The sequence below is a fragment of the Conger conger genome, chromosome 9 (genome assembly GCF_963514075.1).
Source record: "Conger conger chromosome 9, fConCon1.1, whole genome shotgun sequence".
NCBI classification, from domain to species: domain Eukaryota; kingdom Metazoa; phylum Chordata; class Actinopteri; order Anguilliformes; family Congridae; genus Conger; species Conger conger.
Window position 1 is genome coordinate 2,814,953 of NC_083768.1, and position 72,089 is coordinate 2,887,041.

The 72,089-nt window shown below is 41.3% G+C and overlaps 1 protein-coding gene across 1 annotated transcript; it reads left to right on the plus strand.

Annotated features, from left to right (window-relative positions):
* The first annotated feature begins 10,478 nt into the window (after positions 1-10,478).
* LOC133136677 (CMP-N-acetylneuraminate-beta-galactosamide-alpha-2,3-sialyltransferase 1-like) lies at positions 10,479-35,408 on the plus strand. Its single transcript, XM_061254325.1, has 8 exons — positions 10,479-10,616; positions 19,328-19,444; positions 27,833-27,991; positions 29,646-29,836; positions 31,878-32,057; positions 32,422-32,467; positions 32,616-32,735; positions 35,235-35,408. The coding sequence occupies exons 1-8, from the start codon at positions 10,479-10,481 to the stop codon at positions 35,406-35,408; spliced, it is 1,125 nt and encodes a 374-aa protein (XP_061110309.1).
* The last annotated feature ends 36,681 nt before the right edge of the window (positions 35,409-72,089 follow it).

Genomic DNA, 72,089 nt, shown 5'->3' on the forward strand with positions numbered 1-72,089 from the left:
AACAGGAAGAGAATGCCTCCCAGTCACATTCTTTTAGGGGTGTCAACAGTTTTGACAACTGTCAAAATTAGGGGTGTGAACAGTTAAAACTTTTTGTTTCATTTTTTTTTGTAGCCAAGTTCATCTCTGAAAGCACCACATGTTTAACCTTGAAGTGGATGGGCCACAGCAGCATAAAACCAAGTCCAAAAGAACTGCAATAAATACCTAATAAAGTGATCACTGAGTGTGTATACTAACTATAGTCTATTTGCAGACTCCTGCTGTTCACATGGTCTTCAGTGAAGCACATGATGATTTTGAATCGAAAAAGGATAATTTCAGAACCTCCTCTGTTTCCGACCATATGGCAATTATTGTCCTGATGTGTCCACCTAAAACAGAGGTAACCAACCCTGTTCCTGGAGATCTACCCATTGGTTTTTCATACCAATAATAAATCACACCTCATTTAACCAGGGGTGGAAAGAAAACTACTTGGTTTGTACTTCATCACTGTACTATATTGGGGAATTTGCACTTTTTTTGTATGCTTGTACTTTCACTCAATTACATTTCAGTGACAAATGTCATACTTTTTACTCCTTACATTTTAAATGTATACCTTCACAGTACTTGTTCCATATTTCACAGGTCCAACTTCAAACCCTTTTTTTTCTCTGGCCAAAATATCAATCCCTGTTTTAAACAGTCAATAAAACCCATATCAGTGGTTAATGAACCTGCCCATGCCAATTCTGATCGGTCATTGTGCAACATCAAATTAGACACCATGATGTAGTCCAGGCGTGAGTGATAAGACTTTGAACATTTTAGCTAGCAATTAGCTTAAGCCTTAGCGATTTATCTGTGTCATTACATTCCAGTCGGGTTCCAACAATTATCGGGAGTCATTGTGCATGGTAAAGAGTAAAAACTTAACTTTTTGACTTTTAATACTTCAGTACATTCAGAAGTAGAGACTTTTTAACTTTCACTCGAATATATTTTCAGCTAGATACTCTGACTTTTAATTCAGTGAGATTTTTACGTAGTAGCCATACTTTAACTTAAGTATAATTTCAGGGTGCTTTTTCCAGCCCTGCTGTTATCGACATTATATTTGAGGCTGTAACAAAAACAAAAATCACAGGGGTTTTCACTGGAAATCTACACTCACTGACCACTTTATTAGGAAGACCTGTACACAAATATTTAATCAGCCAATCGTGTGGCAGCAACTAAATGTATAAAAGCATGCAGACATGGTCAAGAGGTTCAACTGTTTTTCAGACCAAATGTAAGAATGGGGAAGAAAGGTTGGTTGCAAACAGGGTGGTTTGAGGATCTGAAAAACTGCTGAGTTTGCAGAATATGCTGCGGAATACAAAAAATATATAGTTTTGTTGGTGAAAACTATTTTTATTCAGTGACCTCGTGAAGTGGTGCCTTAACTGATTTTATGTCTGCTAGGGCACGGATAATTTTTTTCAACTACAGACTTCATAATAATGCTAATGGAGATAATCAATTAATCAAGCAATTACCGCTACGTGGTTTGAAATAACAAGATGAATATATAGGATATTACAACAGAACAATGTGCACGTGTCCATATAGGACATGAATAGTCAATGCATCGGTGTCGAGATACTAAATGATAAAAATATCGGATATCCTATGCAGTTATTCCATAGTCACCCATATGTCCATCATGCCACAGTAGCGCTGATAGTGTACGGATAAATGGAGGCTACAGTAGAGTGGCGCTCCATCGCACAGCAGTGAACTTTATAACTTTTTAATAACCTGTGGCAATAACGCCCCCACACTGCATTGAAATGGCCCGACTTAAACCGAAACTACTCTTATGTTTCTGACACGTTGGGACTATTGTACCTATTCTATGTGGTCAAAAAAAATTTGGAACAGGTTTGAACCTGAATAAAGGATACCTCCAATGCCACTGTCATAAATTACCTGATGAGTCAGCGCTAAGGATAACTGTGTTACATTACATTACATTAATGGCATTTGGCAGACGCTCTTATCCAGAGCGACGTACAACACAGTGCATACCCATAACCCATAACCATAGCATTTATAAGGATAAATGCGCTGAAAGACCCTAGAGGGAAGTACAATTTCAACTGCTACCTGTACAACAACGATAAGGACCAGGGCCTATTTGATTTTTTTAAATTATTTTATTTTATTTTTTTAACCACAGAAACAGGTCTTGCCCGTACCACATATCCTCATACCTTACCACATGACAGTATTGTAAGGGAATCTGCGAGTGGGAAAAGCTCTTAAATCAAGAACTTCTTACTGTAAGTGTTGAAAGGAAAGACTGCAGTAATTGAGTGAAAGCTCTGACTCATTCGGCATGTCTAGAAGGAGGCATTGGAGCTTTATTCAGGTCCAAAACCGCACATTAAAGTAACACTTAGTAGCACATTGCTACCTCATTGCATTTATTTATCCACAAATGACCACTTGAGCCATGTACAATATTTAGCTACAATACTCCCAACGTGGGTGCTGTGGGTAGCAGTGGGTCACAGCAAGGAGGTCCTGGGTTCAAATCCCCATCAGCCAGGGTCTCTCTGTGTGGAGTCGACCCTGCTCCCAGTGTGGAACAGTTCCACTCTGTTAGACTATCTCCTGACCCTGGTCCCAGTGTGGGAACAGTTCCACTCTGTTAGACTAACTCCTGACCCTGCTCCCAGTGTGGAACAGTTCCACTCTGTTAGACTAACTCCCAACCCTGCTCCCAGTGTGGAACAGTTCCACTCTGTTAGACTAACTCCTGACCCTGCTCCCAGTTTGGGAACAGTTCCACTCTGTTAGACTAACTCCCGACCCTGCTCCCAGTGAGGGAACAGTTCCACTCTGTTAGACTAACTCCTGACCCTGCTCCCAGTGTGGGAACAGTTCCACTCTGTTAGACTAACTCCTGACCCTGCTCCCAGTGTGGGAACAGTTCCACTCTGTTAGACTAACTCCTGACCCTGCTCCCAGTGTGGGAACAGTTCCACTCTGTTAGACTAACTCCTGACCCTGCTCCCAGTGTGGGAACAGTTCCACTCTGTTAGACTATCTCCTGACCCTGCTCCCAGTGTGGGAACAGTTCCACTCTGTTAGACTAACTCCCGACCCTGCTCCCAGTGTGGGAACAGTTCCACTCTGTTAGACTATCTCCCGACCCTGCTCCCAGTGTGGGAACAGTTCCACTCTGTTAGACTAACTCCCGACCCTTCTCCCAGTGTGGGAACAGTTCCACTCTGTTAGACTAACTCCTGACCCCGCTCCCAGTGTGGGAACAGTTCCACTCTGTTAGACTAACTCCCGACCCCGCTCCCAGTGTGGAACAGTTCCACTCTGTTAGACTAACTCCTGACCCTGCTCCCAGTGTGGAACAGTTCCACTCTGTTAGACTAACTCAGAGTTTGTGAGCTGAGTGTAAGAGGAGCGTGAGCACGAGCGACCGTAATGTGACTGAAGTGAGGAGCGGGTTTCCATAAATGTGGAGCGTCAGCCTGAGCGGTCGCTCCGATACGCTCCTGAACCGCTCACATGGAGCAGTCAGCTCTGGCATGACCGCACGGTCCTCAGTGTCGCGTCCAGACTAAGATGGGAAGCTCCTGAGCGGAGAGGCTTAACTCCTGTTTTCTGAAAAGCTTGAACTGGGTGTGATTGGTGCCACTTGAGCATCTTGTCATCTGCTGAAATCATCTGTGGGAATCAAAGACGGCAGTGTGCAGAAACAATAGCCACCCTTTGATGACTTTCAACTTTTAGTGATTAGTTTTGATCATTGATGAGTTTATACACCATGTGACGCATTGTCAATTGGAATTCATCCAATCCTGAATTATGTACTAGTGATGATGGAATACCGCTAGTTCTGGTGATTCACGGGCATTTCAGATTACAAAATTAAGAAATATCTATTTTTTATATTTATTGATGTTGATAAAATTTAGGTCCCATTAAACAATATATAATGATGACGATGATACTCTACCTAAAGATTTAATGATATAACTGCACCTCGTCATATTCAAAACATATTCAAACAAATAAAATACATTTTTGATTTAATAAAAAAAAAGCAATCATTCCATTTATCAATGTGAGATGAAGTTTAAAAGGCACACAACCCCCATCCCCAAATCCCAGACCTTACACATTAGGAATTTCATTGATAAGGCACTTCACATACAGAGACATAGCCCTCACAGATATTCACACCAGCTTAGAGGGCTCCAATGACGATCCACAAGATCACAGAGTCCACTAGTAACCCAGGGCAGCACTGAGCTAATAAAGGAGCCCTTTTTCTCTTTCTTTGCGCATAACTGTCTGTCTAGCTCATTTTACCACTCAACCTAACATTAAATGCAAAGCATAATGATGAAAACTGTTGCTTCTTTTTCATCCAAAAACAAAGCTTCTGACGAGGGCTCCTGTTTCTCAGAGCTGCATTCAGCTTCTTAGATCAATGTTCAAACACAAATGCATTCCCAATGTAGCCCATGGCCACCTACCGTTTCACAGTGCCTGTGGTCAGAGCACTAGTGATCCACTCCAGATCCAAAGTCTTGAATGGTATCAGCAGCAGGCTCGTGTCCTTTTGCAGGTTTGTGGCACTTTCTGGGTACATGACACGATGGGTGGTTCTGTTCCCTACGTCCTTTTCATAGCCCAAAATGGGAGCTCTGTTCATTCTGCAGAGACAATATATATATATATATATATATATATATATATATATATATATATATATATATATATATATATATATTTCTTTTAGAGACTGGCTGCTATGTAAACTAGTCTTGACATTGATTTTAGACAATGCAATCATGAGAGCTGCATTTATGTGGCCCAAGTTTACGAGACAACCAAGAAACATCATTATGGTTTCTGTAACGTGATGGGAGAAATATGTTTCAACACTATTGGCACAGAAAATACACTGACTGGTATTCAATTAACATTTCTCCTTCACTTACTAATAAATGCAAGCTTTCTACATTTTCTTTGATGGATGGAAGAAACACATGGCATTTTACTTTTCTGCCTCTGCTTTTAATAGTTAGTCAAGGTCAGTGAGTTACAATAACAGCACAGCTTTCTTATGCATTTATTAATGCACCCAAAAACAAACCCAAACACACGGACAGGGTCTAGCCTAACACTGTCAGTCCCGAAGCAGGCCGAGCTATCCAAAAAGAATAGAATACATTACATTATATTACATTATTACATTATTGGCATTTGGCAGACGCTCTTATCCATTCAACTTTTTTTTGAACAAAGAAACAAACAAACAACAGAGCAAAAGTGACCAAAGTTAACTATCCAAACACTGCTTACCTAGCCAACTAAAAATACCGATACACAAAGCAAGTCACAGAGACAACAATTAAGGTTCACAGGGAGGTAGGGAGGGATGGGGAGAGGTGCTGCTTGAAGAGGTGTGTCTTCAGCATGCGCTTGAAGGTGGGGAGAGATTCTACAGTTCTGACCTCAACGGAGAGTTCGTTCCACCACCATGGAGCCAGAACAGACAGTAGTCGTGAGCGTGAGGTGGAGGTTTGGAGAGAGGGAGGTGCCAAGCGGCTTGTGGAGGCTGAACGAAGAGGTCTGGCAGGGGTGTAGGGTCTGATGATTTTTTGTAGATAAGTTGGGGAAGACCCCTTAACTGCTTGGAAGGCTAGCACCAATGTTTTGAATTTGATGCGAGCCATGACAGGCAGCCAGTGGAGGGAAGTAAGCAGGGGGGTGACGTGTGAGTATTTGGGAAGGTTGAAGACCAGACGAGCTGCTGCATTCTGGATAAGTTGGAGGGGTCTGATGGCGGACGCTGGGAGGCCAGCCAAGAGGGAATGAGAGAGAGAGAGAGAGAGAGAGAGAGAGAGAGAGAGAGAGAGAGAGAGAGAGAGAGAGAGAGAGAGAGAGAGAGAGAGAGAGAGAGAGAGAGAGAGAGAGAGAGAGAGAGAGAGAGAGAGAGAGAGAGAGATGCAGGGTGTGTTGGGGTCCTCACTCCTGGTCCTGGAGAGCCGCAGCACTCAACTGATCAATTAAAGCTGAAATTACACAAGATTGCACCTTACCTGAGCCCTCAATGACACTGAGACCAGCACACACACACACCCTCCATGACACTGAGAGACCAGCACACACACACCCTCCATGACACTGAGAGACCAGCACACACGCACACCCTCCATGACACTGAGAGACCAGCACACACACACCCTCCAGGGCTACACGTCCCGAAGCCTTCTTAACGCTACGTTGTTCATAAATTGGACCTTAAGCTGTACCTTAACGTTTCAATGTGTTTCCCGAAGCGTTCTTTGCTAAGTATACCTTCTGTACGTCGTACTTTCGTAAGGTTGGTCTGGACCACTCTTCGCTATACCATAGCGATGTTGTCAGCTCACTCCGCTAGTGGCCACCACTGTTAGTTAGGACTGCAAGCCTCTGAAATCAGCTGTTGCTCTTAGTTACATCTCAATCTGTTAAGCAATATGTACACTAATATTTATACAGTTGTAGTTGGCTAATAATATTACTAAAATACCACATTAATGGGACTGTTTTCATGGAAAGAATAAATATAATAAATTATAATAAATAATGTTGCCTAATTGCCTTTTAAATGACATTCATAAACTCATGATTTTACACTCTCCCTGTGGGCTGGAGTAATGTTTAACCATAGTGCTTTCTTTGTTTTGTTTGACACCATAGTCCTAAAACTGTAAAATAATTTCCACGCCACGTCCTTTAACATTATCTGCATTTTGTTTGCTGTGAAGCTGTGTGACCGCTTCTTTCTTTTCTTTTCTTTTTCGCCATAGCTTTATGTTGTTTTCGTGTTGGTGCGTTTTGCTTGTTGGTGCGCTTTTATTGAAAACGTCAGCTAATCAGAGTGAATTACACCAGTAATGTGATGGTGCTTCTGGCAAATCAACCCTCATTGAAAAGTCATTTAAGGCAGCATGACAAAGATATTAAAATAATGTAAATAAAACATGACATGGCCAAGAAGGCGTATTGATAGAGAGCCTAGTGGGGCCAGGCGTGATATCACAAACCGTATAAATAATTTGGCGAAGATTATTATGTAACGGCCTGGGGTTCTGTACCTGGGCTGGATGGGACCGGGTAGTCTGTGGCTACCCGGTCGTGTTTAAAGTTTTTGTTAGAGGGTGTCTTGGGGCGGTTTTCAAACAGGTCGTCTGATCTGCTATAAAAAACCATTGTCGCCCGACCATTTTGTCAGTGTGCGAATGTTTGCTGTGAGGAGCATTACTGTTAGTCTGTCTGTTGGATCCAGCGCTCGCTACAATATATACGGTTGGATAATTTAGTTTGTAAGTTTGAACTTCTATTAATATGTTACCACTAGTCGTGATAAATGGAATGTTTTAAAGTATTCATGCAGTGTTTTATTCATAAATAACACTACTTTCTCTAATAATGCAATCAAGCAGTCGCGGCATGGAGTGCACAATCGATCACAGACAGGTCGATAGGCCTAGTAATGTCGCACGTAGAAGCTATGCCTTAAGCAACCGCCTAAGGGATAGTTCGGAGAACACGCCTAGAAAAGTAAACAACTTTCGTAAGGTATACCTTTCGCGTCTTCGTAAACTGCTAAGAGAAAATCAGGCTGAATCTGTCGTCTTATGATGAAGTCATTGGAGTCAATGAGGGCTCCGTAATCGGATCCGTTGAGGTTCCGAGAATTCCCGACTACAGCGCAAGCCCTGCAGCGATTGGGCGCTGAGTCATGGCATTTTGCTTTGTCTGTAGCCTCTGGGGACACAGTAAAGACACACAACAGAGACTCTCAGCTGCTCGAGAGTCAATCAGCAAGAGCAACGATAGCTGCAGAACAGAACAAAACATTCATTTGCATAACCCCAGGCGAAAGAAAGGTTATGCTGTTTTAAAAAATTTAAATACAGCATAAATAACCGCGGTCGAGCTGCACTTTCACGCCTGTTTTCCGTTCTGGTTCCTCAGTGGAGGAATGACTTGCCTACCACTGTCAGGACAGCAGAATCCCTCCCCCTATTTCGACGCAGAATAAAAACACACCTTTTCAAACTGTACCTTAGTCCTCCCTCCTGATTTCCCCCCACCCTTCCGATATCCCTGTTGTCTAACCCCCCCCAAATTTTTTAAAAAAAAACTTACGATGACTGTATTTTTTGTTTAGAACAGCACTTCATGTTTATTTTACTAGTTATGGATGTGATGCTTTAACTTGTGGAAGTTTTTAGACATATTTCTTAGACTTATTAAGTCTTCTGCTGCTGTAGCCTAACCGGTTACAGTTATGATGCGTTGTGTGGTCAGAGACGCTCTTCTGCTTAACACTGCTGTAATGTGTGGTTATTCGCGTTACTGTCACCTTCCAATCAGCTTTGACCAGTCTTGCCATTCTCCTCTCACCTCTCTCACGAACAAGGCGTCTCTGCCCCGCAGAAATGCTGCTCACTGGATATTTTTAGGATTCTTTTTTTCGCACCGTTCTCTGCAAACTCTAGAGCAGGGGTCGGCAACCCTGGTCCTGGAGAGCCGCAGGGTGTGCTGGCTTTCGTTGTTACTTGGCATTAATTGATCAATGAAAGCCGTTGATTGCACAGTTAACTCACCTCACCTGGTTTCTTGGGTCTGAATCGGTTGCTTATTTTAAGGTGGAGACGAAAGCCAGCACAGCCTGCGGCTCTCCAGGACCAGGGTTGCCAACCCCTGCTCTAGAGACTGTAGTAAGTGGAAATCCCAGGAGATCAGCAGTTTCTGAGATACTCAAACCACCCTGTCTGGCACCAACAATCATTCCATGGTCAAAGTTAACTAGATCACATTTGTTCCCCATTCTGACATTTGGTCTGAAAAACAGCTGAACATCTTGATCACATCTCCATGCTTTTATGGATTTAGTTGTTGCCACATGATTGGCTGATTCAATATTTGCATTAACAAGCTGGTGCACAGGTCTACCTAATTAAGTGCTCACTGAGTGCATAGTGGTGATTGTAGTTTTGCTAGTGATCATATTTGTACTTCATAATGCTTGGTTTTGAAAGTGAACTCATTTTTTATAAAGGTGCATCTTAATGCATTCATGCTGAACATTTGCTTTAGAAAACGACAAACATGAACAATATTTTTAACAATGGCTAAAATTTTCATTTTTACAAATGTACATGGGGGACACTATTTAATGCAATTCTATTTCATGCATTCGACATTCATCACAACAAAACTCAAAGCCTCATTTCATTATATACTATAACCTCGAAAACTCTGTCATGCATGATTATGTCGTAATGTACATGTGATTTCTTAGTTTTTTATTTTTAATAAATTTGCAAAATTTTCAAAAAAAACTTCTTTCATGTTTTCATTATGGGGTGTTGTGTGTAGAATTTTGAGGAAAAAAATTAATTTATTCCATTTTGGAATATGGCTGTAACATAACAAAATGTGGGAAAAGTGAAGCGCTGTGAATGCTTTCCGGATGCACTGTACATGTCTGCTTGGGTGTAGTACGATTCTTGGATGCTTTGTACTTAATCTTGATCGATGTATAAGGACGTGTGAATGTTTAACATAATGGCCATTTATGATTACCGAAATGATTTAGATTATTATTTGTAAAACAAAAAATTAGGCGCCAGAATATTATGGCCATTCTCATGCAAATAAGATTTGAGTTTGGGTGTGGATTTGCATTATTAATATTATAATTAGGGCTAATGGTTGTGAAGTAGGCCTATATTTGTTTAATGTGCCTAATGATGTGTTTTTGGGCCACGTTTACAATGACACGAGAGGGCAAAGGCTATAGGCCTATATGACATATAGGAAGTTGAATTGCTGGGGTCGAAAGCCGATGGCGTTTGCTATAGTTTGGTTAAAAATACATTTTGACCACACGCTACCTCGATTATAATATGTTTTTCGTTCAGTTAAAATGCAATGTCTAATTTACAACTATGTCTCGTTCATGTTTTGGTGCTGCAAATGGACAAATAAATTATTTTAATTTTGCAAACGGAGCCAGAGGGAAGAAGTGCGTTCATCCAGCCAGGCTATGCGCTGCTTCACGGTTTGGAACAAATGGTTGAATTCGTCGAAACAAAAGTCAAATTTGTTCTTCGATGTGCCTCGGATTACTGGAAAAGCATAACTTTAAATTTGGAAGATATGCCCTGGTGAACCGTAATCCGGTTGGCCAGTTATTATTATTCTTTTATTTTTTATTGACATTACATGTATGACTTTCCTTTCCAATCAAATATTGCTAAATGCTAAATGCTAAATGTATGTCATATGTTTTACCATAAAACTCAGTATTTGTGTAAAAATTTGTCCCCTGAAGTGGGGGCTGGTGGAAGGATTAGAAAAGGAATTCATGTTTGTGTGTGCTTACCTGCCACCAGTAATAGGTGCTCTTCTAAAGTATGGCGTTCTCCTGCGACAAGAGCGGCGATATGGACGTGTTAAAGCGCTTCGTGAACCAGGGGTCTTCATCCCCAACAGAGATGCACTGGCGGCAGGCACACAGTGCCCTGGAGACGGGTTTGTCGGACCACCGGACGGTAAACCGTAATACGCACGATGGGGTGCTGCTGTAGCTGAATATAAGGATGGTAATGGCGCAGATGCAGGACAGCACAATCAAAAGCTTTCTTTTCAGATGCTTGAGGTCCACCATTTTGTAAATGATATGCGTTGTGTTTGTGATACTGGAAAGAGTTTTTTTTTTTTTAAAAAAAAGCTTCCTCACTGGAGGGTTTGACTTCAGACGAGGATTTGGAAGGTTTGCTAAATGCGCGTAGTTTACATTTCCTGCTTGGCAAACTGCATGTAATGTGCTTAGAGGTACAGATTAAAAAACAACCATTGTCTGAACGGGAGGGAAAATGTGATGGTTTGAAGCCGAAGGAGGAAGCAGAAACATGAGACAGGCACCCTCCATCAACAGCACCATTGAAAACTGCTCTTAAAATTCCGCACCTAGAAAGAAAACAAAGGAGGATTGAGCATGTTGCTCCATCTATACATATCAGTAATGTACCTGGAACATTCCCCAACAGAGGGATTGCTCTTTGTAGAATCCATGCACTCCCCTGCGTAGTCTAGCTATTTAACTAATAAGCGTCAGCTAAATAACAGCTAGCTAGCTAATGTAATATTCAAGAGCCAAAAATATATTTATCTTATTTCCAGGTGGAAGTGTGAATTCCTATGATGCACACAGCCTGAGACACTCAAGGAAAAAGTACGGAAATTACATAAAAATTGGTGTTTATGCTTAAAGATCTGTCAAATTAATCTGTTGTTCACTCTACATGTTCACGTGCAATAAGTCACAAAGGAATGCGTCATACCGAATGAAAAAATCATGTCCCAGGCACATATTTTGTATTCATTACATCCTCATATCTTATTTCAGTACAGAGTTACCGAAAGTTAAGTTGAAGGTGTGCTCTTGTGACAACTTGCCCCATCATAGACAGGGCTCCAGACTGTGGTGAGATTGTGCCATTTTGCACGATATTAATTGATCATAGCCCACTTACTTCAGATATCGGGCTCCCCGTACTTGCAAAACTGATATCCGTTGGAGTCATTCCATATTCATTCAGTTTAACACAAAGGAAAGAAACCACAATAAAAATATATCCCGTTCATACTGGTCGATGATTACTGTGGCTCCCTTTCCCAGGGCTCTTTGTACAGTAGTGCCCCAGTAGCAGTGGTCGCGTACGGATGAATTAACTTCTGAACTGGCGGCGCAGGTACAAGAGTATCGGACTTTGAATTAGCCTACCCTGTTGCGGTAATGCCCCCTTCCAGGAACAAAACAAGGTTTCATTGAAATGGCATAACTTACACCTGAGCTATTCATACGTTCCAGACACTTTGGGAGTATTGTAGCTAAATATTGTACGTGGCTCAAGTGGTCATTTGTGGATAAATAAATGCAATGAGTTAGCAATGTGCTACTACGTGTTACTTTAATGTGCGGTTTTGGACCTGAATAAAGCTCCAATGCCTCCTTCTAGACATACCGAATGAGTCAGAGCTTCCACACAGTCTGTCCTTGGAACACTTACAGTGTCCTGCCCTGGCCTGCGATGAGGTATGAGGATGTGTGGTTTTGGTGAGACCTGTTTCTACAGGGTGGCCTGTAGTGTAGTGGTTAAAGTACATGACTGGGACCCAAATAAACAAACAAATAAATAAACTCCATCACAAATCGAATAAGCTCTCCCTTTCCATTATTATTTTTATTTTATGAAATACTATTTATACATGTATTAGGTAGACAAGTACGCCAGCTTGTGACTGCAAATATTTAGCCAATCATGTGGCAGCAACTAAAAGGTCTCTGTTGTAAATGCACAAATGTTAATGTCCACAAATGTTGTGCACACTGTTAAAATGCTCCAGTTACAAATAATGAAGCAACCAATATAAATTATTTCAACATTTAAATGAGAACAAGAAAGCACAAATACCCAATGGGAGAAAATAAATATCATAAATATATTGTGTGGCGAGGACAGGTGAAGTAAGCAGGTAAGCAGCGCGATCCGAGGAACACACCTACAGGTGTATAGGCACACGCCTACAGGTGTATAGGCACACACCCGGACTACATTGTGAAATTCATCACGATGTCGCCCAAAATATGACGTCACTCATCACATACTTTCAAATCTTATCAAAATGTAGCTGATTCCCATCTCTACTAAATAGAACTAAGGAATTTTATTACTTTTGATACAACAAAACTGAAACGTTTACCTCACAAAAAAGTGAGTGATTTTTAAAACTAATAGATGAGTGCAGTTCAGGGAAGCAAACATTTTAATGTTACATTTTTGTATCTATGACGTTCAAAGTACCGGAAAATAGTTGCCAACCAACCTCTCCTACACGAGACTCGTCATTTTTGGGGTTTATTTATTTATGTATGTACTTTTAATCGGGTAATTTTTTAGGGTTTCATTTTTCATTCAAAAAAACGGATGATTTGATTAAAATGTGACAGCCTTAAAAACGGATATAATAACAAAAATAACAATTTAACCAGGATAAATCTTTTAAACATTGTCCTTTCTTTTAAGGAGGTTGGATATGTTGCGCCTGCACATTTTGTCACATTCGCACAGTGACAGCCGCAATTTGTATGATTATTATTGCCTTTATTTAACCAGGGAGATCAATTAAGGACACATTTGTACAAGGACAACCTGGCAAGTAATAGTGTGAGAGTCGCACATCCGGGATCCGGGTTTATTCGCATTCAATAGTTTTTTCCATGGTGACATATTCTACCAATCTGGTCACATGATATGCCCTAGCTAACAGTTTGAGTGTGAATACGACTTTTAATGCGCCTTGTTAGCTCCAGAGAGAAGTTGACCTCAATTAGATCTAGAACCTATCAGATTTCCCGGGCAGTTCTAACTTTAGTGTACAATAAAACGTGAAACTGATCACGAATCCGCACCCAGGGTGCAACTTTGTACATCATTATTTGTGAAAAGACGTTATCGGTAGGCAAACATTTTGGCAGTTTTTGCCATTATTGATCGTACATCGATTGCGGCAGACATATTTCTGTTACTCAGGACCTTTTCGCGGGTCTGGTGGACCCATACCATTACTGGGGTCTTAAAACAATACAGTCATAACAATTTATGTAAAAATAAGACGACTGATGTTGACCTTATCTTCATTACAAGCAATATAGACCATAACATATAGCATATATGGTTAATATGTGCCATTTACCCCTGCTACATCACATTCATTAGTATTCGTTTTTTGTGATGAAATGTGATTTTGGTCAAACAAATCACTAATAATCAAAACTGGGAGGAATAAATCATGTTTTTCTTCAACAAATATAAAGGAGAGAAGGCTGTCTTCAATATTGGTGTTTATTGATTTAAATAAAATTGAAATTAGGATACAGAACACAAATTTAACAATGAACACATGCCCACAATAAGGCGGAAAACAGCAAAGCTTTCTGGGGCCCAGCCACAAGGAGGGGGCAAATGCAGTCCAGTCATAAAAAACTGTAGGGCCCTTTCACTGGACTTTAGTTCAGAGACCCAGTCGTTACTCAAACGGCCCTGATTGAACACAATGTCTACACACCACACGAGGGGCACAGTCTGACAGTGTGGATCTAAATCTAAATCTAATAATCTAAAGGGGAAGTACACATGCACGCAGGCAAGCATGCAAGCATGCACGCACGCACACACACAAACACACACACACACACACACACAATAGCCCAAGCAAACCATATACGTATAAAACATATAAACCTCATACTTATAACCTTCGGGTCCAGTGGACCCAAATAGCCTGTATGTAATGTAAATGTGTAGGGGGGTGCACAGTGTGTACTCAATGAAAATGAGTACATTTACATGTTCTTCACAGAAAATGAGCCAAGGGTTATGAGTCAAAGGTTGAAAAAAAAATATTTGTTGTATCATTTTTATTTTAGTAAACATTGAAAACGGGTCCCACAGACCCGAAGCTCTTTAGAGGGTTAAATTGTAAAGGCACCGTTTGTGATCACCTAAAAAATGTTGCCACTTACAATAGGTAGAATAATAAGTCGGGCCATTTCAATGCAGCGCTATAAGGGGGCGTTACCGCCACAGGTTATTAAATATCAGCATTGTTGTGCGATGGAGCGTCACTCTACTGTAGGCTCCATTTATCCGTACACTATCAGCGCTACTGTGGCATGATGGACATATGGGTGACTATGGAATAACTGCATAGGCTATCAGTTTCTCAAGTGCGGGCAGCCCAAGATCGGAAGTAAGTGGGCAATATATTAAGTGTCAAGATATTCATATCATTTAGTATCTCAACACTGATGCATTGACTATTCGTGTCTTATATGGACACGTGCACATTGTTCTATTATAGTATCCTATAGTTATCTTGTTATGTCGAATAATATCCTATATTTATTTCGAACCATGCTTGTAATTGCTTGATTAATTGATTATCTCCATTAGCATTGTTCTAAAGTCTGTAGTTAAAATAATCTGTGCCCGAGCAGACTTAAAATCAGTTAAGGCGCCACTTCAAGAGGTCACTGAATAAAAATAGTTTTCACGAACAAAACGTTTTTTTTCCCGCAGCATTTTCTACAAACTTTAGAGATACTGCCATACGTTAGGTTACAGAGGAGCTTAGGAAATTATACTTTTTAGATTCAAAATCATCTTGTGCTTCACTGAAGACCATGTGAACAGCAGGAGTCTGCAAATAGACTATAGTAAGGATACACACTTTATTGGAGATATTTCTTCTGCTGTTGTAGTTCATCCGCCATTCAACATGTTGTGTGTTCTGGGATGTTCTATGTCACTATAGTAATGTAACTGTAACTGATACCCACAGCGTGATTTGAGTTGCTGTCACCTTCCTGTCAGCTAGAACCAGTCTGGCCATTCTGTGAGAACCAAACATTATTTTTGTGTAAACATTTTATTTATTTATTTTTATTTTACCTTTATTTTACTCGGTCCCATTGAGATTTACATCTCTTTTACAAGGGAGTCCTGGCCAAAATGGCTTAAAATACAACAAATAACACAGATTGTGCATTACGCACAGCAAGACACAGAAGAACATCAAATGTGATCTAAGTGACTTTGACTGTGGGAATGATTGCTGGTGGCATTCAGGGTGGGTTGAGTATCTCAGAAACTGCTGATCTCCTGGGATTTTCACGCACACTATTCCCTAGGGTTTGCAAAGGATGGTACAACAAAAAAATCAAGAAAATAAAAGCAGACAGGAAGGTGAAAGTAACGCAAATAACCACACATTACAACAATGGTGTGCAGAAGAGCATCTCTGAACTCACATCGCATCATAACTCTAAGTGGATAGGCTACAGCAGTAGAAGTCTAAAAAATAAGTCTAATAAATATCTAATAAAGTGCTAACTGAGTGTAGATATACAACATTCTAGCACTGTTGGTAATTGTACAGAGCACTAGTTGTCCCCCGGCTGTATTTCTTGGCTACAGTTAGGGAACATATTTTGAAGTTTTAACTGTTCACACCTCTAATTTTGGCAGCTGTCAAGACCCTAGAGGGAAGTACAATTTCAACTGCTACCTGTACAACAAAGATAAGGACCAGGGCCTATTTGAATTTATTTATTTATTTATTTTAACAAACAAATAAACAAACAAACAACAAAGCAAAAGTGACCAAACTTAACTAGCCTGAATGAAGGTGACTTGGTGGCTCTTCCTGTTGAATCTGGCCAGATAATGCTTTGCTGTGTAGTTACAGAAGAGGCTGACATCTCACCTGAGAGATTTTGGTTAGTGTCTGGCTCTTTATTCAGCCTGACACTATTTACTAATTACTATTATGTAGGCCTATTTATTTCATTAAAGATTTGGAATGGAACACTATTTTTGGAGTCAATGAGGGCTCCGTAATCGGATCCGTTGAGGTTCCGAGAATTCCCGACTACAGCGCAAGCCCTGCAGCGATTGGGCGCTGAGTCATGGCATTTTGCTTTGTCTGTAGCCTCTGGGGACACAGTAAAGACACACAACAGAGACTCTCAGCTGCTCGAGAGTCAATCAGCAAGAGCAACGATAGCTGCAGAACAGAACAAAACATTCATTTGCATAACCCCAGGCGAAAGAAAGGTTATGCTGTTTTAAAAAATTTAAATACAGCATAAATAACCGCGGTCGAGCTGCACTTTCACGCCTGTTTTCCGTTCTGGTTCCTCAGTGGAGGAATGACTTGCCTACCACTGTCAGGACAGCAGAATCCCTCCCCCTATTTCGACGCAGAATAAAAACACACCTTTTCAAACTGTACCTTAGTCCTCCCTCCTGATTTCCCCCCACCCTTCCGATATCCCTGTTGTCTAACCCCCCCCAAATTTTTTTAAAAAAAACTTACGATGACTGTATTTTTTGTTTAGAACAGCACTTCATGTTTATTTTACTAGTTATGGATGTGATGCTTTAACTTGTGGAAGTTTTTAGACATGTTTAGACGTATTTATTAGACATATTTCTTAGACTTATTAAGTCTTCTGCTGCTGTAGCCTAACCGGTTACAGTTATGATGCGTTGTGTGGTCAGAGACGCTCTTCTGCTTAACACTGCTGTAATGTGTGGTTATTCGCGTTACTGTCACCTTCCAATCAGCTTTGACCAGTCTTGCCATTCTCCTCTCACCTCTCTCACGAACAAGGCGTCTCTGCCCCGCAGAAATGCTGCTCACTGGATATTTTTAGGATTCTTTTTTTCGCACCGTTCTCTGCAAACTCTAGAGCAGGGGTCGGCAACCCTGGTCCTGGAGAGCCGCAGGGTGTGCTGGCTTTCGTTGTTACTTGGCATTAATTGATCAATGAAAGCCGTTGATTGCACAGTTAACTCACCTCACCTGGTTTCTTGGGTCTGAATCGGTTGCTTATTTTAAGGTGGAGACGAAAGCCAGCACAGCCTGCGGCTCTCCAGGACCAGGGTTGCCAACCCCTGCTCTAGAGACTGTAGTAAGTGGAAATCCCAGGAGATCAGCAGTTTCTGAGATACTCAAACCACCCTGTCTGGCACCAACAATCATTCCATGGTCAAAGTTAACTAGATCACATTTGTTCCCCATTCTGACATTTGGTCTGAAAAACAGCTGAACATCTTGATCACATCTCCATGCTTTTATGGATTTAGTTGTTGCCACATGATTGGCTGATTCAATATTTGCATTAACAAGCTGGTGCACAGGTCTACCTAATTAAGTGCTCACTGAGTGCATAGTGGTGATTGTAGTTTTGCTAGTGATCATATTTGTACTTCATAATGCTTGGTTTTGAAAGTGAACTCATTTTTTATAAAGGTGCATCTTAATGCATTCATGCTGAACATTTGCTTTAGAAAACGACAAACATGAACAATATTTTTAACAATGGCTAAAATTTTCATTTTTACAAATGTACATGGGGGACACTATTTAATGCAATTCTATTTCATGCATTCGACATTCATCACAACAAAACTCAAAGCCTCATTTCATTATATACTATAACCTCGAAAACTCTGTCATGCATGATTATGTCGTAATGTACATGTGATTTCTTAGTTTTTTATTTTTAATAAATTTGCAAAATTTTCAAAAAAAACTTCTTTCATGTTTTCATTATGGGGTGTTGTGTGTAGAATTTTGAGGAAAAAAATTAATTTATTCCATTTTGGAATATGGCTGTAACATAACAAAATGTGGGAAAAGTGAAGCGCTGTGAATGCTTTCCGGATGCACTGTACATGTCTGCTTGGGTGTAGTACGATTCTTGGATGCTTTGTACTTAATCTTGATCGATGTATAAGGACGTGTGAATGTTTAACATAATGGCCATTTATGATTACCGAAATGATTTAGATTATTATTTGTAAAACAAAAAATTAGGCGCCAGAATATTATGGCCATTCTCATGCAAATAAGATTTGAGTTTGGGTGTGGATTTGCATTATTAATATTATAATTAGGGCTAATGGTTGTGAAGTAGGCCTATATTTGTTTAATGTGCCTAATGATGTGTTTTTGGGCCACGTTTACAATGACACGAGAGGGCAAAGGCTATAGGCCTATATGACATATAGGAAGTTGAATTGCTGGGGTCGAAAGCCGATGGCGTTTGCTATAGTTTGGTTAAAAATACATTTTGACCACACGCTACCTCGATTATAATATGTTTTTCGTTCAGTTAAAATGCAATGTCTAATTTACAACTATGTCTCGTTCATGTTTTGGTGCTGCAAATGGACAAATAAATTATTTTAATTTTGCAAACGGAGCCAGAGGGAAGAAGTGCGTTCATCCAGCCAGGCTATGCGCTGCTTCACGGTTTGGAACAAATGGTTGAATTCGTCGAAACAAAAGTCAAATTTGTTCTTCGATGTGCCTCGGATTACTGGAAAAGCATAACTTTAAATTTGGAAGATATGCCCTGGTGAACCGTAATCCGGTTGGCCAGTTATTATTATTCTTTTATTTTTTATTGACATTACATGTATGACTTTCCTTTCCAATCAAATATTGCTAAATGCTAAATGCTAAATGTATGTCATATGTTTTACCATAAAACTCAGTATTTGTGTAAAAATTTGTCCCCTGAAGTGGGGGCTGGTGGAAGGATTAGAAAAGGAATTCATGTTTGTGTGTGCTTACCTGCCACCAGTAATAGGTGCTCTTCTAAAGTATGGCGTTCTCCTGCGACAAGAGCGGCGATATGGACGTGTTAAAGCGCTTCGTGAACCAGGGGTCTTCATCCCCAACAGAGATGCACTGGCGGCAGGCACACAGTGCCCTGGAGACGGGTTTGTCGGACCACCGGACGGTAAACCGTAATACGCACGATGGGGTGCTGCTGTAGCTGAATATAAGGATGGTAATGGCACAGATGCAGGACAGCACAATCAAAAGCTTTCTTTTCAGATGCTTGAGGTCCACCATTTTGTAAATGATATGCGTTGTGTTTGTGATACTGGAAAGAGTTTTTTTTTTTTTTAAAAAAAGCTTCCTCACTGGAGGGTTTGACTTCAGACGAGGATTTGGAAGGTTTGCTAAATGCGCGTAGTTTACATTTCCTGCTTGGCAAACTGCATGTAATGTGCTTAGAGGTACAGATTAAAAAACAACCATTGTCTGAACGGGAGGGAAAATGTGATGGTTTGAAGCCGAAGGAGGAAGCAGAAACATGAGACAGGCACCCTCCATCAACAGCACCATTGAAAACTGCTCTTAAAATTCCGCACCTAGAAAGAAAACAAAGGAGGATTGAGCATGTTGCTCCATCTATACATATCAGTAATGTACCTGGAACATTCCCCAACAGAGGGATTGCTCTTTGTAGAATCCATGCACTCCCCTGCGTAGTCTAGCTATTTAACTAATAAGCGTCAGCTAAATAACAGCTAGCTAGCTAATGTAATATTCAAGAGCCAAAAATATATTTATCTTATTTCCAGGTGGAAGTGTGAATTCCTATGATGCACACAGCCTGAGACACTCAAGGAAAAAGTACGGAAATTACATAAAAATTGGTGTTTATGCTTAAAGATCTGTCAAATTAATCTGTTGTTCACTCTACATGTTCACGTGCAATAAGTCACAAAGGAATGCGTCATACCGAATGAAAAAATCATGTCCCAGGCACATATTTTGTATTCATTACATCCTCATATCTTATTTCAGTACAGAGTTACCGAAAGTTAAGTTGAAGGTGTGCTCTTGTGACAACTTGCCCCATCATAGACAGGGCTCCAGACTGTGGTGAGATTGTGCCATTTTGCACGATATTAATTGATCATAGCCCACTTACTTCAGATATCGGGCTCCCCGTACTTGCAAAACTGATATCCGTTGGAGTCATTCCATATTCATTCAGTTTAACACAAAGGAAAGAAACCACAATAAAAATATATCCCGTTCATACTGGTCGATGATTACTGTGGCTCCCTTTCCCAGGGCTCTTTGTACAGTAGTGCCCCAGTAGCAGTGGTCGCGTACGGATGAATTAACTTCTGAACTGGCGGCGCAGGTACAAGAGTATCGGACTTTGAATTAGCCTACCCTGTTGCGGTAATGCCCCCTTCCAGGAACAAAACAAGGTTTCATTGAAATGGCATAACTTACACCTGAGCTATTCATACGTTCCAGACACTTTGGGAGTATTGTAGCTAAATATTGTACGTGGCTCAAGTGGTCATTTGTGGATAAATAAATGCAATGAGTTAGCAATGTGCTACTACGTGTTACTTTAATGTGCGGTTTTGGACCTGAATAAAGCTCCAATGCCTCCTTCTAGACATACCGAATGAGTCAGAGCTTCCACACAGTCTGTCCTTGGAACACTTACAGTGTCCTGCCCTGGCCTGCGATGAGGTATGAGGATGTGTGGTTTTGGTGAGACCTGTTTCTACAGGGTGGCCTGTAGTGTAGTGGTTAAAGTACATGACTGGGACCCAAATAAACAAACAAATAAATAAACTCCATCACAAATCGAATAAGCTCTCCCTTTCCATTATTATTTTTATTTTATGAAATACTATTTATACATGTATTAGGTAGACAAGTACGCCAGCTTGTGACTGCAAATATTTAGCCAATCATGTGGCAGCAACTAAAAGGTCTCTGTTGTAAATGCACAAATGTTAATGTCCACAAATGTTGTGCACACTGTTAAAATGCTCCAGTTACAAATAATGAAGCAACCAATATAAATTATTTCAACATTTAAATGAGAACAAGAAAGCACAAATACCCAATGGGAGAAAATAAATATCATAAATATATTGTGTGGCGAGGACAGGTGAAGTAAGCAGGTAAGCAGCGCGATCCGAGGAACACACCTACAGGTGTATAGGCACACGCCTACAGGTGTATAGGCACACACCCGGACTACATTGTGAAATTCATCACGATGTCGCCCAAAATATGACGTCACTCATCACATACTTTCAAATCTTATCAAAATGTAGCTGATTCCCATCTCTACTAAATAGAACTAAGGAATTTTATTACTTTTGATACAACAAAACTGAAACGTTTACCTCACAAAAAAGTGAGTGATTTTTAAAACTAATAGATGAGTGCAGTTCAGGGAAGCAAACATTTTAATGTTACATTTTTGTATCTATGACGTTCAAAGTACCGGAAAATAGTTGCCAACCAACCTCTCCTACACGAGACTCGTCATTTTTGGGGTTTATTTATTTATGTATGTACTTTTAATCGGGTAATTTTTTAGGGTTTCATTTTTCATTCAAAAAAACGGATGATTTGATTAAAATGTGACAGCCTTAAAAACGGATATAATAACAAAAATAACAATTTAACCAGGATAAATCTTTTAAACATTGTCCTTTCTTTTAAGGAGGTTGGATATGTTGCGCCTGCACATTTTGTCACATTCGCACAGTGACAGCCGCAATTTGTATGATTATTATTGCCTTTATTTAACCAGGGAGATCAATTAAGGACACATTTGTACAAGGACAACCTGGCAAGTAATAGTGTGAGAGTCGCACATCCGGGATCCGGGTTTATTCGCATTCAATAGTTTTTTCCATGGTGACATATTCTACCAATCTGGTCACATGATATGCCCTAGCTAACAGTTTGAGTGTGAATACGACTTTTAATGCGCCTTGTTAGCTCCAGAGAGAAGTTGACCTCAATTAGATCTAGAACCTATCAGATTTCCCGGGCAGTTCTAACTTTAGTGTACAATAAAACGTGAAACTGATCACGAATCCGCACCCAGGGTGCAACTTTGTACATCATTATTTGTGAAAAGACGTTATCGGTAGGCAAACATTTTGGCAGTTTTTGCCATTATTGATCGTACATCGATTGCGGCAGACATATTTCTGTTACTCAGGACCTTTTCGCGGGTCTGGTGGACCCATACCATTACTGGGGTCTTAAAACAATACAGTCATAACAATTTATGTAAAAATAAGACGACTGATGTTGACCTTATCTTCATTACAAGCAATATAGACCATAACATATAGCATATATGGTTAATATGTGCCATTTACCCCTGCTACATCACATTCATTAGTATTCGTTTTTTGTGATGAAATGTGATTTTGGTCAAACAAATCACTAATAATCAAAACTGGGAGGAATAAATCATGTTTTTCTTCAACAAATATAAAGGAGAGAAGGCTGTCTTCAATATTGGTGTTTATTGATTTAAATAAAATTGAAATTAGGATACAGAACACAAATTTAACAATGAACACATGCCCACAATAAGGCGGAAAACAGCAAAGCTTTCTGGGGCCCAGCCACAAGGAGGGGGCAAATGCAGTCCAGTCATAAAAAACTGTAGGGCCCTTTCACTGGACTTCAGTTCAGAGACCCAGTCGTTACTCAAACGGCCCTGATTGAACACAATGTCTACACACCACACGAGGGGCACAGTCTGACAGTGTGGATCTAAATCTAAATCTAATAATCTAAAGGGGAAGTACACATGCACGCAGGCAAGCATGCATGCATGCACGCACGCACACACACAAACACACACACACACACACAATAGTCCAAGATAGGAGGAAGACCAGGTAAAGGTACACAGCAAACCTTATACGTATATTATACGCCTGTATGTAATGTAAATGTGCAGGGGGGTGCACAGTGTGTACTCAATGAAAATGAGTTCATTTACATGTTCTTCACAGAAAATGAGCCAAGGGTTATGAGTCAAAGGTTGAAAAAAAAAAATTTGTTGTATCATTTTTATTTTAGTAAACATTGAAAACGGGTCCCACAGACCCGAACCTCTTTAGAGGGTTAAATTGTAAAGGCACCGTTTGTGATCACCTAAAAAATGTTGCCACTTACAATAGGTAGAATAATAAGTCGGGCCATTTCAATGCAGCGCTATAAGGGGGCGTTACCGCCACAGGTTATTAAATATCAGCATTGTTGTGCAATGGAGCGTCACTCTACTGTAGGCTCCATTTATCCGTACACTATCAGCGCTACTGTGGCATGATGGACATATGCGTTGACTATGGAATAACTGCATAGGCTATCAGTTTCTCAAGTGCGGGCAGCCCAAGATCAGAAGTAAGTGGGCAATATATTAAGTGTCAAGATATTCATATCATTTAGTATCTCAACACTGATGCATTGACTATTCGTGTCTTATATGGACACGTGCACATTGTTCTATTATAGTATCCTATAGTTATCTTGTTATGTCGAATAATATCCTATATTTATTTCGAACCATGTAGCGGTAATTGCTTGATTAATTGATTATCTCCATTAGCATTGTTCTGAAGTCTGTAGTTAAAATAATCTGTGCCCGAGCAGACTTAAAATCAGTTAAGGCGCCACTTCAAGAGGTCACTGAATAAAAATAGTTTTCACGAACAAAACGTTTTTTTTCCCGCAGCATTTTCTACAAACTTTAGAGATACTGCCATACGTTAGGTTACAGAGGAGCTTTGGAAATTATACTTTTTAGATTCAAAATCATCTTGTGCTTCACTGAAGACCATGTGAACAGCAGGAGTCTGCAAATAGACTATAGTAAGGATACACACTTTATTGGAGATATTTCTTCTGCTGTTGTAGTTCATCCGCCATTCAACATGTTGTGTGTTCTGGGATGTTCTATGTCACTATTGTAATGTAACTGTAACTGATACCCACAGCGTGATTTGAGTTGCTGTCACCTTCCTGTCAGCTAGAACCAGTCTGGCCATTCTGTGAGAACCAAACATTATTTTTGTGTAAACATTTTATTTATTTATTTTTATTTTACCTTTATTTTACTCGGTCCCATTGAGATTTACATCTCTTTTACAAGGGAGTCCTGGCCAAAATGGCTTAAAATACAACAAATAACACAGATTGTGCATTACGCACAGCAAGACACAGAAGAACATCAAATGTGATCTAAGTGACTTTGACTGTGGGAATGATTGCTGGTGGCATTCAGGGTGGGTTGAGTATCTCAGAAACTGCTGATCTCCTGGGATTTTCACGCACACTAGTCCCTAGGGTTTGCAAAGGATGGTACAACAAAAAAATCAAGAAAAAAAAAGCAGACAGGAAGGTGAAAGTAACGCAAATAACCACACATTACAACAATGGTGTGCAGAAGAGCATCTCTGAACTCACATCGCATCATAACTCTAAGTGGATAGGCTACAGCAGTAGAAGTCTAAAAAATAAGTCTAATAAATATCTAATAAAGTGCTCACTGAGTGTAGATATACAACATTCTAGCACTGTTGGTAATTGTACAGAGCACTAGTTGTCCCCTGGCTGTATTTCTTGGCTACAGTTAGGGAACATATTTTGAAGTTTTAACTGTTCACACCTGTAATTTTGGCAGCTGTCAAGACCCTAGAGGGAAGTACAATTTCAACTGCTACCTGTACAACAAAGATAAGGACCAGGGCCTATTTGAATTTATTTATTTATTTATTTTAACAAACAAATAAACAAACAAACAACAAAGCAAAAGTGACCAAACTTAACTAGCCTGAATGAAGGTGACTTGGTGGCTCTTCCTGTTGAATCTGGCCAGATAATGCTTTGCTGTGTAGTTACAGAAGAGGCTGACATCTCACCTGAGAGATTTTGGTTAGTGTCTGGCTCTTTATTCAGCCTGACACTATTTACTAATTACTATTATGTAGGCCTATTTATTTCATTAAAGATTTGGAATGGAACACTATTTTTTTACCTGCTTTTTTGCAGATGCTTTTTTTTGGCATGTTTTGCATACGTGAAACTATGTCCGGCAATAGTTGTCTATGCAGTTTGGAATATCTTGATACAGATGTAATAATTGTTAAATTGTAAACAGAAGTCAGAATTGATTAACTCCTGTTGATGCGCTTCAGCAATCGCAGCAATAATAATAATAATAATAATAATAATAATAATAATAAGAAGAAGAAGAAGAAGAAGAAGAAGAAGAAGAAGAAAAAGAAGAAGAATCATAATAATAGTAATTGTTAATATTTGCATTGAATTACAAAGATTTGTGAAATACTTGACAAATCTGAACACACAACGCGTCATAACTCTAAGAGGATAGGCTACAGCAGTAGAAGTCTAAAAAATAAGTCTAATAAATATCTAATAAAGTGCTCACTGAGTGTAGATATACAACATTCTAGCACTGTTGGTAATTGTACAGAGCACTAGTTGTCCCCCGGCTGTATTTCTTGGCTACAGTTACGGAACATATTTTGAAGTTTTAACTGTTCACACCTCTAATTTTGGCAGCTGTCAAAACTGTTCACACCCATTACATTGCATACCCATAAACCATAATTGTAGTCCCGCCTTCCAATTCTTACTACTGATGAGTGGTTTGCATCTTGTGGTATAGCCTCTCTATTGCTGCTCTCTAAGTCTTCTTTGAGCAGTTGATTAGGACACCTTCACCCCAGCCCTGCATAGATTGTTTGATTGTGATGTTTTGGGGGTTTTCTTCACAGCTCTCACAATGTTTCTGTCCTCAACTGCTGTTGTTTTCCTTGGTCGACCTGTTCGATGTCTGTTGCTCAGTACACCAGCAGTTTCTTTCTTTTTCAGGACATTGTAATTTGTTGTACAAGCTATCCCCAATGCTTGTGCAATGGATTTCCCCTCTTTTCTAAGCATCAAAATGGCTTGCTTTTGTCCCAAAGACAGCTCTCTGGTCTTCATGTTCATGTTTATTTCTAACACAAATGCAGTCTTCACAGGCAAAACCCAAGGCTAAAACCAAGAGTAAGCATTCAGACCTATTTATTGTTTAACAAATCAATCTAACAGGACACATCTGGACAACAGGAAACACCTGTCAGTGACATGTTCCAATACTTTTGTTCAACTGAAAATAGGGTGGTCTGATACAAAATAGGTAATATAATAAAAGATGAAATTTGGATCGGATGATGTACATCTTTTGAACTCAATTGTCTTCAGTGTGTAGCTAAAACAAAGAAATTGACCTTGCTGTTCTAATATTTTTGGAGGGGACTGTAGATCTCATATAAAATGAGGAAAGAGACATGGAAAACTGCAAATCACATGTGCACAGGCTGTTTCCACTAGCCTGCCTGGTGTGGCCTCATTATCATGTGCAATATCTAACTAATCATGTGCAATATCTACTTATAGTCATGTGAAATATCTACTTATAATCATGTGCAATATCTACCTATAATCATGTGCAATATCTACTTATAGTCATGTGAAATATCTACTTATAATCATGTGCAATATCTACCTATAATCATGTGCAATATCTACTTATAGTCATGTGAAATATCTACTTATAATAATGTGCAATATCTACTTACACTCATGTGCAATGTCCCACAATAATAATGTGCAATATCTACTTATAATCATGTGCAATATCTCCCTATAACCACTGCAATATCGAATTATAATCATGTGCGATATCTAACTATAATCATGTGCAATATCTACCTATTATTTTATCTCCTTTTAGGTAGCTTATTAGAAGTAGTATGGGCATTTTATGGGCCCAAGGCAGTAATATGTGGTGTACACTAAATAAGGTTTGTCTTTCCTTGAGTGTAGCAGTCTCAGGTTGGAAATAAGATAAATGTATTTTGGGTTTTTAAATAATCTGGTAATATTTAAGTCAGTTGTGTGCTCCAAAGGATTCTACGGAGAGCAATCCCCTCTGTTGGGAAATGCTCCAGGTCCATTACTGATATGTACCATAGATATGTTGAGTGTAATCAGTCCTCCTTTGTTTTCTTTCTAGGTGGGTGATTTCCAGCAGAGAGCAGCTTCACCATCTCTTCACCACCTAATTCAGTCAAAAAGAAGAAAGCAGGACCCCTCCCTCTAACAGGAAGCACAAGCTTGCACTTCAAACCGTCACATTTTCCCTCCTATTCAGACGTGACTTACTGTGCAGGTTTTGTGCATCTGAGAACTGTTCTAAAAGGATGACATTCCCTGCCTGAATGGGTCATGCACTTTGTTTCTGATACAATCCTTTCAAACCCTCGTCTTAAGTCAAACCCTCCAATGAGGAAGCTCTCCCTCTTTTTGAGAACAACTTTCCAGTATCTAAACACATATCATGTACAAAATGGTGGGCCTCAAGCATCTGAAAAGCAAGCTTTTGATTGTGCTGTTCTGCAGCTGTGCTGCTACCTTAGTTTTATTTAGCTACAGCAATCTGTCATCATACTTATTACAACTTGACTACCGGCAGTCCGACAAACCCGTCTCCAGGGCACTGTGTGCCTGCCGCCAGTGCATCTCTGTTGAGGATGAAGACCCCTGGTTCATGAAGCGCTTTAACACGTCCATATCGCCGCTCTTGTCGCAGGAGAACGCCATACTTCCGAAGAGCACCTATTACTGGTGGCAGGTAAGCACACACAAACATGGATTCTTTTTCATCTCATCCCTCCGCCAGCCCCCACTTCAGGGGACAACTTTTTACAGTTTTATAAACATGGTAAAACATACGACATACATTTAGCAATATCTTATTGGAAAGGAAAGTCATACATGCAATGTGAATAAAAATGAACAGAAAAAAAGAATAATAAGAACAAAATAATGAGGCTTTGAGTTTTGTTGTGATGAATGTTGAATAGTTGAACAGTATATAATCAAATGAGGCTTTGAGTTTTGTTGTGATGAATGTTGAATAGTTGAACAGTATATAATCAAATGAGGCTTTGAGTTTTGTTGTGATGAATGTTGAATAGTTGAACAGTATATAATCAAATGAGGCTTTGAGTTTTGTTGTGATGAATGTTGAATAGTTGAACAGTATATAATGAAGCGAGGCTTTGAGTTTTGTTGTGATGAATGTTGAATAGTTGAACAGTATATAATCAAATGAGGCTTTGAGTTTTGTTGTGATGAATGCTGAATAGTTGAACAGTATATAATGAAGCGAGGCTTTGAGTTTTGTTGTGATGAATGTTGAATGCATGAAATAGAATTGCATTGAATAGTGTCCCCCCATGTACATTTGTAAAAATGTAAATTTTAGCCATTGTTAAAAATATTGTTCATGTTTGTCATTTCCTAAAGCAAATGTTCAGCATGAATGCATTAAACTGCAACTTTTAAAAAAATGAGTTCACTTTCAAAACCGAACATTATGAAGTACAAATATGATCACCAGCAAAACTACAATCACCAATATTCACTCAGTGAGCACTTTATTTGGTAGACCTGTGCACCAGCTTGTGAATGCAAATATTGAATCAGCCAATTGTGCGGCAACAACTAAATCCATAAAACTTTGTTGTACGTCGCTCTGGATAAGAGCATCTGCCAAATGCCAATAATGTAATGTAATAAAAGCATGCAGATGTGATCAAGATGTTCAGCTGTTTTTCAGACCAAATGTCAGAATGGGGAACAAATGTGATCTAGTTGACTTTGACCATGGAATGATTGTTGGTGCCAGACAGGGTGGTTTGAGTATCTCAGAAACTGCTGATCTCCTGGGATTTCCACTTCAGTCTCTAGAGTTTGCAGAGAACGGTGCGAAAAACAAAAAAACATCCAGTGAGCAGCATACATTTACATTTACGTCATTTGGCAGACACTTTTAATCCAAAGCGACTTACAAGTGCATAGGTCCTTCCACAAGTTAAAGCATCACATCCATAACTAGTAAAATACACATGAAGTGCTGTTCTAAACAAAAAATACAGTCATCGTAAGTGCAAGTTTTTTTATTTTATTTTTTTGGGGGGGGTTAGACAACAGGGATATCGGAAGGGTGGGGGGAAATCAGGAGGGATCTGCGTCGAAATAGGGGGAGGGATTCTGTTGTCCTGACAGTGGTAGGCAAGTCGTTCCGGGGAACCAGAACGGAAAACAGGCGTGCAGCTCGACCGCGGTTATTTATGCTGTATTTAAAAATTTTAAAACAGCATAACCTTTCATTCGCCTGGGGTTATGCAAATTAATGTTTTGTTCTGTTCTGCAGCTATCGTTGCTCTTGCTGATTGACTCTCGAGCAGCTGAGAGTCTCTGTGTCTTTATTGTGTCCCCAGAGGCTACAGACTAAGCAAAATGCCAACTACGGAGATGTGGTGCGGAAACTATTCAAGGTCGTCCCTGGCAACGGACATTACAACGACTCAGGGCCCAATCGCTGCAGGACTTGCGCTGTAGTCGGGAATTCTGGGAACCTCAACGGATCCGATTACGGAGCCCTCATTGACTCCAATGACTTCATCATAAGGTGACCGATTCAGCCTGATTTTCAATAACGGTGTCTCTTAGCAGTTTACGAAGACTCGAAAGGTATACCTTACGAAAGTTGTTTACTTTCCTAGGCGTGTTCTCCGAACTATCCCTTAGGCGGTTGCTTAAGGCATAGCTTCTACGTGCGACATTACTAGGCCTATCGACCTGTCTGTGATCGATTATGCACTCCATGCCGCGACTGCTTGATTGCGTTATTAGAGAAAGTAGTGTTATTTATGAATAAAACACTGCAGGAATACTTTAAAACATTTCATTTATCACGACTAGTGGTAACATATAAATAGAAGTTCAAACTTACAAACTAAATTATCCAACCGTATATATTGTAGCGAGCGCTGGATCCAAAGACTGAGGAAAGACTGAGGCAGCTTGTTTTATTAGACCAGACTAACAGTAATGCTCCTCACAGCAAACATTCGCAGACTGACGAAATGGTCGGGCGACAATTGTTTTTTATAGCAGATCAGACGACCTGTTTGAAAACCGCCCCAAGACACACCCTCTAACAAAAACTTTAAACACGACCGGGTAGCCGTTCCCATCCAGCCCAGGTACAGAACCCCATGCCATTACAATATAATCTTCGCCAAATTATTTATACGGTTTGTGATATCACGCCTGGCCCCACTAGGCCCTCTAGCAATACGCCTCCTTGGCCATGTCATGTTTTATTTACATTATTTTAATATCTTTGTCATGCTGCCTTAAATGACTTTTCAACGAGGGTTGATTTGCCAGAAGCACCATCACACTACTGGTGTAATTCACTCTGATTAGCTGACGTTTTCAATAAAAGCGCACCAACAAGCAAAACGCACCAACACGAAAACAACATAAAGCTATGGCGAAAAAGAAAAGAAAAGAAAGAAGCGGTCACACAGCTTCACAGCAAACAAAATGCAGATAATGTTAAAGGACGTGGCGTGGAAATTATTTTACAGTTTTAGGACTACGGTGTCAAACAAAACAAAGAAAGCACTATGGTTAAACATTACTCCAGCCCACAGGGAGAGTGTGAAATCATGAGTTTATGAATGTCATTTAAAAGGCAATTAGGCAACATTATTTATTATAATTTATTATATTTATTCTTTCCATGAAAACAGTCCCATTAATGTGGTATTTTAGTAATATTATTAGCCAACTACAACTGTATAAATATTAGTGTACATATTGCTTAACAGATTGAGATGTAACTAAGAGCAACAGGTGATTTCAGAGGCTTGCAGTCCTAACTAACAGTGGTGGCCACTAGCGGAGTGAGCTGACAACATCGCTATGGTATAGCGAAGAGTGGTCCAGACCAACCTTACGAAAGTACGACGTACGGAAGGTATACTTAGCAAAGAACGCTTCGGGAAACACATTGAAACGTTAAGGTACAGCTTAAGGTCCAATTTATGAACAATGTAGCGTTAAGAAGGCTTCGGGACGTGTAGCCCTGGAGGGTGTGTGTGTGCTGGTCTCAGTGTCATTGAGGGCTCAGGTAAGGTGCAATCTTGTGTAATTTCAGCTTTAATTGATCAGTTGAGTGCTGAGTAACAACAAAAGCCAGCACACTCTGCGGCTCTCCAGGACCAGGAGTGAGGACCCCAACACACCCTGCGGCTCTCTCTCTCTCTCTCTCTCTCCCCCTCTCTCTCGCTCTCTCTCTCTCACTCTCTCTCTCTTCTATTCTTTTTGTCTTTTTGGATAGCTCGGCCTGCTTCGGGACTGACAGTGTTAGGCTAAAATTCCTGCCATGTGTTTCTTCCATCCATCAAAGAAAGGGTACAAAGCTTGCATTTATTAGTAAGTGAAGGAGAAATGTTAATTGAATACCAGTCAGTGTATTTTCTGTGCCAATAGTGTTGCTCCCATCACGTTACAGAAACCATAATGATGTTTCCTGGTTGTCTCGTAAACTTGGGCCACATAAATGCAGCTCTCATGATTGCTTTGTCTAAAATCAATGTCAAGACTAGTTTACATAGCAGCCAGTCTCTAAAAGTAATATATATATATTGTCTCTGCAGAATGAACAGAGCTCCCATTTTGGGCTATGAAAAGGACTTAGGGAACAGAACCACCCATCGTGTCATGTGCCCAGAAAGTGCCACAAACCTGCAAAAGGACACAAGTCTGCTGCTGATACCATTCAAGACTTTGGATCTGGAGTGGATCACTAGTGCTCTGACCACAGGCACTGTGAAACGGTAGGTGGCCATGGGCTACATTGGGAATGCATTTGTGTTTGAACATTGATCTAAGAAGCTGAATGCAGCTCTGAGAAACAGGAGCCCTCGTCAGAAGCTGCTGTGGTGCTCACTCACTTTGTTTTCGGATGAAAAAGAAGCAACCGTTTTCATCATTACGCTTTGCATTTAATGTTAGGGTGAGGGCTAAAATGAGCTAGACAGAAAGAAAGGGAAAAAGGGCTCCTTTATTAGCTCTTGGTTCAGTGTTGCCATGGATGCTCCAAGTGTCCTGCCCTGGGGTACTAGTGGACTCTGATCTTGTGGATAGTCATTGGACTAAGTGGCACCCAGCAGGTGATTGAAATCTCTCTGTTTTCCACAGCACCCGTATGCGTGTGATGGCCAAGATTAATGCAGACAAGAATAAGGTGAAAGAGTCTTGTGTCGCACTTTGTTACAAAATGCTTTTGTGTGTGTGTGTGTGTGTGTATGCACAAGTGTGTGACTATACAATATTCTACATATAGTATGTCTATTTCGCTCATTCGGTGACTTTTCTGATTCCTTTTAACACAGGTGTTAATTTACAACCCTGAGTTCTTCAAGTACGTCTATGATGTGTGGCTTGAACGCCATGGGAAATATCCCTCCACCGGCTTCTTAACCTTGATGTTCGCCATCCACGTATGTGATGAGGTAAGCACATATTACAGGGGGTGGCCTGTAGCGTAGTGGTTAAGGTAAATGACTGGGACACGCAAGGTCGGTGGTTCTAATCCCGGTGTAGCCACAATACGATCCACATTGCTGTTGGGCCCTTGAGCAAGGCCCTTAACCCTGGATTGCTCCAGGGGAGGATTGTCTCCTGCTTAGTCTAATCAACTGTATGTCACTCTGGATAAGAGTGTCTGCCAAATGCCATTAATATAATGTAATGTAATGTAATGTAATGCTTGCTTTTCTCCAAAAGACAGCTCTCTGGTCTTCATGTTGGTTTTATCATTTCTAACACAAATACCCTAAAAACCTGGATCTTCTCCCAAAACTATTCCCCTCACTCAGAACCCTAAGCTTCTCCGACTTCCCTGCTTCCTCCTCAAAAAAACCCCACACACACACAAATAAAGTTTCACACCCATGCATATACACTCAGTGAGCACTTCATTAGGTAGACCTGTACATCAGCTTCTTAATGCAAATATTTAATCAGCCAATCATGTGGCAGCATCTCAATGCATAAAATCATGCCGACATTGTCAAGTGGTTCAGCTGTTTTTCAGACCAAATGTCAGAATGATGCAGAAATGTGATCTAAGTGACTTTGACTGTAGAATGATTGTTGGTGACAGACAGGGTGGTTTGAGTATTGTAAGGCCGACATCTGGCATTATCACTCAGGGCTGGTCAGCTTGCTGGCTTCCTCTGGTATTGTGGAATATGTGGCTGTAAAGTAATTTAGGAGCATGCATCATTAACCCCCCCTTATCTCCACACCCATACGGGCAGGAGCCTGTGGGGGAAGACTCAGGCCTCCAGCCGTAAAACTCGTCACGACGGGGCAACATCCTTTACGGCACGGGAAGGTTTCAGAGGGCACGGCCTGTTAGGCCCTGACCTTCTCCTGAACCCCCCTTCATTGCTCTCTCCCTCTTTACTCACTCACTAAATGATGTGTACAGCATTGGATGTTTCATGACAAAGTCAGTTTAGATAATATTCATGTTTGGTATTATTCTGATTGTTTCAGTGCGACTGGTGCAATGGTTTTATTTCTGCAACAGCAAACCCTGTACATCATAACCAACCAGGAGAAGCTGTGTGGAGCTCTGCCCCAGTGAAAGCCATGTGCCTCAACCCCCCTGCGCTTCCTGGGGAGGCGTGGCTCCAAATTACAGATGGTTAACATCAAAGGCCAGATTTTGGATTTAAGGACAGCGAACTAAGCAATCTGGGAGAATGCAATCAGCCTCCCGTGCACTCCGTGCACGTAATTTCTATGTACAGGGTGTCTGTAGCCAGACTCCCGTATGTAGCTTTTATTACCAGGTATGACTTTTAAGACTCCGTAATTTGGTTTGCATTGTAATGTTTTTATTTGGAACTAGTATGCAATTACGTGTATGTAACCTGCCTGGTAAAATAAATTGTTAAAACTTGATCTGTTTGGTTTCGCTTACTGACACTCAAAGTTATACAAGGAATGCGTGGTTTACCCCCTCAAACTGGTCTAGGGAAGATGAATATTTACGCTTAATGTATCACGGCGTATAGCACCCGTAGACCTATGATGGTAAATCCCTCGCCTCCGCATGGTAGTTCATTCATGTCGAGCACAGCCGTAGCTAGGTTGGCCTGCTTGGGTCCCTAGGCTGTAAACAGATATACCCAAGAGTAGCTATTCCTGCGACCTCTGATGACTACAGATAGCTAGTCAGTTCGTGAGACGTGCACATAACGCGTGATGTGACATGCGGTGGTACCAGCAGAGGACTGTCCGGAGAGTAAATCTCAGTACAGGATTCCTATAGCGATCAAGTCAAAATTATAAATACGACATCCACTAATGTGGATAAATAATCTAAATTATTATTCTAAAATGGAGTCAGATAAACGAAGGTGAATCTATTGGCCCTATTGTGGAGATTCTGGGTCAGCCCGGACCAGTAAAGAGCGGAAGGCAGAGTGGTACTACTGCCTTTGTATCGTGGTTTGTTTATTGGCTGATCTAGACTGTCTGCATAGGGGCCACTGATTTTTAACCCTATTAGTATTCTTTCAGCAACACCAGAAGGACGAGCACGCTGATACCTTCAGCCCTCGCTAAACTCCGTCGTTGGGTTAGCGTTGGGTTTTACAGTAGCTAAGCAACTTCGTATCTCCTGGGATTTACATGCACAGCCGTCAAAGCTGACAGGAAGGTGACAGTAACACATATAACCACACATTACAACAGTGGTGTGCAGAAGAGCATCTCTGAACACACAAAGCATCAAACCTCTAAGTGGATTGGCTACAGCAGCAGGAGATTTAATAAGTCTAAAAGATAGGTCTAAAAAATACATAATAAAGTGCTCACTGGTGTAGGCTGTACAATAGTAATTATATTGTTGATGACGATACAGTCACTACCAACACCTGGAATTCATGAAATCTACTCAGTTTAACATCAAACTGTCTCCATCCTCTTGGTCTCAGGTGAATGTTTTTGGATTTGGAGCAGCCAAGGACGGAACCTGGCAGCATTACTGGGAGAAAAACAAATTTACACGTAGAAAGCCAACCGGATGGCATGCTGGAGACTATGAGTCCATGACCTTGAAGCTGCTGGCCTGTAAAAAAAGAAAAATCAAGTTGTTTGAAGGGAAATGAGGGGAACCATTGGCTGTGAAATAGGAAAATGTAATGCTTGAATTTGGTGGATGTTTCTAAGTGAAATGAAGCAACTCTGCCTTGACCTCAGGCATCCCCTCAAACCCAAGGGCCTTTTCTGTTCAGTCAATGTGAAAATGTTTGTACTTGGATTCTTGGATTTATCTTGCCCCCACCCCCACCGCCCACCAAGAGGTTTGCCACTGACAATGATACCCCCATTATTGTCAGTGGCAAACTCTGCTGCCATCAACAATCCCCACGATGAACAAGTGATGAAAAACATCCCACTGTACCCCCCATTCCCTGTCAATAATTTAGGACAACAATCACGGAACAACAATCGCCCCCCGTTTCAACAATCTCTGAAATGAACAACAGCAGGACACTGGCATATGGCAGTTGCAGTCTACTGAATATCTGACTAACTCTGATGCACATACTGTGAATGGCCTGGCCTTGGATACAAGCATACATTTGAAAGTCAGACTCAGCTAAAGGGCTGTCTTGTGTAGTCCATGGACATGTCTGCTGCTCTAAGCTATCTGTACTGTATGTACAATGATCCATTTACAAAAGCATTAGTACCATTACAAGACACCTCATTGCTGATTACACAGTATCATAATGATTTTTGTGTTTCATACATCAATTAATAATACATGTGACAACTTGCCCCAAACTGATATGTGTGCAAATTTGGGATATATCTCAAGGACAGCTTAACATAGCTATAGTATCAGATTTTATTGTCCCCTACTCAGTACAAAAAAATACTTTTGAACATTTGTACCAAATACATTTTTATCACATAAAATGTGAAGTGCCATTTATTTATGTATTTTTAACTGTTTCAAAGGTGTTCATTTTGAGGAGTTTGACTTATCATGGGGTAATAGTGAGGAGCTTTAGTTATCATGGGGTAATTGTGAGAAGTTTGAGTTATCATGGGGTAATTGTGAGGAGTTTGAGTTATCATGGGGTAATTGTGAGGAGTTTGAGTTATCGTGGTGTAATGTTGAGGAGTTTTAGTTATCATGGGGTAATTGTGAGGAGTTTGAGTTATCGTGGTGTAATGTTGAGGAGTTTTAGTTATCATGGGGTAATTGTGAGGAGTTTGAGTTATCGTGGTGTAATGTTGAGGAGTTTTAGTTATCATGGGGTAATTGTGAGGAGTTTGAGTTATCGTGGTGTAATGTTGAGGAGTTTTAGTTATCATGGGGTAATTGTGAGGAGTTATTTGATATGAGGAAACAGACGTGAACAGCTAAAGGTCCATACAAAACTTTTTTATATCTCTTGTTCACCGGTGGTGCCATACGGGAATGAATGTGAATTTCCATGAAAGAAAATAGTCAGCCATTTTGTGAGAGGTACCAGAACATAGGCAAGCTTTTTTTGTTGGACAGCACATTCCAAACTGTATTTTGTATTATAATTAAATTAAATAAAATTGTTGATGGACAGATGGACTGCAGTAAAATTTCATGTGATTGAGATTGAGATTGTGATTGTGATTTTGCTTGTGCTTGTGATTGTGCTTGTGATTAATATTGTGATTATGCTTGTGCTTCTGATTAAGATTGTACAATTCCTTAGTTCTATTTAGTAGAGATGGGAATCAGCTACATTTTGATAAGATTTGAAAGTATGTGATGAGTGACGTCATATTTTGGGCGACATCGTGATGAATTTCACAATGTAGTCCGGGTGTGTGCCTATACACCTGTAGGTGTGTTCCTATACACCTGTAGGCGTGTGCCTATACACCTGTAGGCGTGTGCCTATTCACCTGTAGGTGTGTTCCTCGGATCGCGCTGCTTACCTGCTTACTTCACCTGTCCTCGCCACACAATATATTTATGATATTTATTTTCTCCCATTGGGTATTTGTGCTTTCTTGTTCTCATTTAAATGTTGAAATAATTTATATTGGTTGCTTCATTATTTGTAACTGGAGCATTTTAACAGTGTGCACAACATTTGTGGACATTAACATTTGTGCATTTACAACACAGACCTTTTAGTTGCTGCCACATGATTGGCTAAAAATTTGCAGTAACAAGCTGGCGTACTTGTCTACCTAATACATGTATAAATAGTATTTCATAAATAAAAATAAAAATAATAATGGAAAGGGAGAGCTTATTCGATTTGTGATGGAGTTTATTTATTTGTTTGTTTATTTGGGTCCCAGTCATGTACTTTAACCACTACACTACAGGCCACCCTGTAGAAACAGGTCTCACCAAAACCACACATCCTCATACCTCATCGCAGGCCAGGGCAGGACACTGTAAGTGTTCCAAGGACAGACTGTGTGGAAGCTCTGACTCATTCGGTATGTCTAGAAGGAGGCATTGGAGCTTTATTCAGGTCCAAAACCGCACATTAAAGTAACACGTAGTAGCACATTGCTAACTCATTGCATTTATTTATCCACAAATGACCACTTGAGCCACGTACAATATTTAGCTACAATACTCCCAAAGTGTCTGGAACGTATGAATAGCTCAGGTGTAAGTTATGCCATTTCAATGAAACCTTGTTTTGTTCCTGGAAGGGGGCATTACCGCAACAGGGTAGGCTAATTAAAAGTCCGATACTCTTGTACCTGCGCCGCCAGTTCAGAAGTTAATTCATCCGTACGCGACCACTGCTACTGGGGCACTACTGTACAAAGAGCCCTGGGAAAGGGAGCCACAGTAATCATCGACCAGTATGAACGGGATATATTTTTATTGTGGTTTCTTTCCTTTGTGTTAAACTGAATGAATATGGAATGACTCCAACGGATATCAGTTTTGCAAGTACGGGGAGCCCGATATCTGAAGTAAGTGGGCTATGATCAATTAATATCGTGCAAAATGGCACAATCTCACCACAGTCTGGAGCCCTGTCTATGATGGGGCAAGTTGTCACAAGAGCACACCTTCAACTTAACTTTCGGTAACTCTGTACTGAAATAAGATATGAGGATGTAATGAATACAAAATATGTGCCTGGGACATGATTTTTTCATTCGGTATGACGCATTCCTTTGTGACTTATTGCACGTGAACATGTAGAGTGAACAACAGATTAATTTGACAGATCTTTAAGCATAAACACCAATTTTTATGTAATTTCCGTACTCAGGCTGTGTGCATCATAGGAATTCACACTTCCACCTGGAAATAAGATAAATATATTTTTGGCTCTTGAATATTACATTAGCTAGCTAGCTGTTATTTAGCTGACGCTTATTAGTTAATTAGCTAGACTACGCAGGGGAGTGCATGGATTCTACAAAGAGCAATCCCTCTGTTGGGGAATGTTCCAGGTACATTACTGATATGTATAGATGGAGCAACATGCTCAATCCTCCTTTGTTTTCTTTCTAGGTGCGGAATTTTAAGAGCAGTTTTCAATGGTGCTGTTGATGGAGGGTGCCTGTCTCATGTTTCTGCTTCCTCCTTCGGCTTCAAACCATCACATTTTCCCTCCCGTTCAGACAATGGTTGTTTTTTAATCTGTACCTCTAAGCACATTACATGCAGTTTGCCAAGCAGGGAATGTAAACTACGCGCATTTAGCAAACCTTCCAAATCCTCGTCTGAAGTCAAACCCTCCATTGAGGAAGCTTTTTTTTTTTTTAAAAAACTCTTTCCAGTATCACAAACTCATATCATTTACAAAATGGTGGACCTCAAGCATCTGATAAGAAAGCTTTTGATTGTGCTGTTCTGCATCTGTGCCATTCCCATCCTTATATTCAGCTACAGCAGCACCCCATCGTGCGTATTACGGTTTACGGATTGGTCCGACAAACCCGTCTCCAGGGCACTGTGTGCCTGCCGCCAGTGCATCTCTGTTGAGGATGAAGACCCCTGGTTCATGAAGCGCTTTAACACGTCCATATCGCCGCTCTTGTCGCAGGAGAACGCCATACTTTCGAAGAGCACCTATTACTGGTGGCAGGTAAGCACACACAAACATGGATTCTTTTTCATCTCATCCCTCCGCCAGCCCCCACTTCAGGGGACAACTTTTTACACAAATGCTGAGTTTTATAAACATGGTAAAACATACGACATACATTTAGCAATATTTGATAGGAAAGGAAAGTCATACATGCAATGTGAATAAAAAATAAAAGAATAATAAAAATAATAATAATAACTGCCCAACCGGATTACTCACGGTTCACCAGGGAATATCTTCCAAATTTAAAGTTATGCTTTTCCAGTAATCCGAGGCACATCGAAGAACAAATTTGACTTTTGTTTCGACGAATTCAACCATTTGTTCCAAACCGTGAAGCAGCGCATAGCCTGGCTGGATGAACGCACTTCTTCCCTCGGGCTCCGTTTGCAAAATTAAAATAATTTATTTGTCCATTTGCAGCACCAAAACATGAACGAAACATAGTTGTAAATTAGACATTGTATTTTAACTGAACGAAAAACATATTATAATCGAGGTAGCGTGTGGTCAAAATGTATTTTTAACCAAACTATAGCAAACGGCTTTCGACCCCAGCAATTCAACTTTCTATATGTCATATAGGCCTATAGCCTTTGCCCTCTCGTGTCATTGTAAACGTGGCCCAAAAACACATCATTAGGCACATGAAACAAATATAGGCCTACTTCACAACGATTAGCCCTAATTATAATATTAATAATGCAAATCCACACCCAAACTCAAATCTTATTTGCATGAGAATGGCCATAATATTCTGGCGCCTAATTTTTTATTTTACAAATAATTATCTAAATCATTTCGGTCATCATAAATGGCCATTATGTTAAACATTCACACGTCCTTATACATCGATCAAGATTAAGTACAATGCATCCAAGAATCGTACTACACCCAAGCATCCGGAAAGTATTCACAGCGCTTCACTTTTCCCACATTTTGTTATGTTACAGCCATATTCCAAAATGGAATAAATTCATTTTTTCCCTCAAAATTCTACACACAACACCCCATAATGAAAACATGAAAGAAGTTTTTTTGAAAATTTTGCAAATTTATTAAAAATTAAAAACTAAGAAATCACATGTACATTACTACATACTCATGCATGACAGAGTTTTAGAGGTTACAGTATATAATGAAATGAGGCTTTGAGTTTTGTTGTGATGAATGTCGAATGCATGAAATAGAATTGCATTAAATAGTGTCCCCCATGTACATTTGTAAAAATGAAAATTTTAGCCATTGTTAAAAATATTGTTCATGTTTTTCGTTTTCTAAAGCAAATGTTCAGCATGAATGCATTAAGATGCACCTTTATAAAAAATGAGTTCACTTTCAAAACCAAGCATTATGAAGTACGAATATGATCACCAGCAAAACTACAATCACCACTATGCACTCAGTGAGCACTTAATTAGGTAGACCTGTGCACCAGCTTGTTAATGCAAATATTGAATCAGCCAATCATGTGGCAACAACTAAATCCATAAAAGCATGCAGATGTGATCAAGATGTTCAGCTGTTTTTCAGACCAAATGTCAGAATGATGCAGAAATGTGATCTAAGTGACTTTGACTGTAGAATGATTGTTGGTGACAGACAGGGTGGTTTGAGTATTGTAAGGCCGACATCTGGCATTATCACTCAGGGCTGGTCAGCTTGCTGGCTTCCTCTGGTATTGTGGAATATGTGGCTGTAAAGTAATTTAGGAGCATGCATCATTAACCCCCCCTTATCTCCACACCCATACGGGCAGGAGCCTGTGGGGGAAGACTCAGGCCTCCAGCCGTAAAACTCGTTACGACGGGGCAACATCCTTTACGGCACGGGAAGGTTTCAGAGGGCACGGCCTGTTAGGCCCTGACCTTCTCCTGAACCCCCCTTCATTGCTCTCTCCCTCTTTACTCACTCACTAAATGATGTGTACAGCATTGGATGTTTCATGACAAAGTCAGTTTAGATAATATTCATGTTTGGTATTATTCTGATTGTTTCAGTGCGACTGGTGCAATGGTTTTATTTCTGCAACAGCAAACCCTGTACATCATAACCAACCAGGAGAAGCTGTGTGGAGCTCTGCCCCAGTGAAAGCCATGTGCCTCAACCCCCCTGCGCTTCCTGGGGAGGCGTGGCTCCAAATTACAGATGGTTAACATCAAAGGCCAGATTTTGGATTTAAGGACAGCAAACTAAGCAATCTGGGAGAATGCAATCAGCCTCCCGTGCACTCCGTGCACGTAATTTCTATGTACAGGGTGTCTGTAGCCAGACTCCCGTATGTAGCTTTTATTACCAGGTATGACTTTTAAGACTCCGTAATTTGGTTTGCATTGTAATGTTTTTATTTGGAACTAGTATGCAATTACGTGTATGTAACCTGCCTGGTAAAATAAATTGTTAAAACTTGATCTGTTTGGTTTCGCTTACTGACACTCAAAGTTATACAAGGAATGCGTGGTTTACCCCCTCAAACTGGTCTAGGGAAGATGAATATTTACGCTTAATGTATCACGGCGTATAGCACCCGTAGACCTATGATGGTAAATCCCTCGCCTCCGCATGGTAGTTCATTCATGTCGAGCACAGCCGTAGCTAGGTTGGCCTGCTTGGGTCCCTAGGCTGTAAACAGATATACCCAAGAGTAGCTATTCCTGCGACCTCTGATGACTACAGATAGCTAGTCAGTTCGTGAGACGTGCACATTACGCGTGATGTGACATGCGGTGGTACCAGCAGAGGACTGTCCGGAGAGTAAATCTCAGTACAGGATTCCTATAGCGATCAAGTCAAAATTATAAATACGACATCCACTAATGTGGATAAATAATCTAAATTATTATTCTAAAATGGAGTCAGATAAACGAAGGTGAATCTATTGGCCCTATTGTGGAGATTCTGGGTCAGCCCGGACCAGTAAAGAGCGGAAGGCAGAGTGGTACTACTGCCTTTGTATCGTGGTTTGTTTATTGGCTGATCTAGACTGTCTGCATAGGGGCCACTGATTTTTAACCCTATTAGTATTCTTTCAGCAACACCAGAAGGACGAGCACGCTGATACCTTCAGCCCTCGCTAAACTCCGTCGTTGGGTTAGCGTGGGGTTTTACAGTAGCTAAGCAACTTCGTATCTCCTGGGATTTACATGCACAGCCGTCAAAGCTGACAGGAAGGTGACAGTAACACATATAACCACACATTACAACAGTGGTGTGCAGAAGAGCATCCCAGAACACACAAAGCATCAAACCTCGAAGTGGATTGGCTACAGCAGCAAGAGATTTAATAAGTCTAAAAGATAGGTCTAAGAAATACATAATAAATTGCTCACTGGTGTAGGCTGTACAATAGTAATTATATTGTTGATGACGATACAGTCACTACCAACACCTGGAATTCATGAAATCTACTCAGTTTAACATCAAACTGTCTCCATCCTCTTGGTCTCAGGTGAATGTTTTTGGATTTGGAGCAGCCAAGGACGGAACCTGGCAGCATTACTGGGAGAAAAACAAATTTACACGTAGAAAGCCAACCGGATGGCATGCTGGAGACTATGAGTCCATGACCTTGAAGCTGCTGGCCTGTAAAAAAAGAAAAATCAAGTTGTTTGAAGGGAAATGAGGGGAACCATTGGCTGTGAAATAGGAAAATGTAATGCTTGAATTTGGTGGATGTTTCTAAGTGAAATGAAGCAACTCTGCCTTGACCTCAGGCATCCCCTCAAACCCAAGGGCCTTTTCTGTTCAGTCAATGTGAAAATGTTTGTACTTGGATTCTTGGATTTATCTTGCCCCCACCCCCACCCCCCACCAAGAGGTTTGCCACTGACAATGATACCCCCATTATTGTCAGTGGCAAACCTCTGCTGCCATCAACAATCCCCACGATGAACAAGTGATGAACAACATCCCACTGTACCCCCCATTCCCTGTCAATAATTTAGGACAACAATCACGGAACAACAATCGCCCCCCATTTCAACAATCTCTGAAATTAACAACAGCAGGACACTGGCATATGGCAGTTGCAGTCTACTGAATATCTGACTAACTCTGATTCACATACTGTGAATGGCCTGGCCTTGTATACAAGCATACAGTTGAAAGTCAGACTCAGCTAAAGGGCTGTCTTGTGTAGTCCATGGACATGTCTGCTGCTCTAAGCTATCTGTACTGTATGTACAATGATCCATTTACAAAAGCATTAGTACCATTACAAGACACCTCATTGCTGATTACACAGTATCATAATGATTTTTGTGTTTCATACATCAATTAATAATACATGTGACAACTTGCCCCAAACTGATATGTGTGCAAATTTGGGATATATCTCAAGGACAGCTTAACATAGCTATAGTATCATATTTTATTGTCCCCTACTCAGTACAAAAAAATACTTTTGAACATTTGTACCTAATACATTTTTATCACATAAAATGTGAAGTGCCATTTATTTATGTATTTTTAACTGTTTCAAAGGTGTTCATTTTGAGGAGTTTGACTTATCATGGGGTAATAGTGAGGAGCTTTAGTTATCATGGGGTAATTGTCAGAAGTTTGAGTTATCGTGGGGTAATTGTGAGGAGTTTGAGTTATCGTGGGGTAATTGTGAGGAGTTTGAGTTATCATGGGGTAATTGTGAGGAGTTTGAGTTATCATGGGGTAATTGTGAGGAGTTTGAGTTATCATGGGGTAATTGTGAGGAGTTTGAGTTATCATGGGGTAATTGTGAGGAGTTTTAGTTATCATGGGGTAATTGTGAGAAGTTTGAGTTATCATGGGGTAATTGTGAGGAGTTTGAGTTATCATGGTGTAATGTTGAGGAGTTTGAGTTATCATGGGGTAATTGTGAGGAGTTTGAGTTATCATGGGGTAATTGTGAGGAGTTATTTGATATGAGGAAACAGACGTGAACAGCTAAAGGTCCATACAAAACTTTTTTATATCTCTTGTTCACCGGTGGTGCCATACGGGAATGAATGTGAATTTTCATGAAAGAAAATAGTCAGCCATTTTGTGAGAGGTACCAGAAGCTTTTTTTGTTGGACAGCACATTCCAAACTGTATTTTGTATTATAATTAAATTAAATAAAATTGTTGATGGATAGATGGACTGCAGTAAAATTTCATGTGATTGAGATTGAGATTGTGATTGTGATTTTAAATCCTGTGTTCCTAGCACTATAACGAGTGTTGGATGCAAGAATAAAGGGACAAAAGGCCAAAATCAAAAGTCAGTAGGCAACCAACGCACTTCATGCACTGGCTTGAGTTCTCTGTTCTCTAACCCTGAAATGCCACTGCAAACATGACCCAAACCTCCATTTGAAAAAAATAGTATTTCAATAGAAAATACACTGTAATTATTTCCAGAAATTAATTTGCAGTCGTGCACAATAAGAAGATACTATCAGTGTAATCTGAGTCTGTCTGCATTATTATCAAACATGTCTCTGTTTTTTCTTTCTTCATAATTGATTCAAGGAAATGTAGAAGTGGGTTATGGTTGTCAGGGTGTTTATGATTTATACATTTTCAATCAGTTTACAGTCTTCCCTTTTTGGACAATAATCTGATTAATAATAATCGAGGATGAACAGCAGGGAAGCAGGGAAATGGGGATGTTATGTCTGGATGGGTTTATTTTCAAAGAAAGCCAAAGGAACCATCAATCGTCTGTTGCCACCTGTTAAACATGGAGATGGACCTGGTGTGGATGGTAATCTCATGGATTGTTCCGCATGGTGATGTATCAGCCAAGGATTATAATGTCATTTTAGGGGGTAACCATGTGAGGCCTATATCACAAACACTGTTCCCTCACAATGATGTCCCCATTTTCCAATGGTGGTTTCCAAGGGTGGTTTCATGAACAGAAAAAACCTAATCCAGTGAGCAGCAGTTCTGCAGACAGAAACGGCTTGTTAACGAGAGATGTCAGAGGAGAGTGGCCAGACTGGTCAAAGCTGACAGGAAGGTCACAGTAATGCAAATAACCACACATTACAACAGTGATATACAGAAGAGCATCTATACACACAAAGGCGACTTTTGGAATGTGGATCTCCATCCTACTACTGTACTACAACACAATCTGTTTATGTTTTAACTGACATATTTTTTGTCATATTTTTTTTGAACATCCTTCTTATTTGCCTGAGGAATTCTTGTGTCCTGTGAGACTTTTCACATCCTGTTGCATGAACCAACTCACCTTCTGCAGAATAAAGAACTCTAACCCTGAATTGATAGTTTCTATCAAAAAAACTAAAAGCTAAAAAGCTCTGGGAAAGACCTCACTGGGCAGTTAGGAGCCAATCGTGCCTCCTCACTATCTAACTGACCATCACTGCCTTAGAGACATGCACAATTCTACAAAAGGATCAACAAAAAAGACAAACTGCTTCCTGTATTTTACAAGAGTTTCCCTCAGAAGTCATGGTTCTCCACTCAGGTTGTGAGTGGAATCCTGTGGTTTGTATGTGGGAGCTGTTTAACAATTGAGTTTCTTGGGCAATCCATCACATTATCTGCATGATAATCTGCACTGATGCTCCTAGGATTTCATTATGCATGTTTTAACAGTCAATACAACAGATTTTAAACAACAGAAATGTTGTTCACCTGCAACTTCATCACCAGTCATTTCATGCAGTTTTTAATTGTCCTTGTTAACTTGTATACATAAAAGCTGAATTGAAAATATCCATCCATCCATCCATTATCTTAACCCGCTTATCCTGAACAGGGTCGCTGGAGCCTATCCCAGCATACATTGGGCGAAAGGCAGGAATACACCCTGGACAGGTCGCCAGTCCATCGCAGGGCACACACACCATTCACTCACACACTCATACCTACAGGCAATTTACACTCTCCAATCAGCCTAACCTGCATGTCTTTGGACTGTGGGAGGAAACCGGAGTACCCGGAGGAAACCCACGCAAACACAGGGAGAACATGCAAACTCCGCACAGAGAGGCCCCGGCCGATGGGGATTCGAACCCAGGACCTCCTTGCTGTGAGGCGGCAGTGCTACCCACTGCACCATCCGTGCCGCTTGAATTGAAAATAGATAGAAATGTAGATATTTAGCCAAAAATCTTTTTCTTTATTATCATACGTCTTCTATTCTAAAAGAGCGTCTGCCAAATGCCATTAATGTAAATTAATAGTTACATTTACATACCTTAGATATGGTTTATTTGAGTGCTTTGCACTTTGTTACAGGAGCTATAGACTTCATAGCCCATCATTCATAGCACATCATCATTCAGATGCCTTGAGCCTCATAGCTGGAACAATCTGCAAACATACTGTACTGTGCAAAAGTCTTAGGCACCTGTTTAACATTCTGTACAGATAAGATTCTGACAGTAATATGTTTTTTTTTTTACTTAATCTTTTGGATAATGAATATTTGGAAATCTCAAATGCGTTCTTTTATACGAACAAACACACACACACACACATACACACACATACACACACACACACAGAAAATTCAAACAAATATATAATAAAGTCTAGGGTGCCTAAGTCTTCTGCACTGTACTGTATCTTAACTCTTAAAGACCAACATGTCTTGGTCAAACATTATGCAGACGTTAATCAAGGTTCAACATCCGCCCCACATGATATTCCTCACTGGCCCCAATGATGATTCATAAATGTATGTTCATTCTTGCACATTTGTTCTGATATATTTTGTCATGTAATATCCAAACATCCAAAATTATTTATAACTGGATGAATTGAAGGTGGTTTACATGACAACATTTTTACACCGTATGTGATCGTACTTGTAATTATGATTTATAATGATATCATATAATATCATACTTAATGAGAAAGTGATGCTATGTGTGTTGTGGTGTTGTGTAAACTTTGTTTTAATTCTGTGTAAAATTCTATGTTCTGTTCTGCTGCTCAACTTGCTTGGTTCCTCTGGCAGAAGGAATATTAATCTGAACGGGGCTGTTCAGACATCACATTCCAATACATTCAGGGCTGTAGTGGTGAATAAAAAGGTGGGTAAGCCCTTGCTGTTTTCACAACACTCTAATGACGTCAGTTCAAATACAGTAATATTAACAGACGAGTGAGTAAACCCAGACTTGCATTCATCTGGATGCTATTCCTTTATTGGTCAAACGTGCGTCCTCAAGATCTAAGTGTTCGTGGCACTTATGTAGCTAGCCTATATGCTGAATATTCCTATCTTAAAAACGGAGAGGAAAATTAAATATCCGTCAATTACCGCTTGTAACCACGCACTTGCCTTGTAATTAGTCGTAACCCTGGTCGCTGAATGTAACGCACAATGACTGCTTTTAAAAAGAAAAGTATTGCTCACTTTTTCAAAATACCTGATTCTAAGAATGAAAATCACAATTTAAATATATCATCATACAACTGAAACGGCTGGTGCACTGATGGATACGAGCACGTCCTCGGTGGCTGCTCACAATACGATCTTTGCTCGCAACAATGTCATGGATTTAGAGTAGAGACTTAAAACGGCGCTCAGAGAGCCAAACGAACGGCTCTTTGACGGAAGAGACAAGAGTCACTTCGTTCATTTGAAAGATTGGTTCAAAAATATTCGTTTGTTCGTTCGTGCCCATCACTAGTGCCCAGACGCGCAAAAGGGAATAGAAAGAGTAGCGTACTACATTGCAAGCAAAAATGCGTTAACGTTCCAGGAGAGGTGCGTAAACTCGTTTCTTACATAAAGAGATGGACAAACTGCGTTTGCGTGCGCTTACCTTCTACTACACCCCTGTTTAAATTACTTTTATCAGATTATTTCACCCAGAGCGATTTATAAGTTTGGTTGCTGTAACTTTGCATGGGAGAGTTTGGGGAATGAGGATTTCTGTTTCAATCGCACAAGTGAGTACCAGTCAAGCGTAGGCATCAGCTGTGTTATGATCAGAATAATTATTTGACGTGATGTTTAATACTGCGTCAAAAAGCATTGTACACATTGCTGATTATCCTAATGCCCTTGTCCTCTGGTAGAGATATGGCGCCCCCTACTGGGACAGGAGGGGAATGCCTGTGTGTGGAACAGCTGGTTTGAAACCTCATGCTCTTCCATCAAATGGGAAGTTACAGCAATGCAACTGATAGAATTGACCAAACTTTTATGAGTTGGTTTGAATAGGCCTATCCACCCTCAATCAGACCCCCAACTAAAGAATATAATTATTCATCAGCTGGAATAAAAGACCATTGGTTTTTTAGTAAAGCACATACCACACACACACACGCACACACACACGCACGCACACACACACACACACACACACACACTATTTGACAGATATTTTAAAGAAAATACTTTGGATTTTATTTGGCTCATGAGTTACTTTGGTTAGTGGGACACAGGCTACATCGTTTGCGATACTTTAGAACATTTGTATTAATCAAGTCAGAACCATGGACCAACATGGACGGTCATAGAATCAAATCAACTAGTCAACAAATCAATTAATGATAGTTGGGATGTTTACATAACTAAAGCTTAGGCATATGCTACTCGTGTGTCAGTATCAGAGGAAAAGCACAACACAATACATTCACTAATTCACTGAATGCATTTTTTTACAATAAAATATGAATTAATGTATGAAAATCAGTTACTTTCTAAGCTTTTGTTTTAGCCTGTCATTATTATTTTAAAAAATAACAGTATATTTTTATTTATTACAGGTACTTATTCTTATTATGGATGTAACTCCTCCTCCAGTTGATGAAACTAAACGGACCTATTTGGTCGCTTCCTCTTTGTTAAGGGATATAATTTATACTTTCTATATCATAAGGTTTTTAAAAACAGCCCCCTGACTTAACATTAGTGGTACGCTGAGTTTACAGCAGAAACCCAGTCCAGTAATTGAATAAAGAAAAATGGCATGTCATTTGGCTGACGCTTTTATCCAAAGTGACTCACAGTTGATTAGACTAAGCAGGAGAAAATCTTCCCCTGGAGCAATGCAGGGTTAAGGGCCTTGCTCAAGGGCCCAGTGGCTGTGCGGATCTTATTGTGGCTGCACCGGGGATCAAACCACCAGACTTGTGGGTCCAATATAGGTACAATATACACAATATAGAAAATATAATGACACTATAAGAGTATACACTACACACACAATGGGCCTCATTTATCAAACGTGAGCTGAGCGAAATTGCCCCCAATTCCTTCAGAAATGCATTTACACAAATCGTACACAAATAATGTGGGATTCATCAAAGTTTTCGGATGTCAGTTCTTTACTAGGCGTGGTCTCAGCTGTTCACATTGTGTGCGGAAATGCAAGTGGAACCGTGAAGCTTGTTTTTTACATTTATTCATATTTCATTTAGACTATAATCATTCATATAACATTTAAAAAAACGCAACCTAAATGTGTTACATTTTTCTGTGTGTTTCTATATATATAGTATATTGTATGTGTTGCTTTGGCTGTAGTGCATACCCTGGTTATGGGTATGCACTTTGCACTTTGTTGTACGTTGCCCTGGATAAGAGTGTCAAATGCCATTAATGTAAAAAAATGCAATGGGACAAAGTGCACTCGTAGCACAGCTGTAGGAAGGCACCAGGAAGCAGAAGCAGAGCAGCCAATCAGGAGCCAGAAGGGGGATGTCTAGCTCCTCCTGGTGGGTCTTTAGCTGATACTTATGCCTTTGATTGACACATCTCCATCAACCCATATGGAGTCATAATATGGGTAATCCAGGCTATTCTTGAATTGCACAAACTCACAACAAGATTCCTGAATTGTGAAATGGTCCTTGTTGAAGGAAATGGCCACCTGGAGGAGAGAAGCAGAGATCATGGGTATTACTGTAGGCGACATTGATAAGGTAGGGAGCTGGGGTGAGAAGGCAGGACAGATAAGTTATCAAAGAATAAAGAGAATAATATTCTGTTCAAACATTCTGTTAAAATTTAAAATAATCAAGACTCAAACTAATTATATCTGATGGAATATGGGGTGCCAAATGTCAAATATAGCCCACATCTGGCATTTCCCTGATGGTTTAGGCTACCTACGAGTCTTTTTTCCTAAGAGTTAACAAACATACTGAATAAACATTTTAGTTCATATTTTCTCATTTAACTGACACAAATATGTGGTTTCAATTATATAACACGTTACTATCATATGTTTATCACAAATCTTGGTTAAAATGAACATTCCAAAATTTCCATGTCTGTTGCTCAGTACACCAGTGGTTTCTAACTTTTTCAGTTGTTGAACAAGCTATCCCCAATTAATTCCCCTCTTTTTTAAGCTTCAATATGGCTTACTTTTCTCCCAAAGACAGTGCTTGGCTTCATGTCGGTTTATTTTTTGTAACACAAATGCAGTCTTCACAGACAAAACCCAAGGCTAAAACCAAGGGTAGACATTCAGAACTATTTATTGTTTAACCAAACAAACTAACACGACACATCTGGACAACAAGAGACACCAGTCAGTCATAGGTTCCAATACTTTTGCTCACCTAAAAATTTGGTCTGGAAAAAAGGTGAGCTCATGGAGGGGTGGGGGGTTGCATTGTTTTGTTATTTAAATATCTTGGTACGTTCTGGTGTTCATGATGACATCGAATTTCATAGATGCTACAGGATCTGCAGAATATTAAAAAATAAAAATAAAAAAAAGACCTAATGCCAATTTAAAAAATGCTGAGGTGGTCGGGTGGTTGGTAGACATAAACTATTTCTTGTTTAACTTGTTTATCAATCTAACAGGGCACATCTGGGCAACAGGAAACACCTGTCAGTCACATGTTCCAATACTTTTGCTCACCTAGAAATGAATTGTTTAACAAATCTAGATAAAAATACCAGGAAACAAAAGCTGAAATTCGGATCTGTCATCTCAGGTACATGTTTTGACCTCAAACTCGATTGTCTTCATTGTAAAGCAAAAACAAAGGAATTGACCCTGCTATGCCAATACTTTTGGAGGGGACTGTACACACTGCATGATACTCATTGACTTTCATCATTGTGCATACCACTGAAATCAAAGTAGTTACCTAATAGTTACACACGTAGCAGTGTACTCACCCGGTAAATACTAGGTAATTAACAGGCTGTAATATAAAGCAACCCTCCTAATCATGTATTTGTGATCTTACTAAGGGCTGAATACCCTCATGCCCATTGACTGGCACATTGACTCACTACATGTAGACTATGGACGCCGTGAATACATACAGCGGTTTCGTGTTTCATTTGACGTTTTGCCTCTCGGCAAGAACGCCGCCGGCCGGGAAATAACGCTTGCGAGGCTCCGCCAGTAGGGGGCGGCCGCGTTACATCTCGGCCTGTAACAGGCAGCGACGTCATTTGTAGCAAGAATGCCCGGTGGTTCACGTTTTTGTTTTTCGCGCAACAACCACCCGTGGTGAATGGGCGCACTCCGCTCCACAGCGGTGAGGGGCGATGGACTTCACTTTCCAGGTGCAAGACAGAAAGCAAACGTGGTGGCGAGCGCAGAACCTCTTGGACTGTCCGCATTTCTGCACTGACGCAACGACGGAAATTACACCGGTGGTTTGTTTAAGCCCTGTACCTTAATTACACCGGCAACATTACTTGTTGACTGTGCCACCATCTAGGTCTTTGAGCGCACTGGGTCAGTGAGCAATGTCCTCATCACACATGCCTATTATGTTGAAAAGAGCCGAACTGCGGAGGAGATGGAGAGATGAAAGGAGAAATGGCGATGGAAGGGTGGAGGGGAGGGGGAAGTGAGATGAAAGAGCGATGAAGAGGGAGGAAGAGTCTCTTCCACATCGCCGCTGGGCTGCCCGTCCTGCTGTTTTAAACTCATCCTTATTCTCTTTTTTGTTTGTTTGTTCAAATAATTATTTCTGTTCATACTGCATTATGAGAGAGAGGGAGAGAGGGAGAGAGGGAGAGAGAGCTAACTCCCCTCTTCTCTCAGCTAGGTAACACGCCACTGTGAGAGTATGTGCGTGAGTGTGAGTGTAAGGGTGTGAGCGTGTGTGTGTGTGTGTGAGTGTGTCTGTGAGTGTGTCTGTGAGTGTGTGTGAGTGTGTCTGTGAGTGTGTGTGAGCGTGTGTGTGCATGAGTGTGTGTGTGAGGGTGTGTGTTTGTGTGTGTGTGTGTGTGTGAGTGTGTTAGTGTGTGTGCATGTTTGTGAGTGTATGTGTAAGGGTGTGTGTATGTGTGTGTGCGTGTGTGTGTGTGTGTGCGCGTCTGTGAGTGTGTGAGTGTGTGTGTAAGGGTGTGTGTATGTGTGTGTGGGTGTGTGTGTGAGGGTGTGTGTATGAGTGTGTGTGTTAATGTGTGTGCATGTGTGTGAGTGTGTGTAAGGGTGTGTGTATGTGTGCGTTTGTGTATGTGTGTGTTAGTGTGTGTGAGTGTGTGTGTAAGGGTGTGTGTGTGTGTGTGTGTGTGTGTGTGTGATACCCTCGGGGTATCACTGCTGTCTCTATCATTTAAGGACCAGCCGGTCACTCTGGAACCCTAGAGCTGTCAGTCAAGGCATTTCGCACAAAATAGAGCGGTTTTCCTGCTTTATCCAAGAACTACAAGATCAATACCAGTGTTGCAATCATGACGTACACCAAGTATTCGGCCCCAGGCCAGTCTTTTACTATTGCGTGCACAATACACACGCCCCGTGCAGACCTATAAATATTTTTGTACGGAGCATAAAATATCGTCTCAAATAACCACATACTTCACCCAGAACGAAATGATAACGCGTAAAGTAGGCTACGTGTACTCGACAACGTCTTCACTAGTGTATATCGTAGACATTTCAAAATATCCCGGCAAATCATATTTGCTAACATGACAATGTTCGCTTATTCTTACCTGTTATTTCCCTACTTATGTTGACGAAACAGAAGGCGGCGAGTTCTTTTGAAGCCATCGCGGTGTTTCTCTCGTCTCTGTTATCAGGGGAAGCGAGCTCATTCCTGTCGCACTGGCATTCCGGCAGTAGAACCGTCGGCTCCAATGCTCATATACAAATCATATCACAGTGTGTGTGTGTGTGTGTGTGTGTGTGTGTGTGTGTGAGAGAGAGAGAGAGAGAGAGAGAGAGAGAGAGAGAGAGAGAGAGAGAGAGAGAGAGCGAGAGAGAGAGAGAGAGAGAGAGAGAGAGAGAGAGAGAGAGAGATGGGGTGGGCGGGGGGGTCGAGGGAGGGAGTGAGATAGAAAGAGAAGTGGCGATGCCAATGCACATCACAGAAAGAAAGAAAAAATCCCAGAGGCGCCACAGATAATAAAGTTAGTGCGCGTGATGCGCTGGCGCTCGAGCGACTGAAGAGCAGGCTCTTTAACGCTCTCGCCGCGCTTCAGCGGGCGTGTTGGTTGATCGAAAAACGGATATTTTCAAACCACGCTTTGCTCCCTAACTAGGACGCAAAGCGTGACGACTGTGACCGAGATATCACTAAGACAATTCGCTCGGTCCCTTCCAAAGCCTTGGGATTCTGATATATAGCCGATATACGTGCAAACTTGTAAGTGCACACACCCACACACACACGCACGCACACAAACACGCACGCACACACACAAAAGTAATACACACACACACACACACACACACACACACACACACACACTGTTACAGTATATTGCTTTGGAAATAGATTATTAGAAATAAAGCTGCTTTGTTTAAAGACTAGAAAAACTAAACACCTGTTTTGTTTTCAAATTATGTTAGAAATAGGGAATTTTACATTTCATGTTTAAGAATAAGTTTTTACTTTTCATGTTTAATTCAGGCCTATACACAAGTTACTGTGTGAATGTAAGAGTGTGGGTCTGATTAATGCTAATCTTCTGTTCCTGTTCCATCCATTCCCAGCTGGTGTTACAACTCACCCCAGTGGTGGGATAGGTTGTAACAGTGACACTCGTTATAGATTATGTCAAAACCATCTCATGACTTTCAAGACAGTGATTTAAATATAGTATATTTGGAGTCTGTGGCGTATTCCACCAAAAATATTTTTACGTTTTTGCATGTGTGGAGATTACCTTTAGACGGCAAACGCCATCATGAAAAATATGTTGGTCCAATTTGATAACGATCGAATGACAAACTGCGCAGTTATTTTAAACCGGCAAATGCTCGACGTCACCTTGCGACGCAGTCGGATTTCTTATTTCTTATTTTTCTTTGAGAAAATGTTTAATTATCTAAGGCGGGGCAGTTTCTTGTTAAGGCTAAACCGCTGCGGAAAACCATGCATTTTGTGATAGCTTTTGGATCCGTACCAGAACGTATGGCCTGCATACGGTGTAAACCTTCTCACGAATGTATGTTTCAGCATGGTTATGGACAAAGCCCATTCCTGGCCGGTCCCAACCAGCTCAGGTCCAGGTCCTAACCGAAAGTTAAATTACATATACTTTTCTTTATTGTTTTGTTTATGGTTTGCTCGATTTCAATTCCTAAATAGTCCTGTTTTTTAGATCGTCGAGATAGTCTCCAATAATGCGTCCCGTTTTAAAGCGACATTTGGACCATTCTAATGCCACCGACAGTGGTGTCTGTGGTGTCATTTATCAATCCGGCTCATGCGATTCAAAAATCTTACTAACATGATTTTAGCTTATACAGGGCGGCCTGTAGCGTAGTGGTTAAGGTACATCAGCGAGACACGCAAGGTCGGTGGTCAGTGTAGCCGCAATTGAGAAAAGCCCTTTTGAGCAAGGAGGGTTGTCCCCTGCTCAGTCCAATCAATTATATAAATGTAAATGTAATATATCCTGCAAACAGGACAAAAACAGCGCAATTGGGTTAGAGTCGAGCATGACGAGATTGTAAATTGAATCTGGAGTGCAAATTATTAGAGTCCTCTTTACCAAAGCCAGGACTCACAAATCCATAATAAAGTGGCGCTTGCTGCCCTCTTGTGGTGACGGTGGAGTCCTACATGTCAGCTGTACTTACCTCCATCAGTAGAACATGCAGAGTTTCACACAGGGCTGGTATTCATTGGTAGTCATGGGGATGGGCTGGTAACAGGATTCACAGATTTGTAATGGCTTCCTTGACTTGGGTTAGCTTTTTTTTGACAAACACCCATATCAGACTCCAAAGGCAATCAAAAGCCTAGAATCAAGACAAAATACTGAAAGTTTTATTTAAACCTACAAGATACTGAAATGGCAGATCAGTTCATGGCCACAAGTCCACCCAGGCCAGCAGCCAGCAAAAGGCCCCACCCCATGGACTCCCAGGAGCTGGGATCCCTGGGAAAACTAAACCCACCTCTGGGAAAGACCTCACTGGACAATTAAGAGTCAATCGTGCCTCATCACCATTACACTGACCATCACTACCTTAAAGTCATGCAGAATTCTACAAAAGTATTAACAAAACAGACAAACTGCTTTCTGCATTATACAAGTTTCCCTCAGAAGTTATCCTTCTCCACTCAGGTTGATCAATGTGTTATCTCAGGCCATGGAATGGATTCCTGTGGTTTGTGTGTGGGAGCTGTTTACCAATGGACTTTCTGGCACTCCTTTGGAGAAGACATCTGTGAAATCACCTGCATGAGAATCTGCATTTTCCTACAAACTGGTTGAGCATGTTTCAACTTCAATATCACAGATGTTGTTCTCCTGCAAACTTCATCACCAGCCACTTCATTCTGTTTTGAATTGTCCTTGTGAACTGAATGGTCCATGTTGCCATCCTTTAGGTTTGTCTTATTGGTAGTAATTTGGTTCTACATGACATACCTTAGATATGGTTTACTGGAGTGCTTTGCACTTTGTTACAGGAGCTATATACTTCATAGCCCATCATTGTCTCTTATTGGAGGGGTCTGGGTGCATTCAGATGCATTGAAACTTATAGCTGGAAGAGATCTCCTTGGACAATCACATCACATTATCTGCATTGATGCTCCTAGGATTTAATTATGCATGTTTTAACTTGTCAATTCAAATGATTTTATACAAGAGAAACGTTGGAATCCTGTTTAACAATGGAGTGCTTGCCACTGCCTGTTTATTGCGTCATGGTGGCACGATAAAAACTATTCGCTTTGTTTTGAGAGTTGGACAACCGAGATGCCCTTGGGCAATCTGGCATTTCCTCTGCCTGGGAATCTGCACACTCAGGTTGACCAATGAGTTATCTCAGGCCAAAGAGTGGAATCCTGTGGTTTGTGTGTGGGAGCTGTTTAACAATTGACTTTCTGCCACTCCTTTGGAGAAGAGATCTCCTTGGGCAATCCATCACATTATCTGCATGGGAATCTGCATTGATGCTCCTAGGATTTCATTATGCATGTTTTAACCTGTGAATTCAAAGGACTTTATACAAGAGAAGCGTTGTTCACCTGCCAACTTCATCACCAGTCATTTCATGCAGTTTTGAATTGTCCTTGTTAACTTGTATACATAAAAGCTGAATTGAAAATATCAAAAAGTTTAAATAAGTTGCCATCCTTCAGGTTTGTCTTATTGGTAGTAGCCCAACAACGTTGATTAAAATGTAGATATTTAGCCAAACATTTATTTATTCATTATCATACGTCTTCTATTCTTAATTAATAGTTCAATTTACATACCTTAGATATGGTTTACTGGAGTGTTTTGCACTTTGTTACAGGAGCTATATTCTTCGTAGCCCATCATTCATAGCACATCATCATTCAGATGCCTTGAGCCTCATAGCTGGAACAATCTGCAAACAGACAGTGCTGTGAAAAGGTCTTAGGCACCTGTATAACATTCTGTACAGATAAGATTCTGTAATAATTCAATGAAAGTTCAATGAAAGTTCCTAAATAAACGTACTATACATTTTACATTACATTTGAGTCATTTGGCAGAATAATTAAAAACTGAATCAAATCAATATTTTCTGTGACCACCCTTCGGCGTTAAAATTGCATCACTTCTCTGAGATAACCAACGCTGTCCTGCAGTTCTATAAGACAAGCAGCAGGGAGGTTGTTCCAAGCATGTTGGAGATCTTGCCACAGTTCTTCTACAGACTTTGGTTGGCTCCTTACTTCTGATCTCAGACAGCCTTGATCAAGTTTTTATGTAAAAAGTAGTCAATTTCTTCCAGTAATATGTTACTTTTTCTAATTAAATACAAAATTGTCCCATTAAATCTTTTGGAAAATGAATATTTGAAATCTCAAATTAGTTATTTTATACGAACACACACAAAAAAATAAGTATATATAAAATAAAGTCTAGGGTCTAGTTAAGATACAGTACTGTATCTTAACTCTGAAACACCAACATGTCTTGGTCAAACATTATGCAGACGTTAATTCAACATCCGCCCCACATTATGTTCCTCACTGGCCCCAATGATGTTCATTCTTGCACATTTGTTCTTATATACTTTGTCATGTAATATCCAAACATCAGAAATGATTTATAACTGGATGAATTTGAGGTGGTTACGTGACTAAATTTTTACACCGTATGTGATTGTACTTGTAATTATGATTTATAATTATATCATATAATATCATACTTAATGAGAAAGTGTGTGTTGTGTAAACTTTGTTTTAATTATGTGTAAAATGTTGTGTTCTGTTCTGCTGCTCAACTTGCTTGGTTCCTCGGGCAGAATGAATATTAATCTGAACGGGGCTGTTCAGACATCACATTCAGGGCTGTAGTGGGGAATAAAAAGGTGGGTAAGCCCCAGCTCATCTTAGCTGTGGATTGCAGGCCGAGACAGCATGGGAGAAAAATGTAAAAAATGTTTGTTTGTGTTTTCGCAACAACAAATTAATTATTATTGTTATTATTAATAATAACAATAATAACAATAATAATAATATTAATAATAATAATAATAATAATAATACCATACACTGAAATAGCTCTTAAACTGCAATTCCCATCCTATGCACCCAGCGTTGTATCTATCTATGTACGGTGCTTTCCTTACAGAAACAGCACGGATAACATCAAGTCAAACATGACTTTGCCACGATTTTCTATCATGTTTATAATGCATTTGTGTTAAGCTTGAGCGTCTGTGTGAACTTGTGCATTTAGTCAAACACAGTAACTAAACTAACTAAATTAAGTTGTCATAGTATGTGTCACATGAGCTGAATTTGTGCCACTGTTCACATTTTTTTCAAATAATGGGTAGGTATGTTGATGTAGATCACCTGTCAAGACATCTGAAGTTGCCTCGTCATGTAGTGCAATTAGGATATGAGCGGGGGGGTAAACCCAGTAAACCCAGACTTGCATTCATCTGGATGCTATTCCTTTACTGGTCAAACGTGTGTCCTCAAGAACTAAGTGTTTGTGGCACTTATGTAGCTAGTGTAACACCTATGCTATGCAAAAGGTTAAGGAACAGCATAACTAGGCTCTAAAGGAGCAGTAAGTAAGATACCCAATAAAGAGACCACAACACGAGGGGTGAATTTGAACTGCCGGCTGGTTTTTATATTGAACTTATTGTCAAGAATTGGCATCAACATACAAACACACACAACACACAAATATTTCCCCAAAATAAAATAAAAAGTGTTCCCTATAAATCTTAAATTAGATTATTTTAATCCCTAGGGTTTCTCTATTTAAATTCTCTCTATGAGAGTTTTATCTATGATTTTGAAATCCTAGATTAGGTTCAAATCTATTTAGGTTAAACCCTAATTTTGGGTTCAACAATATTTTAGAATTATTTTAATTATCAAGTTTTAGGCCTATTTTCAATCTAGAAGCGTTTGCTTTAATCCTAACGGTTATTTTTTTTCTAGACCACAATCCAGTTGACTATTTAAGAAAAAAAACAAAACACTCTTATCACTGTATTCACAATTCAGTAAGAAAAGAAAATACTTCGCAAGTTCCCATCACAAATCAACCTAAACTAAATCCAGTCTTTGTTTACTGGTATTCAATTGAATGTTCAAATCTGTCTCCATTGCAAACTGCAGAGAGAACATAAACTAAAATGTTCCACCTTTATTCGTCCAGCAGGTGTCTCCATTTCCCCACTATCCGTGGCTTCAGAAAACTAGAGCGAATGTTCCAACCTTAATTCTCCAGTAGCTGTTCCTGTTACCCCACAGTTCTAGTTGGGGTGCTGAAGTCTCTATCAATGAAGTTCGATGAAGTCTTGATCCAATGGGTAATCCTATGGGTGGCCCTCATCTTGAATCCGTAGACTGCAGTAGTACAGCCGTCCAAATCGGTGTACAACAAGTGCTCAAATCTTCAAAAGCTTAGTAACTTTACTCTTTCACTAGCTAGCCAGCGCTGATATGAACAACGTAGCTAGCTAGCAAAGTAGCCAAGCTAGCTGCCTTGCTACGAGGTGGCTCAAAACCCCACAGCCGGTAAACCAGCTATACGATTCTAAACCTCCAAGACCGGCTATTTCTTGGCTGTAATATGTGAGATCTTAACTATAGCAACATTTTCAGCGTTAAACAACCACAATTAGCCGCAACACCAAAAACATCAATAACCGCAGGCCCGTCGTGTTCTCGAACCTATTTATAGTCTAGGTACTTATCTCTTTCAATATACTCGAAGTTAACAACTGTTCACCAACTCAAATCTCTTCTCTGCCGATATCTGCTTCTGTTTCAGATTTATTTCAGGTTTTTTTTCCCTGCAGTCACGTGACTTGGTCGGCATGGTAACCTCCCGATCACTGCCAACACGCGTACAGCTATAGACGAGTTTACGCGCCCAAACCTAGGGCGCTGCCATGTTTGTTTTTTGTGTGGGAGGTGGGTATTTAACTTCCGGTTGGATAGAGAATGTGTTGTTCATAGACCGGCCACAAAACGGCAAACGGTGAAGAAACCACCAAAAAGCGTCTTCGTTTGTTCCCATCACTTTGTTGATAAAAAGCCAACCAAAGAAAACCCATTCCCTGAACTGTGGTTGGGATACGACCGCCCTCCCCAGAGAAAGAGACGCAAACTGGAGCGAACCACCGGCTGCCAGATTGAGCTTGAATCAGACGTTAAATTAAATTGAGCTAGCTGGCTAGATTTGTGGTTAAGTCATGTTAGTCATGTTATTTTTGTGTTGAGCTAGCTGGCTAGATTTGTGGTTAAGTCATGTTAGTCATGTTATTTTTGTGTTGAGCTAGCTGGCTTGATTTGTGGCTAAGTCATGTTAGTCATGTTATTTTTGTGTTGAGCTAGCTGGCTAGATTTGTGGTTAAGTCATGTTAGTCATGTTATTTTTGTGTTGAGCTAGCTGGCTTGATTTGTGGCTAAGTCATGTTAGTCATGTTATTTTTGTGTTGAGCTAGCTGGCTAGATTTGTGGTTAAGTCATGTTAGTTTTGTCATGTTAGTTTTGTGTTGAGCTAGCTGGCTAGTTTGGTGGTTAAGTCATGTTAGTTTTGTAACGTTGCCTGGTTTAATGCTGGTTACCTAGACAGTAGCTTCAACAGAGATGTTGTCTCTACTATCGTTATCGTTGTGTGTGTGATGTGCGCACAATGTTTTGTACAATATGTGTGCCAATGTGTGTGCAGTGAGAGCATGACAAGACATTTGTGCAGTAGGCCTACAATCGGAGGTCGTTCAAGTAGTTCTATTGGGCTCCAGTAGAGCAGCTTTGCACGATTTATTGTTCAAAAAACTCCTTATTTATCCGATACTATATTATCTGTTTTCCGCCCCTTTGTACTATTTTCAGCAGCCTTGTCACTGCTGTGTAACTTCCTCCTCCCCCTTTGCCCCCCTCCACCGAGCTCACTCTGCTTTACTTGGTCACCTTCCGGCAGCACCCAGCGCAGCTGAGCAGAGGAGACGCTCAACTCCTCCCTAACTGAGCCCGGCTGCGCCGGCCGAAATAAGAGGTGTTTTGTAAGAAACTAACAAATAATAGAGAGATAATACACCATTTTAACCATCACTAAGCTACACATCTAATTGACATGTCACAAGTCTATCCATTTATGGTTTAAAGGGATAGTTATCTTTTCATTAAAGGTTTATATCTATTTATCCATTTCTGAGGCTAGTTAACCTAGGTTTGTTTACTTTGCTCGCAACAATGTCATGGATTTACAGTAGAGACTTAAAACGGCGCTCAGAGAGCCAAACGAACGGCTCTGACGGAAGAGACAAGACTCAGTTCGTTCATTTGAAAGATTAGTTCAAAAAGATTCGTTCGTGCCCATCACTAGTGGCCAGACGCGCAAAAGGGAATAGAAAGAGTAGCATACTACATTGCAAGCAAAATGCGTTAACGTTCCAGGAGAGGTGCGTAAACTCGTTTCTTAAATAAAGAGATTGACAAACTGCGTTTGCATGCGTTTACCCTCCACTATACCTCTGCTTACATTACTTTTATTAGATTGTTTCACCCAGAGCAACTTATAAGTTTGGTTGCTGTAACTTTGCATGGGAGAATGAGGATTACTGTGAGACGGGTGCGTGGGGGTTGGACCCAAAATGCACGACAATAGTAATATAAAGACCCCTCAGGGCTTTATTCGGGACGAATCCCAGGAACGTAGTCAAAAACAGGTGCGATGGATGACAAGTTTAACAAGGAGATTAGTAATCGTTAGTAATAAACCTATCCTGCCCTAGCATTAGTAAATTAGAAAATGACATGCACGAGAAACGTAAGGTAACATGAACACATGATTAGTTTGTTAGTTTCTACCCAATCCTGATCTAGCGTTAGTAGTTTTAGTAAATAGACAAATGGAAACAATTAGGGAGTGAATGACAGAAAGAGAGAGAGAAAAGGCGGAACGTAAGGTTTGCGGAAAAACATGTAAAAGTGTATGCATAAACAACGACCAGTTAACGTAACAATAAACATGCATCAAAACATAACACAAAGCGAAACTAAGACGATAACCACTCAACATAACCAGGTAATATAATCGTACGAAAACATAACTAGACATGACAAGAAAATAAATCGTAACGAGACATAACTAAACATGACAAGAAAATAAATCGTAACGAAACATAACTAAACAATATGACGAACCTAGACTAACATGATAATACATGATAAGACAATACAAGACTAAGACAAAATGAATAAACATAAAACATGGCGAGACAGACCTGAAACATGACAGGACCCCCCCCTTAACGACCGACTCCTGGCGGTCCTTGGAATTTATCAGGGTGGTCACGATGGAAGTCTCTGATGAGCGATTTGTCCGGAATGAGACTGGGAGCGACCCAGGAACGCTCCTCAGGGCCATAGCCCTCCCAGTCAACCAAGTATTGAACCCCACGGCCCCTCTTACGAATGTTCAAGAGTTTGTTAACAGTAAATGCAGGGTGGTTGTCAATAATGTGGGGGGGAGGTGGTGGGGGATCCGGGGGACATATAGGGTGTGAGGATACAGGCTTAATACAAGAGACATGGAATGTGGGGTGAATCTTAAGGGAAGCAGGGAGTGACAGTTTAACAGAGGAAGGGTTGATGATACTGTGGATCTTAAAGGGACCAATAAAGCGGGGTTGCAGTTTGTGGGAAGTGGCTTGGAGGGGAATGTCCTTAGTGGACAGCCAGATGGAGTCACCTGGTTTGTAGGCCGGAGCTGGAGTGCGGTGGCGATCAGCAAAACGCCGATTACGGTCTGCCATGCTTAGCAGCGCGGCCTTGGTACCCCTCCACACTTTGGCGCACCGTTTCATGTGGATGGCGAGGGAGGGAACAGCGATCTCGGCTTCTTGGTCAGGGAACAGTGGAGGTTGGTAGCCCAGGGAGACTTTCCGGTGGCGGCGCATGGAAGGGTGTTGTGCGCATACTCAACCCAGGTGAGCATCTTGCTCCATGAAGCCGGATTCTGGGCAGAGACACAACGTAGCGCGGCTCCCAAATCCTGGTTGGCCCTCTCGGTCTGCCCATTGGATTGAGGGTGGTAGCCGGATGAGAGGCTGGCTGTGGCACCGAGGGCCAGGCAGAAAGCTTTCCACACTTGAGAAATGAATTGTGGGCCCCGGTCGGATACAATGTCTGAGGGGATTCCATGGATGCGGAACACTTCCTTGATCAGTACATCCGCAGTCTCTTGGGCACTGGGTAACCCAGGCAGGGGGATGAAGTGGATCTGAATCTGAATCGGTCCACCACAGTGAGGATGGTGGTGTTACCTTCGGAAGGGGGAAGTCCGGTAACGAAGTCCACGCCGATGTGGCTCCAGGGTCGGCTGGGCACAGGCAGAGGTTGGATTAGACCAGCAGGGGCTTGGTGGGAGGCCTTGCTTCTGGCACAGGTGGTACATGCCTTGATGAAGCGCCTGGTGTCAGGGATCATGGAGCTCCACCAGAATCTCCTCTTCAGCACCGCCAAGGTGCGGGTAAAGCCGGGGTGGCAGGAAAGGAGGGATGAATGGGCCCATTGCAGCACCTGTGTCCGAGCGGCTGCGGGAACGTATAGGCGTAATCCGGGGTTGGGCCTAGGATCGGGTTCCTCCCGTAGAGCCCTCTGGATCACCGACTCGATCTTCCAGGTGACGGACCCCACGGTGCAGGAGGCCGGAAGGATGTTCTCAGGAACCTCACGCTCAGGACAGGTGTTAAATTGGCGAGAAAGGGCGTCAGGCTTGACGTTCTTAGAACCCGGGCGGTAGGTGAGTGAGAAGTTGAACCTCCCGAAGAACAGTGCCCATCTGGCCTGTCGGGAGTTCAGCCTCTTGGCCGTCTGGAGGTATGCCAGGTTCTTGTGGTCGGTCCAAACGATGAACGGCTTCTCGGACCCCTCCAGCCAATGTCTCCACTCCTCCAACACCAGTTTGACTGCCAGCAGTTCGCGATTCCCGACATCATAATTCCTCTCCGCCGGGGACAGCTTCTTGGAGAAGAAAGCGCAGGGGTGTAGTCGGTTGTCTGCGGCCGCCACCTGAGAGAGCACAGCTCCCACCCCCGAGTCGGAAGCATCCGTCTCAACCACAAACTGGCGGGTGGGGTCGGGGTGAACCAGGATGGGAGCGGAAGAGAACAGTCTCTTGACCTTGGTGAAGGCCGTCTCAGCTTCGGGGCTCCACCGGAATGGCACCACAGGGGACGTGAGCTTGGTTAGAGGGGAGACCACTTGGCTATAGGATCGGATGAACCTTCGGTAGAAGTTGGCGAATCCCAACTGGGTGTGGGCCAGTCGGTGACCGCCAGAATCTTCTTGGGATCCGCCCTGATCCGTCCCCTCTCAAGGATAAATCCAAGGAACTCAACTGTGTCAGAGTGGAAGACGCACTTCTCCGCCTTGATGAACAATCTGTTCTCTAGAAGTCTCTGTAGCACTTGCCTGACGTGGTTCTCATGATCCTTGGCATTATTGGAGTAAATTAAGATGTCATCCAGGTAGACAAACACATAGCGGCCCAACAAGTCCCGAAGAACGTCATTAACCAGGGCCTGGAAGACAGCAGGAGCATTGGTGAGGCCGAATGGCATGATCAGGTATTCAAAGTGTCCGAGAGAGGTGTTGAAGGCAGTCTTCCATTCATCGCCCTCACGGATACGGACCAGGTGGTAAGCGTTGCGGAGATCCAACTTGGTGAAGATGGTGGCCTCGTGAAGTGGGTGGAACGCGGAGTCCATCAGGGGCAGAGGATACTTGTTCCTCACCGTGATGTTGTTCAGCTCCCTGTAGTCGATGCACGGGCGTAGGGAGCCATCTTTCTTCTGAACGAAGAAGAATCCCGCACCGACGGGAGAGGAAGAAGGGCGAATTAGTCCATTAGCCAGGCAGTTACGGATGTATTTCTCCATTGCCTCCCTCTCTGGTCTGGAGACGTTGTATAGGCGACTTGAGGGAAGTGACGAACCAGGAAGGAGCTCGATGGCACAGTCGTAGGGTCGATGAGGCGGCAAAGACTGAGCTTGTGTCTTAGAGAACACTGTGCCTAGGTCATGGTAAGGAGAGGGGACCCTCTCCAGGGAGGGTTTGGGAGTCTGTGGTAGAGCTGGCACTCCCTCTGCTGGTGGTGGGGCGGAACGCAAGCAGGACAGATGGCACTTAGGATCCCATGCTTGCACTTGGTTAGAACTCCAGTTGATCGTGGGGTTGTGTTTCTGGAGCCAGGGTAATCCCAAGATGAGTTGGTCATTAGGGGACTGGATGACGCGGAACTGGATCATCTCCCAATGGTTCCCAGAAATGATCAGTTGTAAGGGAATAGTGATGTGCGTCATGCGGCAGAAAGTCCTTCCATCCAGTGACCGCGCGTTCTCAGGGTGGGGTAGAGGGAGGGTGGGGATGTTCAGTTCAGACACCAACACTTCGTCGATGAGGTTGGCGTCCGCTCCAGAATCCACCAACGCGTTAATCCGGGTTGTTCTGTCGGGCAGAATTAACAGAGCCGTGAGCGTGGGACGATGGTTGTCTCTGTCAGACCCCTCATTTCTGTCGACAGCTCTTACTTCCACAGGTCTCCTGGTCTTGAAGGAGCACCGAGCCTGGGTGTGACCCAGCCTCCCACAGTAGAAGCACAAATCGGTGGTTCTGCGGCGTGCTCGTTCCTCGGTAGAGATCCTCGTACCGGCCCGGGACAGGTCCATGGGTTCGGATCCCTCAGACTGCTGCTCCTCCAGTCGAGGACTTGGCCCCTGCCTGGGGTAATGGTTGCCAGGAAGGATCGGTCTCTCCGACCGACGTTGTCTGGCACGGTTGTCCAGGCGGATCGTGGTGCGTACGAGCTGGTCAAACTGGGTGATGGGGTCCAGTCGCGTCAACTCGTCCTGGAGCGTCTCACTCAGGCTGGCCAGGAAGAGATTCGCCAACGCCGCATCGTTCCAGCTAGTAGCCGCCGCGAGGGTGCGGAAGTCAATGGAGTGGTCTGCCGCGGTCTTCCGTCCCTGGCGCAGAGCAATCAGTCTCTGGGATGGCTCCTGGTCGCTGGATGCGTGTTGGAAGACCTTCCGAATCTCATCGGCGAAGACTGGGTAAAGAGGAGGGAATGAATCCCCGGACCACACCGCCGTAGCCCAGTCCAATGCCCTCCCCTTGAGTAGCCCCATCACGTAGCCAATCCGACGGTCGTCCCTGTTGTAGGTCTGGGGCTGTTGCTTGAACACGAAGTCACATTGTAGAAGGAAAGCCTTGCACCTCTCAGGTTCTCCACCAAACCTCTCTGGAGGGGGTTGTTGGGGCTCTCGGAAGTGGCAGGTTCCTGTGGGGTTGAGCGCTGGGGATGTGGGTGGGTGGGAAGGCTCCTCCCGTGGTTGTGGCAGGACCGCGACGGCGAGCCTCTTCATCTCCGCACACAGTTCACGAATCTCCAGGTGAAGTTCGGAGATTCCTTGTGAATGCTGCCGGACGATGGCTCCTTGTTCCTGGAGGGCGTGGAACATGGCAGTAGAGTCAGCAGGGTCCATTGTGGCGAAATTGTTCTGAGACGGGTGCGTGGGGGTTGGACCCAAAATGCACGACTCAGAAACAATAGTAATATAAAGACCCCTCAGGGCTTTATTCGGGACGAATCCCAGGAGCGTAGTCAACACAAGCAAAGTCCATACACGTAGATCCAGCCAAACAAATAGTAAACAAACAAAAAGCACGGTGCCGAGGGAAGAGGCAAACTCGTAGTCGGTAGACGTGCAGGGAGGTCCGGTAGCAGGAGAGCTGTCAGCGGGGCAGATGAACAGACAGACGGCAGGCAGAGGCGTAGTCGTGGGCGAAGCGGGAGTCGAAACTGTTTCAATCGCACAAGTGAGTACCAGTCAAAAGCGTATGCATCAGCTGTGTTATAGTCATAATAATTTTTTGACATGATGTTTAATACTGCTCTTCACAATGTAATGATTACAGTATGTCAAAAAGCATTGTACACATTGCTGATTATCCTAATGCCCTTGTCCTCTGGTAGAGATATGGCGCCCCCTACTGAGACAGGAGTGGAATGCCTGTGTTTGAGAGCAGCTGGTTTGGTTTGGTTTGGTTTGGTTGGTCCTGGGTCCTTTATTATTTTTAATCTATATAAACGATATGGCCATGTCATGTACAAATCTCCTTCCAGTTCTGTTCGCGGATGACACAAATCTCATAGCTTCCCACGATGATTTTCACTCCCTGATCAGAATTGTTAATAATGAACTATCTATTGTAGCGCAATGGTTCCAACGAAACAAACAATGTGAAGAAGTGCAACTTCATGATCTTTCGTAACATAAATAAACACTACCCAAAAGGCCAAAATTCTCATAAATAATGCTGAAATCAATCTAGTCCAGCATACTAAATTCTTAGGCATCATTATTGATAGTGATCTCAAGTGGTCTAATCACATTGACCTAGTCACCAAAAGATCTTCAAGGATGCTGGGCATATTGAGGAAAGTTTGTCCCTTAGTTCACTCTTCAGCTCATCTTACTCTATATTATAGCTTCCTGTTCCCTTTCATTAATTACTGTAACATTATCTGGGCAGCGACCTATCCTACATATCTTAATAAACTACGTACAGTACAGAAGAAATACTTAAGGTTTATCTCCCACTCAAATAGATATGCACCATCCGCCCCCCTTTTTAAAAAATATAACATATTGCCGATTGAAAAAGTGAACACATACCAGATATGCATATTCATCCACAAATTCATGTATAGAAAACATGAACTTCCAGACACCCTTCAGAATCTATTTATTTCCACCTCCAATGTCCATTCACATCAAAAGAGACACAGCAACAATAATCTACTCCTATCGCGCTCACAAACATCAAGACACCAGTATAATCTTTCCTTTAGAGGCCCAAAGCTGTGGAGTGAACTAAGCCCTCAACAAAAGGAAACAAAAGCTGAAATTCAGATCTGTCATCTCAGGTACATGACCTCAAACTTGTCTTCATTGTAAAGCAAAAACAAAGGAATTGACCCTGCTATGCCAATTCCTGTCGCACTGGCATTCCGGCAGAAGAACCGTCGGCTCCAATGCTCATATACAAATCATATCACAGTGTGTGTGTGTGTGTGTGTGTGTGAGAGAGAGAGAGAGAGAGAGAGAGTGGCGATGCCAATGCACATCACAGAAAGAAATAAAAAATCCCAAGTTAGTGCGCGTGATGCGCTGGCGCTCGAGTGACTGAAGAGCAGGCTCTTTAACGCTCTCACCGCGCTTCAGCGGGCGTGTTGGTTTATCTATATTTTCCCGTACTAAAAACTTAGATTTTTAAACCACGCTTTGCTCCCTAACTAGGATGCAAAGCGTGACAACTGTGACCGACATATCACTAAGAAAATTTGCTCGGTCCCTTCCAAAGTCTTGGGATTCTGATATCTAGCCTATATACATTCAAACTTGTACATGTACACACTCACACGCACACTCACACTCACACACGCACACATATACACACACTCACACACACACACAAAAAAGTAATACATGCATGCGCACACACACACACACACACACACACACACACACACACACACACACACAAAAAAAGTAATTCATGCACACACACACACACACACACAGTTACAGTATATTGCTTTGGAAATAGATTATTAGAAATAAAGCAGTTTTAAGTTTAAAGACTAGAAAGACTAAAAACCTATTTTGTTTTCAAATGATGTTAGAAATAGGGCATTTTACATTTCATGTTTAAGAACAAGTTTTTACTTTTCATGTTTAATTCAGGCCTATACACAAGTTACTGTGTGAATGTAAGAGTGTGGGTCTGATTCATGCTAATCTTCTGTTCCTGTTCCATCCATTCCCAGCTGGTGTTACGACTCACCCCAGTGGTGGAGTAGGCTGTAACAGTGGCACTCATTGTAGATTATGTCAAAACCATCTCATTACCTTCAAGACAGTGATTTAAATAAAGTATATTTGGAGTCTGTGGCGTTTTCCACCAAAAATATTTGGTGAAAAAATCATATACTTGTATGGTGCTAAAACGCAAATTTGTTAATTACTCAATGATGTTTTCAAAAGATCCTGCCACTCACGCAAGAAGTGAGCTGCTCAAATACAGCACATAACTGAAAACAAACACATCATTCTTGCACAAATGCAACTACACAAAATCCACATGCCCCGTGTGAGTTTGTGGCACGATCTGCCCTACTTAAGGCATTCGGATTTAAGATTAAAAATAAATAAATAAAAATATTCCATGTGTAACAGAAGTCAATCAGTCAGAGACAGGAGATTCAGGAACTGCCTTTTTGACCGTTTATTTTCTGAAGACAAACAAAACACATAAATGTCTTAAATGGCCACTGCACTGGCAAACCTGCAGCAGAGACTTGAATCTGCTCTCTTTTTGCAACATTTACATAAAATACATATCTCCTATATCAAAAGGACAAAATACATGAAATGAAAACAAAATTAAAACATGACTTAAGTTGTAAATCGGCACCACCTACTGGACACAGCATGAAATGCGACAGTGCTCAGGCAGTCACTAGCTAAAACAATCTTAGCACACATCTGCAAATGATATGGAACCACATACCTGAAGAAGACAAACAAAACACATAAGTGTCTTCTTAAATGGTCACTGCACTGGCAAACCTAGACGTGCAAAATAAAATAATAAATTAATTTTCCTCCGAAAGAAACTAGTCTTCAACAGTTTCGTATGAGTCATGACACGCATGGAATAGAACGCATGGAATGGCAGCTAGCCATTCTAGAACGCCTAACGTGAAATGAAAAAATGAAAATATCCATTGCCATCGGTCAAAACTAACACAAATATCATAGTAAAAATGATGTTAAACATTATGCACTACACATTACAACTTAAATGAGCTATATTCAACAAGGACTGGTAAAATAAAGACAGCTGTGTTTCAGTAACAACTTACCCTCAGCAGAGAGACTTGAATCTGCTGCAGGGATATGGCAACACAAGAGGGACAAAAAGCGTGATATTAATCAAAGTGCAGTGAACCAAAACTCCACAAGAGGGCTCCAAAACAACAAATACTGCTCAATTCAAGTAAAATTCACATACTGCTCAATTCAAGTAAAATTCACATAAAAATAACCTACATTTTAAACTCTGTTACACATGCCATTTACATTACATGTATATGTTTTGCCATTTTACAGAAACAACTGTTTGTGTTGCGGCTCCTGATTTCAGCTTCGCAGAAACAAATGACTGACAGGTGTTGTTGTATGTTGATCAGGTGTTTCCTTTCCCATTAAATGTTCACACATAAAATCGCAGCCAGTGTTTAGTCTTGGTTTTAGCCATTGTTTTTGCATGTGTGGAGATTACCTTTCGACGGCAAACGCCATCATGAAAAATATGTTGGTCCAATTTGATAACGATCGAATGACAAACTGCGCATTGTTATTTTAAACCGGCAAATGCTCGACGTCACCTTGCGACGCAGTCGGATTTCTTATTTCTTATTTTTCTTTTTAAAAATGTTTAATTATCTAAGGCGGGGCAGTTTCTTGTTAAAGGCTAAACCGCTGCGTAAAACCATGCATTTTGTGATAGCTTTTGGATCCGTACCAGAACGTATGCCCTGCATGCAACCTTCTCACGAATGTATGTTTCAGCATGGTTATGGACAAAGCCCATTCCTGGCCGGTCCCAACCAGCTCTGAAAAAATAACATTTTACTCTTCTCTTCCTATACATTTGGAGAGCACCGTCGAAAGTTACATTATATTACATTACATGATATACTTTTCTTAATTGTTTTGTTTATGGTTTGCTCGATTTCAGTTCCTAAATAGTCCTGTTTTTAGATCGTCGAGATAGTCTTTAATAATGCGTCCCGTTTTAAGGCGACATTTGGACCATTTTAATGCCGCCGACAGTGGTGTCTGTGGTGTCATTTATCGATCCGACACATGCGATTAGAAAATCTGACTTACATAATTGTAGCTTATACAGGGCGGCCTGTAGCGTAGTGAGAAATTGAGAAAGGCCATTTTGAGCAAGGAGGGTTGTCCCCTGCTTAGTCCAATCAATTATATAAATGTAAATGTAATATATCCCGCAAACAGGACAAAAACAGCGCAATTGGGTTAGAGTCAAGCATGACGAGATTGTAAATTGAATCTGGAGTGCAAATTATTAGAAAAAGCCTCTTTACCAAAGCCAGGACGCGCAAGTCCATAATAAAGTGGCTTATGCTGCCCTCTTGTGGTCATTTGTAAATATTACACCCAACGTTAACCTCATTTGCTCCCAGTCTATTGACGGTGCAGTCAGCTGTACTTACCTCCATCAGTAGAACATGCAGAGTTTCTCACAGGGCTGGTATTCATTGGTAGTCATGGGGATGGGCTGGTAACAGGATTCACAGCTTTGTAATGGTTTCCTTGACTTGGGTTATCTTTTTGACAAACGCCCATATCAGACTTATAAAGTGCATCGTAAGTCATTCTGCCTTCTAGCGCAGGAAAAGCACCCAAAAAAGACAAGAACCCGGAATTATTTCGTTCAGTGATCAAAGCAAAATTAAATGTTAATGCAATTGAAAAAAAAACACATTATAAAAACACATATTCATGATGTGGGAGAAAAATATAATGTAACCTAGGATATATGCATCCAGATATGTCCAATGCATATATAGTTAGAAAACTGCTTAAAAGAATAAAATGTGCATGTGACAGATAACCAGGGAGGGGTGAGTGCACACACACACATACACACACACAGGGCTGAGTGCTCTGCCACAGCTTACATCATATAGGCATACGTGCGGAGATAGAGCAGAACACTCTCCCATTGTTGGGTGCACTCATGTGCTTGATTATGATA

Coding starts and splice junctions, on each gene's coding strand:
- LOC133136677 (XM_061254325.1), top strand. CDS start 10,479: ATGGCGTTCTCCTGCGACAAGAGCGGCGATATGGACGTGTTAAAGCGC. Junction 32,058..32,421: donor ACCACAGGCACTGTGAAACG/GTAGGTGGCCAT, acceptor TGTTTTCCACAG/CACCCGTATGCGTGTGATGG. Junction 32,468..32,615: donor TTAATGCAGACAAGAATAAG/GTGAAAGAGTCT, acceptor CTTTTAACACAG/GTGTTAATTTACAACCCTGA.